Source organism: Psammomys obesus, unplaced genomic scaffold (assembly GCF_907164565.1).
Source record: "Psammomys obesus unplaced genomic scaffold, mPsaObe1.curated_primary_1811, whole genome shotgun sequence".
NCBI lineage: Eukaryota > Metazoa > Chordata > Mammalia > Rodentia > Muridae > Psammomys > Psammomys obesus.
In genome coordinates, this window is record NW_026588752.1 from 4703775 (window position 1) to 4774722 (window position 70948).

At 47.1% G+C, this 70948-nt stretch overlaps 2 protein-coding genes and 1 long non-coding RNA gene across 5 annotated transcripts in view; all 3 read left to right on the top strand.

Annotated features, from left to right (window-relative positions):
* The window catches only part of Tfap4 (transcription factor AP-4), a 14740-nt gene extending 14356 nt beyond the window's left edge, over positions 1-384 (top strand). For 2 of the 3 annotated variants that reach the window (XM_055604371.1, XM_055604370.1), the window contains exon 7: positions 1-383. This exon is cut by the window's left edge and continues 554 nt beyond it. The gene's annotated coding sequence lies outside the window, so the exon portion shown is untranslated. The other variant, XM_055604369.1, reaches the window with a different exon arrangement.
* Positions 385-2810: 2426 nt separating this feature from the next.
* On the top strand, positions 2811-6688 carry LOC129674692 (uncharacterized). The gene is made up of 3 exons (XR_008719822.1): positions 2811-2881; positions 4288-4367; positions 6144-6688. It is a non-coding gene; the product is annotated as an uncharacterized LOC129674692 (long non-coding RNA).
* An 8861-nt stretch (positions 6689-15549) lies between these two features.
* Positions 15550-56941, top strand: Srl (sarcalumenin). The gene is made up of 7 exons (XM_055604375.1): positions 15550-15610; positions 41237-42595; positions 45164-45265; positions 46676-46771; positions 51215-51331; positions 52372-52605; positions 56056-56941. Exons 1-7 carry the CDS (start codon positions 15550-15552, stop codon positions 56865-56867), a joined length of 2781 nt encoding a protein of 926 aa, XP_055460350.1. The 3' UTR covers positions 56868-56941.
* Positions 56942-70948: the final 14007 nt, after the last annotated feature.

The following is a 70948-nucleotide window of genomic DNA, read 5'->3' on the forward strand; positions in this document are numbered from 1 at the left end:
GGAAAATCAAACAAAACCCCAAGGTATTTCCTCGCTCCTCAGAGCCAGCTCCCCTTCCCGCCTCTATTTGGTTTTCTTTTTTTATCTTTTAAGCACTTACATGGGTTGGGGGTCAGGCTGGGTTGGGGCTTTCTGGGGACCCGGGGATCTACGATGCTTCTCGGTTGGGGTTTGCTGCTGCCATTCTCCCCTCCCCTCCCCACCTCAGCACCGGATTTGGCCGCTCTCCACCTTCCCACCTTTCCCTCCAGGGTTCCCATCACTGACCCTAAAAATGTCTGTCTCTTTTTGTTTTGTTTGTTGTTGGTTTTATTTTGGTTTTGGTTTCTGTATTTTTAAATTTTTTCTTTTTCTTTTCTTTCTTTTTCTTTTTTTTTTTTTTTTTTTTTTTTTACAATTTTGAGGTCTTTGTGTCCAAGGAGAAGCTATTATATTTTGTTAAGAAAGTGGGGGTAGGGAACAAAATACCAAGAGGCCATTGTGCCTTTGTAAAGAAACGAAATAAAATTTGTACTTTGTTTTTTAGATGCTGTGTGTTTCTTAAGGATTGAACTGTTCTGGGAACCTGGCCTGGGCTGCTTGGCCTAGACTAACGGGTATTCGTTGGACTTCCAAACCTGGAGAACATAATGGCACTCGTGAATTGTGTGTGAAGTTGCAATGGAGAGCTTGGGGTCCTCGAAGCCCATGGGCTTTCTTGGAATGTTCTTCAACAATGGGGTGTGTGCTGGGGGTGGAGGGAGTGGCTCCCAGCTTGTTTGAACCTCCACGGGAGGGAAGGAACAAATAAGAGGAAGTTTCTGACCCCTAAAAAAAGAACAGTGATGCCACAGGTCCTGGTGGATTTATGCGCCTTACTGCTTCCTGTGTGTGCCTCTCTTCCGCCCAGTTTACAAATGTCCCTAGAGGTTTGTGAGAGAAATCATTGCATATGTGCCCAAACTGTTGGATGGTACCAACAACCCAAAGAACAACTCGAGCCGTTCAGCGTGTTACAGGTAACCGAGTTTATTGGGGGTCACATCCAGAGCAGTGGACAGTTGGGATGGCTGTGCTTTCCTGAAGGTCCTCGCTCCATGCAAGGACCCTTCTAACCTGCTCTAAGCCCACACCTAGCAGAATTAATTCAGACCTGGGCGTAGAGCAGTGCCCAATGAATGGTTCAGTAGCAGCAGTGACTACAGGTTCCGAGGAAACCAGACTCCGGGACAGTGGCAGCGCTAACTCAGCCCTTGAATGAAGAAGGCTGGGAGGGTATGCTGACCTCAGCAAGCACGATCATGGGAAGGATGGCTTTTTTTTGTGTTTTTGTTTTGTTTTAACTGTGGTCTGGCACGGCTGCAAGATGGATTTACTCAGGCAAAGTTTGGAGGATGAAGCTCATACCGTTCTAGGCCAGTGTTTTCATTTGTACACATCTCCAGGATATGCCATGTCAGTGCTTATGCCCTGGCCGAGGACTGCTGGTGCGCAGCTCAACCTTACAGTCACTTCCTTTGAGAGTGTCACACACCTTTAATCCCAGCAGAGACAGGTGGACCACTATGAGTTCAAGGTCAGCCTGGTCTACAAATCGAGTCTAGGATAGCCCAGGCCACACAGAGAAATCCTGTCTCAAAAAAACCAAAAACCTTAGAAATTTACAAGGCGGGGCTAGAGAGATGGCTCAGAGGTTAAGAGCACTGGCTATTCTTCCAAAGATGCTGACTTGAGTTCAACTCCCAGCCACCACATGATGTCTCACAACCATCTATAATGAGATCTGATGTTCTGGTGTACAGTAATAAATCTTTAAAAAGAAATTTACAAGGCATAAAATTAGTCCCTTTACTTATCCTCCTCATCTCAGGTAGCCACCAATCTCAAAACGAAATAGTGGGGGCTGGCAAAATGAATCAGTAGGTGACGGTACCTGCTCCAAGCCTACCCAGGTTTGATCCCAGGGCTCACACTGCGAAAGGAGAGAACTGACCCCTGACGGCCACATAACTCACCTATGGCGTACTTGAAAACAAAATAAACCCAGCACTCAGGAGGCAGGTCGATGGATCACTGGGTTTGAGGCCCGCAGAGTCTCTATATAGTGATTTCAAGGCTGGGCAGGGCTACACAGTGAGCCCTGACACAAAAGAAAAAAACAAAACACGAAACAAGCCAATTCCCAACCCCCATGCTCAGAACAATATGGTTGTATTCACTGAAACTCACATTTGATTGTGTGAAGGTTTTTTTTTGGTTTTATTGTGTAGCCGTCATCAGAATAAGAATTAGTACCTCCTCGGTGTTCCCCCAGTCTCTGTTGTTTCTCTGGTATATTTCTGTTTTCTTTTTGCAAAATGTTACTTAATGAGTCTTACAGTACGCAGCCCTTTGAGCCTGGTGTCTTCAGGTAGCATCCCCGTCTGATTCAGGTATAAGAGGGGGTCGGCAGGACTAGCTCCAGGCAACTTCCGGTGGCACCAACAGAGGGCGCTCTGGGCCTAGGATGCCTGTTCCTGGCGGAACCGAGCCTGCCTCTTTCCGGTCCCCGCTCGACTCTCATAGGCTAGAGGCGGAGCTTGGGGGCGGAGCCAAGGAAAACGCTCCGTCTCAGGCGAAGCGCGGGCGCCTGGCGGTGGAGGCCTTGGCGCGTTCCTGCCCCTTCCGGGTTTAGCCGCGCCCTCCAGCGCGCACGCTTGGCGCGTCCGGGCGTTCCCGCCACGGGCTCCTCTGGCCCCGCTCGCGGGCCGCCGAGCGAGCAGACACCCGGTTCTGGTCTGTCAGACCTGGGCTTCCCGTCACGGGTGACTTTGACATGTCCCCGAAGGTGCTGTAAAACGGCCGAGGAATAGGTGACGCTCGTTCTCATACTACGCTTAGTTCGTCTGGAAGCCCGTCACCGGTGTGTAGTGGAGGTCTCGGCGCCGGGGGCTTTGTCCCGAGCTGGAGTGCTGGGCGAGCCCTACCCAGTCAGCTATCATCCGTTCTTACCTTTACCTTTAGGTTTTGTTATAGATACCTTTAAAGGTTTATTTTATGCGCATGGCTTTGCGTACGTGTCAGTATGACGAGTAAGTAGAGACGAGCGAGTCGGATCCCTTGGAACGGAAGGTCAGGGCGGAGAACCTTCTTCGGGTGCTGAGAACTGAACCCTAGTCCTCTGCTCCTAACTCCTGAACCATCTCTCCAGTTCCTGTTTTACCTTTGGTGTTTGTTTATTACGTGTGAGCACACCTATAGTCTCAATATTTAGTGGAGTCAGAGTTAAAAGGTTATTCTTACCACATCGTAAGTTTAAGTTTCAGGCCAGCATGAGACCCTGTGCCAAGAAATAAAATGAAATAAGATGTTAATTTAGTTATTTACTTTTTTTTTTTTTTTTTTTTGAGACAAAGGTCTCTCTGTGTAGCCCTGGCTGTCCTGGAACTCACTCTGTAGAACAGGTGCCTCAAACTCAGATCTGCCTGCCCCCGCCTCCTGAGTGCTGGGATAAAGATGTGTGCCACCACTGCTTGGCTGATGTTACTTTATTTTAATTAAATCCAGTCAATAAAACTAAGCTGACTGAATTTTTTTACAAAAATTTACATTTATTGATTGTGCAGGTCAGAGGACAACTTTCTTGGAGTCAGTTCTGTCCTTCTACAGATGGTCATCAGGCTTGCCAGCAGGCACTTTTTACCCACTGAGATGTCTTACTAGCCCTAGTTTATTTAATTAAAAAATTTAAAAATCTGTGTGTGTGTGTGTGTGTGTACATATGTGTAGTACCTGAAGAGGACAGAAAAGGGAGTCAGGTCCCCGTGAGTTGCAGTTATAGGCTGCTGTGTGCCACCTAACATGGGAACCAAACTCTGGTCCTCTGGAAGAACAGAGCCATTTTACCTGCTCAGTCATTTCTGCAGTGCCCTATTTTGTATTTTTAATTTTTGGTATTTCGAGACAGCCCTTGGCTGTTTTGGAACTTCTCTTTAGGTCAGGCTGGGCTTGAACTCAGAGATCCACCTGCCTCTGCCTCCCAGGTGCTAGGAATAATGGCCTGTGACACCGCTACCCTGCTTATTTAATTTTTTTGAGTCAGGGTCAGGTATTTTAGGCCGGCCTTGGATTTTCTGTGTTACTAAGGATAACCTGTGATTCCCGATCCTCCTCTGTCTACCTACGTGTTGTAAGAGAACACATGTGTTCTCTTAACCTTCTGCATATGTATCAGTACTTTGTTAATTTCTTTTCCATGAACCAGACAGTTTATTGCAGAAATATGGTCAAGATTCCATGTAAGTAGCTTTCCTGGGTTTCTTGTTGCAGGGATGAGCAAAGGAAGCAGGAAGGATTTTCATCTGACCATGGCCTCTGAGTTCCAAGAAGATGTTTGGGCCAGACTACAGGTTTGGCCTATGTGTCATCCAGCTTTTTGCTATACTCTGTCACTACAGAAAACCTCTTGAGCCAGTGATTCCCAAAAAGTGAAACCAAAGAATCCTTTAGCAATAAATCTGTCTCCCCAAAGGCCCTAGTGGTATCAGGCAGGGGTTTTGCATTCTGTTTTGAAGGTTTGATGACACTTTTTAGTCACAAAGACATATTTAATACTCAGATATGCCACTACCTACATTAAAAGTTGGCCCTCAGAGCCTAGGCTTGCTTCACAAACCAAGAAAAGTAGGCCTTAGAACAGTGAGGGGTAAATGTCCCCGCAACTCCAAACAGCACACACTTCTTGTTCTTACATAGCTCTGACAGGTTCACCTTCTTAGACTTCCCTCCAGACGCCTCTACAGTGGGCATGGTTGCAGCTATAACCACAGGCCGGCTGTGGCCCATCCTGCTGTTTCTTAGCCTGTTTTGACTGAGGACAGGTGTGGCCTCAAAGGTCCCACCAAACAACAAGCATCTGATTGGCCCCCTACCTGCCTGTCAGCACCAGTTTTTTCGTTTGTTTGTTTGTTTTCTTGTTTTTTCCAGGCAGGGTTTCTCTGTGTAGCCTTACCCGTAGATAAGGCTGGCCTTGAACTCACCTGCCTCTGCCTCCCTGAGTGCTGGGATTAAAGGTGCATGCCACCATGACTGGCTGTTTGTTTATTTTTATTGCACTAATTCTTTGTATGGATACTCCATAATTTATTTATCCATTTACCTAGAGACAGACATCTTAGATTGTTTCTAATTGATAGCTATTGTAGCTTCATTTTTATAAACCCTGCCCCTTCAATGGATTGTGTCGATTTTCCAGCTTAGCCACAAGTAAGTGACAGCTCATATTTGTCCTGTGTGGTTGATGATCTCTTTGGTGGTTTCTTTGAGATCAGGGCTGGTTGTTCTTGGTTTTCTCATTGGCCTTATTTTGAGTCTTTTTTTAGGAATAAGCTTTGTGGGAGTGTTTTCTTTCTGCTCTAAGAATGTTGTCAAGGACCATTACATTATGCCTTGCTGCCTTTATGATTATTCTCAAGGAAATTCTTGTTGAGTCTCAGTAGCAGGAATAATTTTATTTCTCCTAAGCATGTGGTTTGTTCTTATTTTAAGGACACTGAATTGGGCCTGTGGTTAAGTTATGCACATGTTAGGTCTTAAATACACAGTCTTTTTTTTTGCCTCCTGGACTTCCATTTTGTGTGTGTGTGTTTTTCCTGCTTCTCTTCTGCTGCTTGGTAATTCTTGCTATATTTTATGAATTATCGGCAGCTGTTTTTATGTATATTTTCTGGTAAAGTTTGACACATTATAAATATGTGCCCCTTGTGCTGTGGTTTGGGCAGAATAATGGAGTAATGTGTCAGCTCCATAACATGTTTGAAGAATCATCTAGTGGTAGAGGGGGTTCTTCCTATGACCTTGGTCTCTTTAGCAGTGACTAACTGGCCCCAGGCCAGTCTGTAGAGCCCATGGAAATCTTCAAGCAGCCTCTTGGAGTCAGCCATCTGGCCATGCTGCCCTTAGCGTCAGATGTTGGTCCTGGCTCCACCCTGTCCCCACCAGAGCTCATCCTACTGTCCCCCCTGACCCATCTGTCTCTGCTTTCATCCTTGCTGTTGAATGTGTGGCATTTGTCTTTTTCACGTGGAGTTCTGCTTGCCTGTCCTGTCCTTTAATCCTGGGGGGGGGAGGTAGGGTGGATCCCACTCTGCCTTATTCCTTCTGTTTGTTGCCCTGCTGAATTGCAGGTTTTTTCTGTTGATGGACAAGAACATGTGCTGACTGAGAGAAGAGGGTGGGACTCAGGCAAAACTGGCATTACATTTGACAACTGTGCAAAGGAATGAACTGCTCAAATGGGCTCTCCTTCCATCACACCCCTGGTATTGAAAAAGGAACCAGGACTAACAGCTGCAGCGTTTCCTGAATTAGGTGGCCCAGATCAAGGCTAACTCCAGGGTGCAGCCTATCTCGGTGCACATTCTCAAGATGAAGATTGCGTGTGCTCTTCTTCAAAGAACAGAGGTTGTCCTCAACATATTTCTCCCATTAGCCTCTGCCCTGTGGGAAGATAATACTCTGGAAATTGTGGATGCACAGAGAGTTGACAAACTACTCTCTGCAAGAAAAGAAAATGCCACCAAGGCTGGACATGTGGGGTGGATTCCTTGCCATCCAGGGAATGGCTCTGTGCTTTTTCTGTAAGATACTGAGGCAGCAGGTGGGAAAGAGAGTTGCAGCATTGCTGATCATAAGTCTGTACTGTATTCAACAGTGGAGCCATTTTTCTCTAAGATTAGACATCTTATCACAGTGTGTATTCAAATAAACTGGATGAATGTGTCAGATTGTGTGGAAGGAGTTCCCATATTGGGTGAGAATTTGGATTCTTCTAAGACTGATGACCTAAGGTTACTAAGACAAACAGGATAACCCTTTTAATATGTGCTATTAGTCAGATGTTGTAGCTCACACTTGTAATCTCAGTACACAGAAGATGGAGGCAGGAGTATTGTTAGGAGTTTGAGGCAACTTGGACTACACAGTAAGTTTTAGGCTGGTCTGTGATACAGTATAAGGCTCCCTACCCCACCCTTGCCTCTGTGACTTTGTCTCTGTCTTCCTGCCTATTCTGGAGCTTACTTTCAGGCTGGTCTTGAACTTACAGAGATCCACCTGCCTTTGCCTCATGAGTACGAGGATTATAGGTGTACTCCACCATTCCCAGCCAGTGAGAGACACTTAAAAAAATACCCAAATTTGAATGAGATAGCTTAGTGGGTAAAAGTGTTACATTAAGTGTGGTGACCTAAGTCCAATCCTCAGGACTCACAGTGAAAGGAGAGAACTAACTCAGCATAGTTCACTGTCTTTTACCCTCGTGCCATGGCATCTCGTACACCTCTATAATAATAAATAAAATACTCAAAGATGCCAAGGCTGGGCATGGTGGCTCACACTTTTAATCTCCGTTGGAGACAGGAGGACCAGGGGTTAAAGTGTCATCCACGACAGCATAGCTTGAGACTAGCCTGGGATACTTGAGACCCTGTCTCAACCCCCCCCACCTTGCCCCCATGGAATGTGCAACAGATGCAAACTCAAATGCTGCCTAAGTTAAGGTCTGACAATTTCCTGGATCCTTGAGGAATGTTTGAGCCTGACAATCTACCAAATCAGCTACCCAAGATAGACCAACCTACAGACGCTGTGTGCCAGGACCATAATGTTCTAGCACTCAGCTTGCTGGGCTCTGTGGCCCTTCACATTGTCCCCTTACCCTGCTTCTGCCATTCAGTGCTCTTCACACTAGGTGTTAATTCAGGTTGCTGCATTCGTGACCCCTGTTCTTTTTTCTTGTTTCTCTCTCTCTCTCTCTCTCTCTCTCTCTCTTTCTCTCTCTTTTTGATCAGGCTGGCCTCAGAGATCCTCCTGCCTCAGCCTTGTGAGTGCTTGTGTCACCACTACCCAGCATGACCTGTGTTCTTTTTTGTTTGTTTTGTTTTTTGAGACAGGATTTCTCTGTGTAGCCCTGGCTGTCCTGGAACTTGTTTTGTAGACAAGACTAGCCTTGAACTCAGAGCTCCTCGTGCCTCTGCCTTTCAGGTGCCGGGATTAAAAGCTTGCACTACCCACTGCCTGGTCATGACCTATGATTTTAGTGAGTGTATGGGTTAAAGTTAAAGCCAGTGTGTTCATGTGTAATCTCAGCACTTGGGAGCTAAGCGAGGGAATAATAATTGAAAGATCAGCCGAGGCAACATGCCGAGGCTGCTTCAGTTGCCAAAAAATAGCAAGGAAGCTTGATGTGGCACATGTTCATTACACCAGCACTTGGGAGGTACAGGCAGTAGACTCCGGTTTAAGGCTAGCTTCAAGTGTGTATGAGTTTGAGGCCAGCCTGGGCTACGTGAGATCTCAAATGTCTTACAGCAATTCTCTTAAGGTTGCTAACAACCAAAGAGACAGGTCCTGAGGGGCCACCCACCCTCCCTACTATCCCGTGTGCATCTCCAATCCCTGTTCCAGGTGTTTTCACCACTAGACAAGTGGCAGTTCTGTGCTGGGACCACTTTAGGAGGAGCGGCTGTATGAAAGTGAAGAGGGAAAAAAAGGGGATAGAGGACAGGGAGGCCCTTGTTCAAGCAACTGAGATAGTATGTTGGAAGTGGTTCTTTTTCCCCTAGTCCTCAGCTTCCCAGAAGCCCATGCTGCTATGGCTTGACCTGTTGTTGAAACAGCCTTTGTTCAAGGCCATCACTTACTGGATGAATTCCTCATCACTCATTGAAGTTTGTGTAGGATTCCTAGACTCCATACATGATCCTAATAAAAAAATAGGGGGATGTTCGACATGGAAGCCATAAAGTACTTCCTTTATAAATGATTTCAACAAAGCACAGCCCAAACTAGCTCACAGATTGTTCTCACAGAGAAGTTCTTTTGAGTGCACATCCGTTTGGTTTTGTTATCTATGGTTACTCTTGTGAAACTTAAGCCAGAGGGAAACTCTGGCCCTTTATGGGAGAGGCTGCCGATCCTTGTTCCAGGGTTCTGGAAGTGGGACTTGAGTGGCTCAAACCCTTGTTCTTGTTGCTTTTCACATTTTTTATCTTGTGTCGATGTGTATCTATGTGTGGGCGTGTGAATGCTTTGTGGCTCATGTGGAGGTCAGAGGAAAGGTTGCAGGAGTTGATTCTCTCCCTCCACCTGTGGTTCTTAAGTTGTCAGGCGAGGCGGCATCTCACTGACTCTCATGTTCTTAAACACACTTCTTCCCTTTTCATCTCTGGAATGTCAGCCCAAGACTGTCAGGAGCAGGTGTACATGAGGACTGGCAGCTTGTAAAAATGGGGCTGAAACTACCATGTCCCAGGATTCCTCAAGGCTGAGCAGAGGCCTTGAGGTTCTGAGTTTCGTGGTGGCAGTGGTAGATGATGTGACATGGTATCAGGCAGATTTCTTACAGCTACATAAGGTCTATTTGAGAATATGTGATTTTAGAGTTTATTTTCTGTTGAGTCTGCCCTTTTAATCTCTTGTTTTCCACACAGAGTACCCCTTTTCCTCTTTAAAAAGTTGTGGAAGCAGCCAGGCATGGTGGCACATGCCTGTAATCCCAGCACCCTGGGCGGCAGAGGCAGGTGGATCTCTATGAGGCCAGCCTGGTCTACAAAGTGAGTCCAGGACAGCCAAGGCTATACAGAAACCCTGTCTCAAAAAACAAACAAACAAAACCCAACAAAACAAAACTTGTATAAGAATATATAATATCCATTTACTGTTTTGATTTTTTAAAGATTATTTTTTATTGTTTTTACAAAAATTTCTACTTTGTTTGTGTATTGGGGTATGTGGCAGTCAGAGAACAACTTAGAGCACCTAGTTCTCTCTTAACTACCAAGTGGGTTTTGGGGCTCCTCAGTTCATCAGGCTTGGCAGCAAGTACTTCTACCCACTGGTCCATCTTATCTGCCTTGCTTGATTTGAACCGTGCTCTTTGAGCTCAGGCTGGCCTAACCTCAGTATGTAGCTAAGGATGACCTTGCTCTCCTTTTCCTCCTGCCTGGTAACCCCCTGTGAGAGGATTACAGCTATGTGCCATCACATCTGGCTCACTCATATTAAATAATACACACTTCTGAGCCAGTGTGTTCACGGTGCACGAGTGCATAGTTTTCATTAATGATTGAATTCTTGGCTTCACAAATGCTGGACAAGTGCTTAACACTGAGCTACACTGTCGTCTTGACTACATCGCCTTCTGTGTCACTGCTTAGTTCTAGTCTACATGATTATTGAAGGTACCCTCATATAAATGGAATCATACAGAGTCTGCTAGGGGTTGCCCTTTGCCTCACACCCTCATATCACATGTTGAGTCTCAACCCCTAGCACCTTAGCATGTGACTATATTTGAAGATAGGGCTGATAAAGAAGTAGTTAAGGTAAAATGAGGTCATCGGAGTGGGCCTTAATCCAATCTAACTGGCATCCTCATAAGAAGAGATTAGACACAGACACACACAGGGAAGACCATGTGAGGACACAGGGGAAGGTGCAGCTTGCAAGCCAAGGATGAAAGTCTCAGAAGAAACCAATCCTGCTGATAGCTCAGGCGAAGCTTGCCAGCCAGAATTATGAGACAATAAATTTCTGCGATCTGTGATCTTTTATAGTAGCCCTAGCAAAACAATACATTATCCTTCTTTTACTCAGTGTAACATTTACTTCAAGGTTGACAGATGTCGAAGCTTGTGTTATAGCCCCATTTCTTTCTGTGGCTAAGTAACATTTCATGGTGTGGAAGACCTGCATTTTGCTTCTCTGTTTATTTGCCGAGAAACTCGTGGATTGTTTCCAGCCTTTGGCTGTTGTGCACTGTGCTGCTGTGAATATGATGTGCAGGTGTCTGTCACACACACACTAAACTTGCGCATCTCAGAAGTGCTGTGCTAACTGTAACTTGCTCTTCTCACTTAGGTTTCAGTTCTCGGGACCTGTGTGGACACTTGGGTCTTTCTTGTATTTCCAAGACGTTGTAATCTTCCTTCTCTGATGATGTCCACTCTGACAGAAGGAGTTGCAGGTGGATTAGTAAGACAGTTGGGGTCAAATTCACACAGCACTGTCTTGGTTGTATACTACTGAGCCAGCTACTTGGCTTCCTGACCCTTGAATGTGTATGAGCTGGTAAGGATGGGTCCACTTCTCACTACCTGGGAGACACTCAGCCCAGAGAAGGCACTCCTGTGACCAAGTGTTCCCTCCTGTCCTGCAACAACTCCTCAGCCATGTGCACAATCACTGTGAGACTCCTCACGGTGTGGTAGATTAGCAGGGCAGCAGATGCTTTAGAAAGAGAGCATGAAGGCTTCAGAGATGGTTTAGTGGTTAGGGGTGCGTGCTGTACTCCAGAGGCCCCAAGTTGCCTTCTAGCACCCACCCTGAGTTTTGGTTCACAACTTCCTAACCCTCCAGCTCTGGGGGACCCAGTGCCTTCTGGTCTCTTGGTAACCCACATATGGCATACATGCACATGCACCGACATTAGTTAAAGAATTGTTAGCTTACAATTTGCAGATGAAATATTCTGGCAAGAGAGGATGTCAGGGTTTTGAGTCTAAAGCTAGTTGTAAGTCATAATTCTTTCTTAGGCCATATGACTTGAACAAGGCATATTGACATTAAAGGTGATTTCTTTTCATCAAAGTCTGTCTCTTTGCTTTTTTCTTTTCTCCTCCTACTCCTTCTTCTTTTGTTTTTTGAGACAGGATTTCTCTGTGTAACAGCCCTGGCTGTCCTGGAACTCGCCTTGTAGACCAGGCTGGCCTTGAACTCACAGAGATCTGCCTGCCTCTGCTTCCCAAGTGCTGGGATTAAAGATGTGCACCACCATGTTCTGACTTTCTGTCTGCTCTTTCGGAGGTCCTGAGTTCAAGTCCCAGTAACTACATGGTGGCTCACAACCATCTGTAATGTGATCATCCCTCCTCTGGCATGCAGGTGTACATGCAGACAGAACACTCATATACATAAAAATAAATAAATAAATAAATAAATAATAAAAAGATGCCTGACACCTTGATTTTTGATCCCTGAGACCTACTTGATGGGTAAAGAGAACCACCTCCCATAAATTGTCATCTGACTTCCACAGACAAACCATGGCATAACCCTTAATCCCTTAATCTCAGCACTAGGGAGGCAAAGGCAGGTGAATGTCTAGATTATAGGCCAGTTTAGTCTACACTGGGAGTCCCAGGTTAGCTAGGATTATGTAGTGAGACACTGTCTCAAAAAACAACAAATGAACTGGAGAGATGGCTTAGTGGTTAAGACTATTCTTGTATAGGACCTGGGTTCAGTTCCCAGCATTCACATATTGGCTCACAACCATCTCTAACTCCATTTCAGGGGATCTGAAAGCCTCTTCTACTTTCTGTGACACAAGGCATACACATGGTGCACAGAAATCTATGCCAGCAAAACATTCATATACATAATAATAAATGAATCGAAAAACAAGCAAATTTTAAAGTGGTGACAGGTAAAGATTATCAGCATTTTCCTCAACTTTAAAACTGGAACACTTTAAAAACTGGGATAACTTTAAAAAGCAAATGCAGGCAGGTGGTGGTGGCACAGGCCTTTCATCCCAGCACTTGGGAGGCAGAATTTCTACATGGAGAAGCCCTGTCTTGAAAAACAAAGCAAAACAAAACAACAACAAAACTAACTTTTCTGGTAAATGGTGATAGAACAAATGAAAACCCATATGTAAAAACTAAATTGCCCTCTTGGTCTCTTCATCTGTGCATGTGTCTGGACGCTGGAGAACTTGCTTTTGAAGAGGACCTAGCCTTGGTCTCCAGCACCTACATAGTGGTTCACAACTATCTATAGCTCCAGTTGCCAGGGAGTTGGTACCCTTTTCTAACTTCCAGGGAGACCACGCACCCATGCAGTTCACTTACATGCATGTGGACGGACAGTCATACACAGAGTATAAGTAAATCCCTGCATCCCTGAATTCACGGAAGCAGGTAGCTCTCCGTGAGTTCAAGGCTGGCATGATCTATGTAGGGTTGTAGTACAGACAGAGCTACATCTAAGGTCCTCTTAGATACAGAAAATATCAAGGAAAAGCTGTGACTTTGAGGCAGTTTTTAGGTAAGATATCATTTAAAAAAAAAGATTTATTATTTATACAGCATTCTGCCTGCATGTGCGCCTGCACGCCAGAAGAGGGCACCACATCTCAATATAGATGGTTGTGAGCCACCTTGTGCTTGCTGGGACTTGAGCTTGGGACCTTTGGAAGAACAGCCAGTGCTCTTTACCTCTGAGCCATCTCTCCAGCCCAAGACATCATTTATTTTAAAAAAAAAAAATCAAATTCATAAAAGAACACTTGACAAATGGCACTTGATAAAAATCAAGAACTTCTGTTCCTTGAAAGGTGTTTAAGTGAATGAAATGACAAGCTACAGTCTAGGAAAGAATATTTGCAAGTCATATTATCTGAGAAAGGCTTTGTATCCAGCAAAAGGGCAAAACTGGGGAAAACATCTTATAATAAGCGGACAAAATATTTGAACAGGCATTTCATAAGAATATATCAAAGACATAGTAGGTAAGTGAAAATGATATTATTAGTTATTAGGGAGATGCAAATTAAAACTACAGGGAGATCGCCCAGCGGGGGAAAAGGCACTTGCCACTGTTGACCTGAGTGCAAGTCCCAGGATCCAGGTGGTGGAAAGAGAAAACTGTCTTCCGACCTCTGTGTGCACCACTGCCTGTGTGCATGCTTACACAAACACAGGAAAGTTGTTTAAGAAGTAAATCCTGCTGTGAGTTAAACCTGTACAGCTAACGAATGACTAAAGGTAAGGGGCCAAGGCATGGCTCAGTGATGGCGTTCTTGCCTAGCGTGTGGAAGGCCTTGAGTTTCATTCCTAGGACCACATATACCAACCATATCAAGTGTTAGGCTGGGGAAGGATTGAAACTCAAGTGCACTTTTGGAAACATATAACATAGTACAGTCACCTTGGGGAAAGTTTAAACAGAGATCACATGCCCCAACTACTTCACTCCTAGGCATTTACCCAAGAGAAACGACAGCGTCTATCTGTACATTGGTAAGCATACAAATATTCATAACATCTTTACTTTTAATGGTTTAATCTTAGAAACAACCCACATGTTCATCAGCAGGTGAGTGGATAACCAATTGTGGCTTGTTCATAAAATGGGAGATAAAAAAGAACGAGCTATTGATACAATGTCAGTAAATCTCAAAATTGTGCTAAGTGAAAGAAGCAGATAAAGAACGTTGATTGCATTTACAGCCATGTTGTAAAATGCAAACTAGTGTGTACTGACAGCAAGGAGATTAAAGGCTGCATGACTGTGAAGGGAAGAATCTGCTCATTATCTTAATTGTGCTGGTGTATATGACATTGCAGACATAGGTCAAATTTTATGAGTTTGTACCCTTTACATAGGTACAAACTGTGTGTGGTGTGGTATGCTAGGCATGATGGCACACACCTTTGATCCCAGCACTCAGGCGGCAGAGCCTGGAAGATTCCTGAGTTAAGGCCAGCCTGGTCTACAAAGCAAGTTCCAGGACAGCCCGGGCTACACAGAGAAACAAGAAACTACATATGGTATATTTTGTGTTGACTGTATATCAATAAAGCTGCATTAAAAATGTAAAGCTCAAGGGCTAGGGATATGGTTCTGTGGTAGAGTATTCTGGCATGGTCTAAGCCCTACGTTCAGCTTCCAGTGCCGTAAAAACAAACTTTGAGAAATGTAAAGTTCCTAGCACAGAACAGATACCCATTTTACTTTTAGTTCATTTGCTCCATGGCCAGTTGCTGCCTCCTCCCTTCCTTGTAGCACTGCCCCCCTAGCCATACCAGCCAGCATCTGTTGTCTCAGCGTCCTATAGCTGGCTTTCAGGGCTACCAGGAGCCCAGAGAAAGACTGCATTAAATAGCACTTTGCAGAGGTGACTGAACATTCTGGAGCCCCTGCCCACTGGAAATGGATCTGTCTCTCCACCTCCAATGACATCACGTCACCCAGGCGCTTCTCTAAGTCCCCTTTTTCCCTCTGCTCAGCATTCTCTGAACAGAGGCCCTGGAAGGATAAGCTTGTAGTCATCGACCTCAAAGGTCAGATGTCGTGGGTTTTCCTGTTTGCTAGATCGCAGATCAGTGACTATCAAGTAGGATTGCTTTTGATTTGGCTAATAAGTCCTTCATTTGGAGGAAGCATTTCCAGGTCCTTGACCTGTCTGAGACTTTAGGTCAAGTTAGTGAATATTCTAGGAAGACTTAAGTTCCTAACTGCTGGACTCAGCCCAGGGGCCATCTTTATCCCCCTAGCCCCTACCCTAGACCAAACCATCCTGGGCGTGTTGGGAGAGACCACTACTGTGCTCTGCTTCTGGTGCTGGGAGGCTAGGACAACACCTGCAGTAGTCCTCAGGGGTCTGGGCTTCTTCCCCATCATGTTTGCCCAGTTGCCCTAGTGACTGGGTGACCCTTCTCCCCCGCCCTCCACTGCCTGCTGTGGCCGCCTGCACCCACCATATAAATAGAGGCGAGGAGCAGCTGGGCTCTCTTGGCAGTCACCATGAAGGCGCTGCTCCTGCTCGGCTGCTTCTTGGCCTCGCTGCTGCTTTCAGGACAAGCAGGTACGCACGCCCCCTGCACAAGCAGCTCCCACTGTGCCTTTAATGTTCCCCAGATTTTGCTGGAGTAGGGGGCTGGGCTGATGGCAGAACTTCGCTTCTTGCTCCCCTTTTCACAGGGGCCTGAGACACAAGATGAAGTGCTAGAGAGAAGTGGTGGTTATTTCTAAGAAGAAACAGGAGCAGATGGTTCAGAGGTGTAGGCCAGGTTCAGAGAATGGAGTCTGGCTGGAGCATGCTGGTGACAGGACCCCCAAAGTCAAGCCCAGAGGAACTTCTGAGGTGGATAAAAATAACAGTCTTGGAAATGGAGGGTGTCTGAGCTACCCTCTTAGTGGGACATAGGACAGAGGCCTCTGCTCCAGCTAGTGACTTAATTTGGCATGTTCATGGACAGAGTGGGACACCATAGACGAGGCTGGGAGTCATTTTATGAACAGGGCCGGAATTGGAGTCAGGATGGTGTAGAATTGAACACAAAGTTGAGAACTGTTGATTGTGTTGGAGACAATTGGGCAGAATGCAGAGACGAATAGAGGAGAGCCTCCACGGGGGGCTCCTTCCATCAAGGAGGGGGCTCGGCTCTGCACAACATGGCTTTCCTTTGACATCTCAGCACTTTGTATGGCAGAGGCGGTGGCTTGGGTTGCAGCATGGGGGTTATTTATAGGCTGCAGAGGGGACACCAATCATTTTGCCACCTCTCCTGTTCTTAAAACTCCTAAGGCTGGCTTCCCCTTGGGGATTCTTTGGGGAGGTGCTCTAAGATTGCCCCTAGGGATCTAGAACACCCTGGTTTGTCTCTTTCACAAGCACTTAGTCTTCATGAGATTTGTGGGTCTTCATCTTAAATCTTTTTTAAGGTTCACTCTCATGAGACTGGAGCTATGGAGGTGCAGTCCTAGTGAGAGAACAGGCATTATGAGGAGAATCTTTGGGGGATGCGAGATGTAAGGTTGGGGGGCTCTGGGCCACTGAGCTTGCTGCTGGGCCCTGCCCTTGTCTGCCCTTGAGTTAATTTGGTCTCTGTGGGGCTGTGGCGGCTGGAGTGGTGAGTATTCCAAGCGGCTGTCAGGTGGCTAAGTATGGAAACAGTCCTGTAATTGGACCCTGAAGCCACTGCCACTCTCTCCTCTTCCCAGCCCCTCCTCTGCTGGGGCCAGCCCCAGCTGCCCCCTTGAAACTTCCACACAGCAGAACCCCAGGAATTTCTGTCCTTTTAGGGGGATCTCTTGTTTAGTTTTCTTTGTAAAGAGGGAACTGGATATCCAGAGTGTTCTAGAAGCTCTGCTCAGCGCTCTTGCTATGGGGAAAAGAGGCATGAGTTATGAGTGACAGTTTCTCCAGGCTGTTTCCTTCTGCACCCAGCAGTGTGCGCCTGACCCTGCCTGTCTTATCAGTGTATAAATTCCCCTGCCTGCGTGTTCTAACTCAGTTACTACTATTCTGGCTGGTTGTTAGTAGTGTACCCTGTGGTGGCTGCTGCTTGAACTCAGTGGGAGGTTACAAGACACCAGATGGTTTCCCTAAACCCTTATAGTAACAGTCTTTCCTAGCAGTTGATTCCCCCCCCAGAATTTGCCATCCTGGTTACAGGTCTTGTCTTTGAACTGAACTCCTCTCCCCACTCTTCCCCCTGTCGTTACTTCCCATTTCACTCTGCCCTGGGCGGGAAGAAGCAAATGCCTTCACTAGCTCTACCCCCTTCTAAGGATAGGAACCCTGGAACACAACCTGTCTTATCTTCCCTGCATTGCTTCCATGTTTCCTCTAGACTGAGTGGTATTCTGAAGCTCCTTTTGCCTCTTTTTCTCATTAGGAGGCCTGGCACCCCTGTTTCTCTAGGCATTACTCACAAGTACCTACACCAGGAGCAGCCATGGGCTCTCATCACTGGACACCTCTGGTCTCCACCCTTGTCCTGCTGCCCCTTGTTCTTTATAATAACCTGACTTTTCTCCATGGGCTAAGGACCTAGAAGGGAGCTAGCTTTCATCAAGAACTCTAGAAATAGCCAGGTGGTGGTTGTGCATGCCTTTAATCCCAGCACTGAGTAAGAGGCAGGTGGATCTCTGTGAGTTTGAGGCCAGCCTGGTTGGTCTACAGAGCGAGTTCCAGGACTACACAGAGAAACCTTGTCTCGAAAAACAAAAACAAACAAACAAACAAACAAACAAACCCTAAAATGATTTAATCAGCGCTTTCATCGGACAGTGAAGAAAAGGAAAACCCAGAGAAGGAAAGGGACTTTTCTAGTCAGTGACAGAAGCTACATGTGCCAGCGCTGTTAGCACGCCACTGGGGGATTGTGTCCCTCCCCTGCCTTCCTTCAAACCATATGGGCAAATGTGGAAAGGGCTAGGGGATAAGGCTACCAGGAAGTTTCTGAGAATGTTGCTTTAGATCCTTTGACTCCCTGGAGGTTTGGGTAAGCTGGTGATGCTAAGAAAGCAATTGTTCGGGATGAAGCCATTGGTGTGTGTTGCTAAAGGCTGATTCATAACGATTTTGCTTCTTGTTCCTTGATCAGGGATCTGGGTTTTTGTGTTCATTTATCTCTTCCATACCATCCCAGCCATAGTTTGCAGATGTGACTCTTCTTTGACCCCACTCTGTGATCCCAGTGGAAAGTGGTTGGTGTATGCTGGGAGTGCCAATCTACAGGCCTAGGGTAATGAGGCCATGTCACTCCCTGAAGACACAGGTTGCTTCCTCTTTACTGTAAAGCTGGTCTATCCAGAAGGAAACTTTCTGTCTCTTCCACAGGCAGTTCGGCTGTTACTGTGTTCTGTTGGCAGTGAATTCAGGGTTTCTGGGGGGAGAGCTGACCTAAAAAGCCTTTTTAGTTCCCAAGGTAATGTCCCGGATACTAGCTTGTAAAAGCTAGACAAGCCCATCTTGTCTTCCAGTTTTTGTATGGAGCTTGTGAAGTGCTATGCCAGGATATGCTTATGGATTCATCCCTTTGAAGTAGAGACACCTAGCCACTGCCAGGCAGTGGTGGCACAGGCCTTTAATCCCAGCACTCAGGAGGCAGAGGTGGGCAGATCTACAGAGTGAGTACTAAGGCAGTCAAGACTATACAAAGAAACCCTCTTTCAAAAAATCAAAACCAAAACCACAACAACAACAACAAAAAGAAATAAATAGTGACACCTTTCCTAGACGCTTGGGAACCATGTTCTGTTTTTGTCCCATGTATGAGTGTTACAGTGAAGGACAAACAGCTAGTTCATGGTAGGTCAGAACCAGAATTCAGGTCTCTTTCCTCCTTGCCCTGTGCTTTTGCCCTTTTATCCCCCAAGGGAGGTGGAAAGAAGGCCAATGGCAACCAGCTGGCCTTTTGGTGTCTGCTTGAGAGAGTAGGCTGAGAGGCACCCAATTCCTGTGGACACAAAAGGAAGACAAGATGGCTGCTTCTGCTGCTGGCTTGGCCTGAGAGAGGAATGTGGGTGCTGGCTGGAATGAAGGTGATGGCTGGGAGAGTGTGCTTTACAGGACAGGGTCTGTTGCTGTGGGGATGGGCACATTCTTTAGTCTTAACCCAAATGTAAGCCTGTCACATAATGTTGCTCAAGGATTTGAAGCCATTCATTCACACAGCTTGCAATATTTCATTATTTTATAAAGTCATCCTGTATTTATTGTGCCTGCTGCTTCTTAAGTATGATGCTGGAGGAATTCAGAATTTTGGCATACCTTTGGCCTAAAAGGAAGGAAAAAGACAGCTTCCTCCCTTCAGGTGTACTGGTCTGATAAGATACTGTCATAATGGAGATTTGAGAAAGTGAGAAGCTCAAGCAGGGTTTTTGAGCTGAGTAGAGCAAGGAATGTCTTTTTTTGTGAAATTTGTTGACTGGGGAGAGACATGCACGGGCCACGGCATGTACGTAGAAGTCAGAGGATAACTTTTGGGAGTCTTGGCCATCTAATTAGTGTCATCAAGCTTGGCAGCAAGCACCCTCATCCCCAGAGCCATTTGCTGGCTCTGAGGAGTATTTTTAGATTAAGGAAGACGAAGCTGGACCTTGAGGAAAGGAGGATCCCGATATGCGAAGGTAGCAGGAATGTGTGTAAGGAGAGCAGAATGAGCCCACCTTAATGAGTGAAGTGTGAATGGCCTTGAGAAGTGGCTGAGGAGGAGGCTTCATTCTGTGGACAGTGGGTGGCCATGGGGACTCTGAGAAGATGTATTTGATAATGCTGGTAGGAAGGAGCAGGACTGGGGGAAACAGATTAGTCAGCCATGCCAAGAATGTAAGTCAGAGAGTATAGAGCCCAGCAGACTTGTGAGTAGGAGGAAGAGGCAACCCTGAGAGAGTTAAGGTCCGAAAACCAGACTCTCAACCTGAGCAGGGTGCAGGAAGCCCTGACAGGCTCCTTTTAGGTCACTGGAGGCACTGACAGAAAAAGACATTATGCCGTAAGAGGGAACACATCCTAAATGTTGAGTTTGGCTTTAATGTGATGTTATAGGACTTTAATTCTAGCACTCAGGAGACAGTGGTAGGTGGATCTCTGTGAGTCTGAGAACAGCTTGGTCTTCCCAGTGAGTTCCAGGCCAGCCAGGAGTGAGACCGTGTTATCCATACACAAAGTTCAGTTTGGGTCATTTTGAGTGCCATAGACTATGGGACATCTGGATGGGGATTAAAAGTGGTTAGAAAAATGAGATTAAACTAGGCATGTTGACACATACTCATAATCCCAGCACTTGGGAAACAGAAGTAAGAGGATCATGAGTTCAGGGTCATTTTGGGCTATATAGAGGGTGTCTGTTTTAAAACAAAGGAACAAAAACAGAGGAAAGATGGGATTAGAGCCTAGAACTAGATGAAAACCAGGCCTAGGAATGCAGAGATACAACTCATCTATACAAAGAGCAGCAAGGCTTGGAAAGAGGGAGCCATTGCAGAGGGAGAAAATAAGACCAAGAACTAACCTTTGAAGAACACTGGAATTGAAGATTAGGAAGAGGAAGAAGATAATAAATAAACGAGTTCAGAAAGATGGAAAGAAATACCAGGAGGGAGAGAGAGTAGCCAGGTGGCCAAGGGAAAGGATGTCTCCCAGAGGAAGGGGCATTCAAGGGGATTAAATGTAACAGAGATGCGGGGGACAGTGAGGTGTTGATTTTGACAACCCAGAGGTCACTGGCAGATTATGAGGGATTTAAGAGTATTTAGTGATCACATAGAGGCAACATATTTAGATGTGGGGAGTTAGAGATTAAGTAGGGTGGATAAAGGCTAGTAACAGAATTCGGGGCCAGAAGTATTGCAGACGTAGAGAAACTTGAACACTGAGCATGTTTCTGAGCCAGTAGGGAAGGATCCTGTGGAAAGAAGGCTGAAGAGCATAGGGAAGGACTGGGGTTGTGCCTCAGTTAGTGGAGTGATCGCACAGCATGCATAAGGCCCTGGTTCAGTCCCTGGCACTGCAAAGGACTTGGTGGGTGAAGGCAAGAGAATCAGGAGTTCAGGGTCACTCTAGGCTACAGAGGGAGTCAGAGACAGGCTGGACCAGATGAGACCCCAACTTGGGAAAAAAGAAAAGACAAGAATGAGATAGTAAATGGGATGTCCATGTATCAGAATACTCAAGGACACGAAAGGCCTGAGGGTACTGTGGTGCTGATGAGAAGCACTGACGAGACCTTGGATGGATACCATGTTAGAATTGGCCTCAGTGGCCCATGTTATCCAAGGGACTGAACTAGGAAGTATGCCTGTAGGATCCTGGCTTACGTTGGGGATTTCTCTAGAACAGTGGTTCGCAACCTTCTTAATGCTGCGACCCTTTGATAGAGTTCTCTATGTGGTAACCCCAACCATAAAATTGTTTTGTTGTTACTTCATAACTGTAATTTTGCTACTGTTATGAATCATAATGTAAATATTTTTGGAGGTAGAGTTTTGCCAAAAGGGTTGAGACCCACATGTTATGGAAGGCCACAGAATGGAGAGCCAGACAAACCTTCTAAGAGCTCCGTGTAGTTAGGGAAACTTGTTACTCTGAGCTTGAGTTGAAGCCAAGCCAGTCTCCACTGTTGAGGAAGAACCGTGAGGTACCTGGAAGAGGAGGCTGAAGGTGAAGCCATAACCAGCATTTTCATCAGAGTGAGTCTTTGTGAAGGTTGGGGGCCTGCCACCTTCAGTCAGAGCGACTTGGGTGGAAAACAGACTTGCCTCTGACTCCATCACCCAGGATGTGTACTTAACAAATGCCTGCTGCGTCTGCTGTGGGTAAGGCACTGTGCCCACCTGGATTCATTTTTAACGCGGGCACTGACAGGGGAGGTGCATGGCCTGCGTCACTGGATGATAACCTTGCTACTGTTGTGGAATGAAGACAGGCATCTGAGCCCGGGTCTCCCCATTGTTTTCATCCTGGCTGGAGGCCTCTATCCTCATGGAGAAAGTGGAGGAACAAGAGGATCATGTGGATGGGTAATGTCCTTCCTTTCTGCCTTGGGAGCACTGGCTCCTCAGAATCCCCAGCCCTCACCTGCCTTCTCAGAAAGGCATTACAGCTGAAGCTGCCTGTCTTTAGAATGCATCCACCCTGCAGGGCCCCTGTAATCCTTTGTCCACCCATTTCTCTACCTCCTGCCGGCCCTGGCTCTGTCCTTTTCTTCTACTACCTACCGTATGCTCACATCAGTGCAAGACCAGGGCTCAACAGCTAGGACTGTCATTCTTAGCTCAAGGAATGCATTTCTTTCTTTTTTGGCGAGAAGGGAAGGGAGGTCAAGACTGGGTTTCTCTGTGTAGCCATGGCTGTCCTGGACTCACTTTGTAGACCAGGTTGGCCTTGAACTCACAGAGATCCGCCTGCTTGTTTCCTGAGTGCTGGGATTACAGGTGTGTGCCACTGTGCCGTCAAGGAATGAGTTTCTAAGGTGAGATTTCCCATTGGTGAGCAAGGCCTGTGGAGCCCCCTTACTTCCAATACAGAGAAAACAGGTCATCCCTGAGTTCGGAGTGCAAAGGGGCTGAGCTGTGGCGCGGACCTTCTTCCGCCTGGTGCTGAGTAAGAAGGAAGAGCCACAGAGAGAATAGCTGCAGGCCTGTCAAACTGGATTTGTTCGGTGCTCCAGAGGCCTCAGTCCCTTGGGCCCATCCCCACCTGGCGTGCTCAGCAGGAGAATTATGACAAACATAATTCCGGGGGCAAACGGGACCGTCAGATTCAGCTGAGTTTTTGGAGACTGGTCCCTTTCCTGTCTACTGTGACCTGAGTGCTGTGTTTCTGTAGGATTGAGGAGTTCCCCACCTCCACCTCATGACAGGATTCTCTGTGTATCCCTGGCTGTCCTGGAACTTGGTCTTGTAGACCAGGTTGGCCCCCAATTAAAAGATCCTCCTGCCTCTGCCTTCTGATTGCTGGGATTAAAGGCGCGCACCATCGTGGTTGGCAAGGAGTCTTAGCCCATCTGGTTTCAGCCTCTTTCTTTTCCACTCCTGAAGGTGGTTTTACTTACAATCAAGGTTCCAGGTCCTTTCCACTTCGAGGGACATGTCTGTCACTTGTCAACTAATATAGTCACTCTCCTTCCCAGAGCAGCCATTCCTGAGCTGCTTAGTTGCGAGATAGAAAACTTTCATGGAGAATCAGAATTCAATTGTCAGAATTACACCAGAAAGTGCAAGTAACAGTGTATTACATTTCATTTATGACCTGTATACAATTAGTTAATAAGCAGAGTTTAGCCAGCATTTAATCAGAATTAAAGGGCTGAGAGCTCAGCCATTCGCACCTCCAAGGCCACTTGCCTCGTAGTAGGTTCTTGACTCCATCTTACCGGTTCTTCCTTGGCTCGTTTTGGTGAGGTATGCTTTCAGCTGCCCCGGGATACCCATGCCCATGGACAGAGTCTGAGGACACCAAGGGGACACTGATGCCAGTGATGGCCGCCCTGGACATCTGCCTCCCCTGAGATGATGCAGTGTGGGCGCGGGAAGCAGGGGAGCCGTCAGTGAGGCCAGAGGTGCCTGTGGGACACTGCTCAGCACCGCGAGGATGCCAGGGCCCTGTAAGGGCTTTAGGGCACAGAAAAGAGCTTTCCTTCATCCATGCTGTCCTGGGTTCGTGTTTGCACAGCCTCTTTGACTTCTTGTTTCTTCCCTCAGTTTGGAGTATGCTGGGTACTGTGTGGGTGTGGGCTATACGCCAGCCTTTGGGAACAGAGAACCGAAGAATAGGGAACCTCCTTTAGTTAAGGAGATTGGGGTGGGCTCTGGTCAGGATGTGATCGGGAAGAAGTGTAAAAACGCAGCAAAACGACTGAATTCTCTGGGAACTTGTGTGCGTGCAAGGAGTGGGGGTATTTTACCCCCAGGAGGGGACGCTGAGGCAGAAGTGGGGTTTCTAGCTCTCGCAGATCCTTCTCAGACCTTCAAGGTCCTGGCAGAGCCACATGCTGCCGGCAGGAATGGACTGCATTTCTGCCCGAAGAGCTGACCTTCTATTTGGAGAGATGACTTGCACTGTAAAAAAATGTGACTGACCCCCCCTACAACCTACACTCTGCTTGGAGTACAGAGGATAGTTAGAAAGGTCGGCTCCACGGGGGGGTCAGCCGCACTTGTCGGAAGGGGGCAATCATCAGACCATCTGCTTCCGGAGGGCAAGAGACTGCGCTTTTATTATTTCTTTTTCATACATGTAAATGAGGAGGGTTTTTTTTGTTGTTGTTTTTTGTTTAATTCATGGCTTTGTTTTCGGTTAATATGATCAGCCAGTCCACAAAGATTAAAAGGAAAATCCCAGAAACAAACAATTCATAAATTTTAAATAACTTTTGTTTTTGAAACAAGAGTCTCACTGTACTGTATAGTTTTGGCCTGGCTGGCCTGGAACTTGCTATGTAGAATAGGCTGGTCTTGAGTTCACAGAGATCCACCTGCTTCTGTCTCCCCAGAGTCAGGGTTAAAGATACTGCATGACCACTTATAATTGTTCTAGTTAATTATTAGTTTTATTGTTACTATGTTCCCACCCCCTCACAGGGCCTCAGGCGTTCTGGGCAGGTACTCTGCCGCTGAGCCAGATCCTCAGTTCATGGTGCCTAATTTAAATTTTATTACATTAAGCTGGGCATGGTGAGGCATGCCTTTAATCCTAGGCAAAGGCAGGGAGATCTCTGTGAGTTCAAGGCCAGCCTGGTCTACAAAGTTCCAGGACAGCCAGGGCCATTACACAGAAAAACCCTGTCTCAAAGAATATACCCCCAAATTGTTATCTCTCTGTGCGTGCACACATGTACATACATGCCATGGTGGATGCGTAGAAGCCAGAGGACAACTTGCAGGAGTCAGTTCCCTGCTACCATGTCGAGTTCTGGGGGCCAAACTCAGGTTGTCCAGGCTTTCCAGCAAACATGCCTACTGAGCTGTCCGGCTGGCATCCCGCCTCCTGCTTCTGAAGGCAGGTTCTCAGCTCAGCCTGGCAAAGCTCTCTATGGAGCCCAGGATGGTTTTGAACTGCTGACCTTGCCTGCGCCTCCCAGGTGTTGGGATTACATGGGAGTACATCATCACCTGATTTTATGTGACACAGAGCATGGAGCCCAGGGCTTTGTTCATGCTCGGCAAGCACTTTGTTAAGTGAGCTATGTCTCTAAGCCATCACTGGCTTAATTTGTAAATTAAAACCGCATGGGCCAGTGGGATGGCTTAGCAAGGAAAGTCATTTGCTGCCAAGCTTCATCACCTGAGTTCCATCCCCACAACTCAGATGGTGAGAGTACTAACTCCTGCACATGGCCTTCTGCCCGCCACATGTGTGCCATGACATGTGCGCACCCTCCTCACCAAATAAACACCCATAAATAAGTGAACAATTTGAAGTGTTATCATAGGTACAGAAAAAAACACAGGCTCTATAGAATCCAGTACTATATGGATTCTACACTATGTGGATTCGGCCTTCACGGGGACCTGGGGACATATCCCCTAAAGACCAGGGTACTGTTGTATTGCATTACTAATACTTAGCATGGAGCTTGGCTCTCCGAAGGCATTTAATAATGTCTAGTGAATGAGCAGATGATCTGTGTAAGCAGAGTTATCTCCAGGCATGGGGGAGGCTCAGTTTCTTACTGGCAGGAACAGGGTGAGGGCCACACTGTTGGAATGGCAAGCTCATATTCCGGGGAGACAAGGCCACCCTCACGAGTTGCAGCCAGGTGGGAAGGGCCTTGAATGCCAAGCTAAGTGGCTGTCTCCCTAGCCTGCTCTTCTTTCGACTAGACCCACCCCCTTCTCTGCCCTCTCAGATATTTTTGGATCTTTTTAGAGCAGGGACAACTCTGAGTTCAAACAGGTGCAGGCAAAGCCTGGCTTAGAGTTCGGTACTTACAGGAAGTGGGTTATGCTGGGAGCTCAGCCCAGAACCGAGCCAGGGGAGAGCCCTGGGGCTTGGGAGTCCCCTCCTTCCTTCCCTCCTCCAGCAGGACACTGCCAAACTACAGCCCCTGGTCCTCCTCCAAGCAGCCACTGGGTTAGAACCTAGCACCCAGTTGTCTCCAGTAGAATTTTCCCTAGATGGCAATAGGTAAAAGTTTGTCAACGCCAAACCCTTCCTTGGCTCCTCTTCTTCCTCCCTCCTCTTCCTTTCTTCTTTTTGTTAACAGTACCTCTTTGTGTAGCTGGCCTTGAACTCACAGTCCTCCTTCCTTAATCCCCTGAATGCTGGGATGATAGACATTTACTACCATACTCACTTTGTACCCATTTCTTTTTTTAAAAAATATTTTATTTTATTTTATTTTATTTTATTTTATTTTATTTTATTTTATGTGCATTAGTGTGAAAGTGTCAGATCCCTTGGAATTGGCAGTACAGACAGTTGTGAGCTGCCATGTGGGTGCTGGGGAATTGAACCCGGGTCCTTTGAAAGAGCGGACAGTGCTTTTAACCACTGAGCCACCTCTCCAGCCCCTATCCCCATTTCCTTACCTATTAATTGGGGATAATAATACTTAAACTATAGAGAACATGGGGGATGTGTGATTAAAGTAAGAATAAGGAAGCTGGAGTCAGGGAATAGCTCAGTTGGTAATGTTTGTACAGAGTCCCCGGCTTCATCCCTAGCACCACATAAACTGGTCATAGTGGTGTGTGCCTGTAATTGCAGCACTTGGGAGGTAGACACAGGGGGATGAGAAGTTCATGGTCATCCCAGATTCCTGGGATATATAGTGAGTTTGAGGATACACAAGATCCTGTCTCAAAATAAAAAATATTTATCAGATGCTTAAAATAATCTTTGAGCCAGGCTTGATGGCACACACCTTTAATCCCAGCACTCATGAGGCAGAGGCAGGAGGATCTCTGTGGTTCGAGGCCCGCCTGGCTCACACTGCGAATTCCAGGACAGCCAGAGCTACAAGGTGAGACCCTGTCTCAAAAATAAGTTCTTTGATGTTTGATGCTTTTTAACGCCAGCAGGGCTGTGACAGTAGCGGAGCGCTCTCCCTGTCAGCATACGCTGTCTCTTGACATGTGCTGCCAGTTTCCTCAACTGTCACGGGACAAGAACAGCTAAGGGAGTTTATCAGCCCCCTCCTGCCAGGGCTGTTAATATCTTTGGGATTCTCTGTCCTCAAAGAGCTTACAAACCAGGAGAGGGTTAGTCCGTACTCATGAGATGAACAGAGAACCATATAAGGTAGATGGAATCAGGGACTAAAAATAAGTAGCCAGGGAGAGCAGTGAAGGGGGAACATTTGTCAGGCAGACTCCACAGCTGGGAGGGGGTGCTCAAACTAGGCTTCAGAGCATGCGGGTGCCAGGGCTTTAGGGGTGGGGGCTGGAGTTTGGAACTAGTGAAGTCTCATCTGGCTTAGTATGGGAGAACGTTAGGCAGATTTCAGAGGGCCAGGCTCAGGTGTTGGCTCCTATGCCATTTTCCTGTGGTTGATGGGTACAATACACATTAAACAAGCATTAAAAATGCCTGGGTGTGGTGGTGCCACCTTTAAACCTAGCACTCAGGAGACAGAAGCAGGTAGACATCTGTGAGTTCAAGGTCAGCCTAGTCTACATAGTGAGAACCTGTCTCAAACAAAACAAACCCCACAAAAGTATTCTTGCTTAGTTCAAGGCAGTGGCAGGGCTATACTTCTGAAGGCTCTTGCAGAGGAATCTCTGTGCTTTTTCCAGCTTCTTGTAATCCTTGGTGTTTCTGGGTTCTGGCCTCACTGCTCCAGTCTTACCTCTGCCTTCTTTCCTGTCTGGGCTTCGTTGTTGTTTTTTTTTTGTTGTTGTTGTTGTTTGTTTGTTTTCTCACCATTTAAAGATATTAAAGACATTGGTATGGGGCTCACCCTAATTAACATTACCTCATCTTAACTAATTACATCTACAAAAACGATAAAAGGATAGTTCCAAATAAGGTCACATTCTCAGCTCACAGTGTGTGCGAATGTTGAGAGGACACCGTTTAACCCACTGCAGCTTCTTAGCTGTGAACCTCACGGTGTCTAGGGGTTACAACCTTCAAATGTTTAGCTCTCCTGTCGTTAGGTCAATGATCTTCTGCTGGGCAGAGGGCACCTGTTGTCTTGGCCTGACTGCTCCTGTGGCCCCCACAATGACCCAATGGCTAATTTGGAGCTCTGCGGACACACCCAAGGGAGCACATGTTAAATGAATGTATGGACAGCTGGCCGGAGCGGAGAATTCTAGAGCAGCTGCTCAGCCTGGAAGGTGCTGAGGGGAGGGTGACCGCCTGAATTTGCCTCAGCCATGGAGAAAATTAGAGGTGGAAGATCTTGGGGAAGGGAGAACTGGTTTCTGGATGGCTAGTGATAGGAAGAGCAAGCACCCAGAAGCTGGAAATCTAGGCACAGCTTGCTTTCTTTGTGAGACCCTTGTTCTCAGTCCTCCTGATCCTTTGCAAAAGCTGCTCAGAGTAAACTTCCTAATGGCCGCTCTGTGAGGGCCCTTCTCTCACAGACCTCCTGCCGGCAGCGGAGCTTCCTGACTAGAAGAGTGGGGAAGCCCCTCAGGGGCTAGCAGGGATGCCCACGTCTGAGTCTTGGGTACCTAGGCAGTTTTAGCTGGGGCACATTGTGGTTCTGGAGAAGGCGGGTAAGACAAGCACTTTCAACCTTTTCCCAGTCCAGGTCTTCAGACTTTTCCATCAGTGAGTCCTGGAGAAATTGCTCAGTAGTTAAGAACACTTGCTGCTCTTTCAGAGAACCTGATTTTTGGGTCCCAGCACCCACATCAGATGGCTTGGAACTGCTTGTAATTCTAGCTCCAGGGATCTGATACCCTTTTCCGGCCTATTCAGGTACTCACACATAGCACACACACACACACACACACACACACACACACACACAAATATACTCATAAATAAAGATACATTTTTTGTTGTTTTTTTTAAACTTTATTGAGTTTCATATCATGTACTCCAGTCCCACTCATCTTCCCATCCCCTTGTGTCTGCCCTCTGCCCTTGTAACCTCTCCAACAAAAGATAAAAAATAAACAAAAAATGAACAAAACAAAACCTAGAAAGCATCTTACCATGGAAGCTGTAATGTGTCACAGAGTCTCCCACACTGTGTCCACACATCTTTACTTGCAAATGGTCATTGCAAGGAGTCTCTGGTCTGGTTCGAGGTCTCTGACTCCTCCCGGTTATCCTGTTGTTGCCTTGTGACATGGAGATCCTGCAGCTTTGGATCAGCAGGACCAGCCCTTTCTGGGATGGGCCATCTCAACCTTTTTTTTTCAAAGAGTAAAGCAACAAGAGGTGTTCATCAGTGATTCCACAGGCCTACTTCAAGGAGCCCACTCGTCTCCTCTGTTAGCCTGGCATTGTATGTTCTGCTCTGTGCAGCTCTGTCCTACCCTCTTAACTATATCACAGCTCCTCTCACACACTTGGCTTGTCTCCGGCGGTGCCTGACCCCAAATAACCTCGCATCTCATGAGCGGCTACTCAGAACCGGTGTTGCCCACAGTCCCTTCTTGGGCATGGACACTGATGCTCGGTCGCTAGCTCTGGCTTCCTGCTTCCTCATCTCTCTCTCTAATTAACTCTTGATGCCTTCAAGGGGAGGAGATTTTGTTCAGCAGTTCAGTTCACTTGGTTATTACATGCTAAGCTAGCAAAGCGACTCTCCTAAGGCCCTTGAACCACAAGAGAACCAGCCCTGTACTAACATCAGGACACAGCTCAGAGGTACTTCTCTTGTCTTATGGAACTATTTTGCTGCTGAGTTGAAGCAAGAGCTTTCATTTTGCCACCATTTATCCCATTTTCCATCCAACTATCTGTTTTCTATCCATCCATTTTGTATCCATCCACACAAATAGATATTCTAGGTGCTAAGGAAACAAATCCAAACCATCAAGAAACTACATAAATTATGCAGTGTATTGGAAAACAGAAGATGCAGTGAAGAAAAGTAAAACTAGACAGAAAAAAAGGAAGAAAAAAAGAAGAGACGGTCGTCAGCGGGGCTGCTGCAGTAATCAGGAATATCAGAACAAGGTTGTCCGGGAAGAGCATGCTCAGAAGAGGGCACAGGAGCACACTGAGCCAGGAGGGACACCAGGTGGGGAGAAAGAGCAGGAGCCCCCAAATGTCTGGACAGGGTGGACAAGGTGGTATAGGAGAGGAGATGAGGTCACGGGGAAGCAGGGCAGAACTCGGGGCCTCTGGGTCACTGCAGAGCTTGGAACATCTGGTGAGGAGCACGGAGCTGGGACATCACTCATTACTCTGGCTGTGTGACACACACAAGGACATGGGAGGGGTGGCTGTGTGGTCCTTTTGGAGATGGCGCCTCAGAAACACTCAGTGGGAAGGGAAGCTTACTGTTGCTGTGCACTGTCAGTGCATTGGTCAGAGGCTCAGAGTGCCAGGGTAGCCGCTAAGTCCCAGCTAAACATCTGCATCTTCCTGCAGGCACTTGAGGAACACAGAACAGACATACCTGAGTAAGTGTGAGGATGGGGAAGGAAGTTCTTAGGAATGAGCTGAGCTCTGGAGTATGATCAGGAGTTGGCCCTGGGACAGGCAGGGACAGTGAGACTGGCATTTTCGAGACTGGTTAGAAGCAAAGGTGATTTGAATAATAGCTCTTCAGGCAAGGATGGCATAAATCTAAAGTATTGGGCATGGCCCTTTCCTGGAGATAGATCACCACCATAGGGATCAGGGTTGTGCCCTGTCATGCCACACAGTGTAGCCTGGACCTGAGGGAACTGTGGCCTGCAATGACATAAACAAAAAGACATTGTAAGGGGTGTGGTAGGAGACACGGCTAGCAAGAGGAGCAGGTAAGGCCAGCACCTGTAGAAGAGCAGAAGGCAGTTCCAGGCATGAGGGCCATCACTGGTTACGAGATGGACCATGACCCCTGAAAAACATGTAAGTCCCAAGCCAAGTACCTGTGGTTTGCAAGTGGGGCTGTTGTGGCTGTTGCTGGAGAAGGGCAGGCTCTATGTCCAGTATGGTGGCTTCCCTTTGGGAAGAGGAGAAGGCCATGTGACTGTGGAGACAGAGGCAGCTGGAAGCCAGGGATTGCCTGCAGATACAGGAGCCAGGGAGGAGAGATAGGCCCTCTCCTATGCGGCACAGAGGAAGCATGTCCCAACTGATGCCCTGATTCAGACTGACCCTTGGAACTGTGAGAGAATGAATTCTTTTTCTTTCTTTCTTTCTTTCTTTCTTTCTTTCTTTCTTTCTTTCTTTCTTTCTTTCTTTCTTTCTTTCTGATTTATTTTTGTTTGTGTGTGTGTGCGTGTCTGTGTGATTGCATTCTACATGTGGGTGGGTGTCTAAAGAACCAGAAGAGGATGTCAGATACCCTGGAACTGTAGTTGTGAGCTTCTCAGTATGGTGCTGGGAACTGAACCTGGGTTCTCGCTGAAACAGCAGCAAGCACTCTTTATTTTCCTTCTTTTTCTTCAGACAGGGTTTCTCTGTGTACCCTGGCTGTCCTGAAACAAACTGTAAACTAGGCTGGACTCAAACTCAGAGCTCTACTGCCTCAGCCTCTCAGGTGCTGGGATTAAAATGTGAACCCCACCACTGCCACCACCCAGTACAGCAAGCACTCTTAGCGACACAGCCATCTCTGTCGTCCTCCTTTTCTCCTCTCTCTGTTTTTAAGTTTTTTCAATGCTTATTTTTATTTTGTGTGCATTGCTATGGGCATATATTGTCTGTGTGAGAGTGTTGAGTCACCTGGAACTGGAGTTACAGGCAAGTATGAGCTGCCATGTGGATGCTGGGAACTGAACCCTGGTCCTTTTGGAAGAGCATCTGGTGCTCTTAACTGCTGAGCCATCTCTCCAGCTCCCCCCCCCCCCCTTTTATATAGTATCTCATGTATCCCTTACAGGTCTGGCACTCACTATATAGCTGAAGATGACCTTGAACTTCTGATTTTCCTGCCTCTGCCGTGGGTGCTGGGATTACAGACATGTGCCACTACTCCTGTGGAGTAAATCCAGAACTTTGTGCATTCTAGGCAAGCACACATTCAGCTGTGTTACATCACCGTCCCCTGAACTTCTACCCTTTGAAGCTGCTAAGTTTGTGGTGCTTTGTTTTGGTGACCGTAGAAACTAATGCAGGACTGTATTTGGGCTTTGGTGCAGGGATTTGGCCAATGTCCAGAATGGACTGAAAAGACCTAATAGCAGGCTGAGCTGCAACCTGTTGTTATAGCCTGTTGAGCCCCTCAGCCCTAGCTGTGTGGCCTTCAGCATCGACTGGCAGGGTGAGCCTGGGTCAGGGAGTCTAGAATGTGCACTTGCTCTAGTCCTACCCTTGGCTTTGACTTTCCCCCTCTAGAGTGAGCCCTATAGGAACTAAGGAATTTTGGCCTTCTGTGGCTTTCTGTTTGGCCACAAGACTGCCAAATATAAAGTGACAGCTTAGGGGCTCCCTGGTGACAAGAGCCTCATCTGGTTTCAGTATCTGAATAGGTGCGGTGGGGGTGCGCAGAGCTCAGGTTCTTAGTGACACTTAAAGCCGCTGCAGAAGGAGGCTGTTTTCAGACTGACCTGCCTGTAATGACTTCCGAAGGGCTAGATGTCCAGAGAGGGAGTGTCCTGGAAAGCTGACCTCAGGGGCATTCCCCAAAAGGACATTGTATGTGCTGGGTCTAGGCCACCTGGGGAAAATCTCCGATTTCTCGAACAGTCCACCTTAGCTGGTCTGAGTGTGTTAGACATGATTGTGACATTCCAGGCTCTGGAGGGAAAACTCGAGGCAATGGTTAGATTTGCTTTAGAGCATCGGTTTTCAACCTCTGGGTTAAGACCCTTTGGGAGGTCAAAATACCCTTTCACAGAGGTTGCCTAGGGCTATCAGAAAACATAGGTATTTATATTACAATTCATAACAGTAGCAAAATTATAGTTACTAAGTAGCAATAAAAATAATACATGGTTGGGATCACAGTATGAGGAACTGCATTAAAGGGTTGCAGCATTAGGAAGGCTGAGAGATTCGGAGAGTTTCTACTGTTCAGGCAGCATCAAGGTTAAGGATTAAAGTGAGGAGCAAGCCTGGGCACCTCTTGTCCAAAGCTGGTTCTGTTTTAGCCACTCAGTGCATTTGGGATTTGGCCAGGAGTCATTGCTCTTCTAGGAAATAGTAATTGTCATAGCTAACATTTGTTGGATATTTTAAAACATCATTAAAATGCCCCAAGGGGGTTGTCAGAGCAGGGTATTACGGTCCACATTTTGTGTGTAAAGGGACAGTCCAAAGTCGTGCAGACAGTCAAACAGCGAAGTTCAGAGCCCAGTACTCTGGATTCCCAAGTGCACGGAGAGAGACTGGTTTTTTTGGCTTGTGGGTCAGAAGCCTTCTCAGCCTGTGAGGTGTGGCAAGAGAACACTTTTGTTCAGGTCCAGACTGGGGTTAGGAAGTGGTGTTAGATCCACTTCCGAAGCTGGAGATTCAAGCAGACTTCCCCCAGCCTCCGTAGGTTGGGAGAGAGGTGGCTCTCATTGTTCCCTTCACTGCTAAGCCCAGCGACTCTAACCTGAGGCATGCAGAGGGATTGCATTCTCTCAGCTCCCACTGGCTACCTCCTCGCTGGCACCCAGAAGTCAAACCCTCAGTTCTTCCAGCATCTTTCCTTACAGATCTCAGGGAGAGTCAGTTTCTTCAGGCTGGGAGGTGGGGAAATAGGGACTCAGACTCCTGCTTTAGTCTTTCTCAGATTCCGCTGCATTCGTTTCTCCTTCCTTGCCCTGGCCTACCAGCTTAGTCCTTCTAAAGTGAGGATATTATTACCCAAAGGCTCTTGTGAAAATTTTTATGCTCTCTGGAAAAACAGCTTCCAAAAGAGTATCCCTTCTATTAGTGCACTCTAGGACTTAATTTTTTTTTTTTTTTTTTTTTTTTTTTTTGAGACAGTGTCTTATGTAGCCCAGGCTGGCCTCAAACTCAATAACCTCAAACTTTAGATCCTTGTGTTTCTATTTCCCCAGTGTTGGGTTCATGGGCATGAGCCCCCACATTAAGTTTGTGCAGTCCTGGGGATTGTACCCAGGGCTTTGTGTGTGCTGGGCCAGCAAACTACCACTGAGCTACAATTCCAGCTCAGGACTTAATGTTGTGCTTCTCCTAGAGATATTCGCCTTTCAAAACGAGCTAGCAAGTCAGGCATTGTAGCACATGCTCATAATACATCACTCAGGCTAGCAGAAAGACTTCTGTGGCTGAGGCCAGGCTGGGCTATATAGTACCAAGCCAGCCACAACTACATAGCAGAACCTCGGCTTAAAAAAAATTAGCGGGTAGTGGTAACACGCCTATCATCCCAGCACTCTGGGAGGTAGAGGTGGCAGATCTCTGTGAGTTCGAGACCAGCCTGGTCTACAGAGAGAGTTCCAGCACAGCCAGGGCTACACAGAGAAACCGAAAAGCACACCAGAAACCAATTATCTGGGCCTGGTGATGTAAGCCTGTGACCTTGGCACTTGGGAAGTGGTGACAAAAGGATTCAGTGCTTAAGGCCAGCCTTGGCTACATAATGAGTTTGATATCCAGTTCAGGCTATCTGAGAGCTTAATTCAAACAAAACAAAACACCAACCAACCAACCAACCAATCAACCATCCAATCAAAACAAAACAAAAAACCTTAAGCAGCCAAACAAACAAAACAAAAATGCACAAACGTCATCTACACTCAAGAATCCCCAGCATCTATCACAAGCGCCTCTGTATCTAGCAATGGTCATGGGATTTACGGCAATTTCTCTGCAGAGCTCTCTAGCCAGGTGTTCATCCAGATTAGGGGTGCAGCAGAAAGTAAAGTCATTCTGTCAGTGTCGTGTACTTTACAGCTTAAAAACAAGTGTGTTGAAGTCTTTGATCTTTTTAAAGGCAAAAGAAGTAGGTGGGTTAAGAAGCCCTTGTTCTGAGGCAGAGGCTGTTTCTCCAAGTCTGAAACAGCCTGGTCTACAGAGTGAGTTCCAGGACAGCTAGAACTACATAGAGAAACCCTGTCTCAAAAAAAAAAAAAAAAAGAGGAGGAAGAGGAGGAGGAGGAGGAGGGGGAGGAGGAGGAGGAGGAGGAGGAGGAGGAGGAGGAGGAGGAAGAAATCTATACTCTAAGCCAAACATAGCTTCTGTTGCTGGCTAACTGGAGGTGGGAGTGAGGATTTGGTGTGGCATAGGGACAATTTAGACACAGGAGGGAGCTGGGTTCTAGGAAGGTGCTTTTTAGAGTTTTGCTTACTGAAATGGTTCTCTGTGATTGCTTCCTTTGCTGTTGTATCCTGTTCCCTCCCTGAATCATTTAGGGGCGAGAGTCCAGCCAGGGACAAGCTGTACTGGGGGGGATTAGCCTTGACTTTAGAGACTTGGCTATGAAGCCAAAGAAAAACCTCCGCTGCCTCTTCTACTGGACCCTGTCTCCCTTGTCTGGAGGAAGGGTTAAATGCCAAAGAATGGTTCGAGAGTGTTCCTGGGTCTTGGGAGGATGGAGACAACACTTCCTCTGGCAGACACTTCTCTGCCTAACCCTAAATGGCATCAGCTGTTAGCCACATTGCCTGATGCAGTTTTTACCTGCAACGATGAACAGTCACTCCGTAATAAGGTAAAACAAATGAACAAATGAAGACAGCAGAAGAGGCTGCTGGTACATGCCTGCCTAGCTCAGCGGTGACCAGAGACAAGATCTATGGGAATAGCAGCAACATCAAGGATTCTGACGTTTCCCAGTCACTTTGGAGACACAGCCCATGAGAAGCTGACACAACTGGTGAGGCTTGGAATTCCTACGGCCTCCAAGGCCAGCGCGCTCCTGATAAGCTGTAGAACCAGGAACGACTTTTTCCCTGGCAGCTTTATTACTATTGATAGCTCATTTGCATAAGCGTGTATGAGTGATGGTGGTGAGGCATTGTACTTAGATGTCACTTTGAGCTTCATAGTTTCAGAGCAAATGAATGAGAAAGCATGTAGGAGAATAACTTCTGCCTATCCTTATTAAAGATTGCTAAGGAGCCAGCAGGAGCCTTTGATCACAGCACTTGGGACAGATGAATCTCTGAGTTCAAAGTCAGTCTGGTGTTTACATAGCAAATTCAGGCTGACATGGGATACATAGTAAGACACCTCCCCCTAATAAAAAGGTCCTAAAGAGACAACCTGCAGTGGGATTTGCACTGAGGTGAGCTCAAAACAGACCAATAAACAAAAGCTCTTGGGTTCTGAGAGCTGTTCTTTAGACTTCCACTTTCAACTTTGGGACAGAGCTCATTGTTGCGTGGTGATGAGAATGGGGGGGGTGTCTCAGCCTTGGTGTTATTTAGAATTGTCACATAAAACACAACTACATACTGGCCCAACCCAGAGCCCAGATTCAGTGCTTGAAAAGCTTTGCAGGTGTGGTTCCAGCATTCCCAGGGAGAGCTCTGCAGGAATGGCTAGTGGAACAAATGCCTTATATTTTCTTTGTCTGCTTCCTTGTTTCAAGAGAAATTGATGAACCTTACCTTTTCTGCCTGAGAGGGCTGTGAGGAGGATCAAAGAATAAAGACCCTAGGATGGTCTCAGAGTCACGAGGGCGAGACAGGATCTAGCTCACAACTTTGCACCTGTGGAAAAATGCCATCCAGGACTGGAAAATAAAGAAGTCGTGATTGTCAGTTTTCTTCCATTCTAATCCTTTAAACAGTGGGGCAGATAGATTCAGGGAGGTGAGGAATATGGAGGCCTTATCTCTAGGCTGTTTCATCTCCCCTCCCTCCTTAGGTACTTCCTAGAACCCAAGCAAGCAACCACCGAGGTACAGTGAGAACACTAGACTGAAGGCCACAGACAAGGGCTCTGTCCCAGCCTGACCTTGTCCTCTGGCTAGACTTTAAGCTCATCCCTGGCCAGAGCTTCCTCCTTTCCAGTTGGACTCATAGGCCCTTGGAAAATGCATCAATTCTCTGAGTCCACAGAAAGTGCTGTGGAACAAGGGACGAGTAGAGGAAGCAAAGTCAGGGTGCTTGACTTTGGGAGAAAAGAGAAGAACCCAGCAGTATGTGGGAGCTACTGCTCAGATGTGAGGCTGGTAAAGCAGCAGAAAGTTTCCTTGTAGCCAGCGTTAACTACTTTGTGGGTTCTTTTTTTTCCCTACCCTTTGAATCCCCTAACACTAGGAGAGAGATCCATGAATAAAGTCAGGGGTCGGAAAGGTGCGACATTATCATTGGACCGCTTCCTGCTGATTAGGGGCATTGAGTCCCTGGGACAAACTTGGTCTTCATCCTCAGGATATCTGATTTCTTCTTGTTTCTTTTTTGTACATGACTACTTAACCAGTCACAACTAACAGCAACCAACAATCAGCCAACAACCAACGAACCTCTCGGGGCTCTAGCGTTTATATTACCTCTGAAAAGTCCCCAGAATTCCAGATGTCACACAATCACAGAAACAATCTGTAGCTGGCAAAATCACACCTCTGCTAGTGCGTGAGGCAAATCACTCTCAGCCGCTGTGAAGCTGAGATCAGCCCCACATCCCCACACCTGGGATTAAAGCAAAAACATATTCTTATAATATTGCTGTTTTTTTTTAAGTAATTATATTTCATGGGTTTTGCCTGCATGTATGTGTGTATGAGGGTGTCAGATCCCCTGAAACTGGAGTTACAGACAGGTATGAGTTGTCATGTGGGAATTGCACCCGGTCCTCTGGAAGAACACTCAGTGCTCTTAACCACTAAGGCATCTCTCCAGCCCCTTTTGCTGTTTTTTGTTTTTGTTTTTGTTTTTTTAAAGAAACCAAAATTTCAAAAGTGTCACTACAACTCCTCAAGAAGGCGTGCAAGGAGAGAGGTAGTAGTACTGCTTGTGTCTGGCTGTGCCTGAGTGTGAGTGAGGCCGGGACCCAGCCTGTCAGGTGCTTAGGCCTTCCATGGGCCTCTGGGGATGAGCTGAGGACCTGCTATTCATGTGCCTTGACGTCAGTGCCTGGGCCTGGGCAGAGCTGAGGTGACTGTGTTGGCAACAGTTCATACAGTATGATACTTCACGTCCTGATATGGAACCATACTCACTCTGCTAGAACTCAGCCCACCCGGGATCCCGTGTCCTCTCATGCCTCTTGCTTTGAGGACCAACAGGGCCTCCAGCAAGAAGCCAGGGAGGGAGGGAAGGAAGGACACTGGCCTTGGATCTCAGGGAACTGAGCATCAGATGTGCCTCCCACAACAGACTTGGGTCCAACCCTTTCTGAGGTTGAGCTCTGGGAGCCCAGCAGGACCGCTGGTTTCACTGAAACACTTTCCGCCAGAATAGTTAGTGTTAGCCTGAGTAGAAAGGCCATGGAGGCACCAGTCTTTTTCATTCCGAACTGCTTAGCAGACATTCGGGGGCAGGTTGGCTCTAAGATGTAAAAACCAAAGATAGGAGATGTTAATGTATATATCCACATGGTCCAGTAACCCAAAGTGGAAACTCAGCAGTCTGAAGGCCAGGTAACCCCTCAACATCTGGTTCCTCATGCTCTAATGGATGATGCCAGCTTCTCACTCCAATTGGAATTAGAGGTTCTTTTGAGACTATCAGAAACATAACAAGAAGCCAAACCTAGAATCTGCTCAGCTCAGTATCATCCCTACTGCCATCATTGTCATCACCACCATCATCACCACGGTCGTCGTTGTCATCATCGTCATCATCATCCACACAGAAGAGCAGTAGCCTCTGGAAAAGGTTAAATACATCAGAGGAAAAGCTAGTAACTACTGCTGTTCCAAGAGAGGATGCCAGGTTTTGGAGGCCTACCCCAAACTGGGAGCCCCCAGGGGGGTCCTCCCATAGTGGAGGGGCAGGAAGCAGAAGCTTTGGGGTCAAAAACCATTTTTCTCTGAAGCTGCAGTGCTTTGTCACTTTGTGTACTGGGGTTATTGAAGATATTTTTGTTGTTGCTGGGGCTGCAACGTGGATAATTTAAAGATGAACCACTTAGGGAGGGGAGGAAGTGACGAGTCAAGAACAAGGTGACGCCACGTGTTGAGAACTGCAGGAAAGGAGCGGAGAGGAAGTGGTGGAGAGCAGAGCCTCTCAATCCACAGGGAAGTGACTATTAGTCACCTGGGCATCCTGTTAGATAGGCACACTATTCCGTGTGTCCTAGCTGGCACCTGAGACCCACACAGCTCTGAGGTGATGCTGAGGAAGAAGCTGGTCTCTGGGCCAGAGGTCAGGCAATGTCCTTTCCATAGTATCAGCCTGATACTATGTGACATGGGAGGGTCCTGAATTTTAGTCTTCTCACCTATAAAAGAGACATAAGTAATACTTGTTTTCAGAAGCGAGTAAGTCTAAGTCTTGAGTGAGACTGAGATGTTTTCTATTTCCTGACATAACGATTATATGAATGTATCTCATAATATATATTTATACATCTTGCTGCCCACAGGACTGTCGGTCTCATTAGGTTAAATCAAATTCCTGCCACAGAGTCTTCTCCGGGACTAGGGAGCTAGAAATGTAGTGGAAGGAACTGGGGCAAGCGGTATTTGGTTCCCCCATCCCACGGAGATTCAAGGGACTGGGAATTCTTACTGGTACCTACATGTAAATGCAGACTTCTTCTAGAACTTTCTGTGGGGCAGGCAAGGGTCTTGAGTGCTGGGAACAGACAATTAAAATACAAAACCTGCTGCCCAGGAACCAGGAAGGTGATCCTGGAAAGAGGGTGCATGTAGTCAGGGGCTCGGGTCCCCATCAGAAAGTCCCCTGTGTTTTCTGAGTACACCATGGACTAGGAGTTGGCAGTTCTGTGTTCTCGTCACCTCTTAGTCATACAGTGGCCATGTGTCTGTGGCAAACCAAAGACCATCACTAATTTGGGTCTAAAATCTGCCAGATAGGATGAACGAGTTTACACATAGTTGTACATACTAGAGTGCTTGGGGGGAATATATACATTTGTAGATGGGCTCCTCTGGAATAGGTGTCCCTGAGCTTCCCACCCTTCAGGAGCTGACACAGGTTGATTAATTGTGGGAGGTAATGAGAAAACACTCATTCCCAGTGCCTGGAGACTGCCTCTGCCTTTTGAGAACTGGCAAGGGGTGAGGTACCTGGAGAAGAAAGGCCTTTTACTTTAATGAAGGAAGAGACACAAGCGCCAGGCTTTGTCTAAGAGGTGGGTGTCCTTATCCAGGACAGAAATGGAGAAAGAGGTCTTAGCCACACTGAGCTGGGGAGCCTGCATCCCTTCCCTTCCCATGGGCTCATGGTTTTCTGTGCAGGCCTCCTCTTTAAGCAGATCCCAGCTTGGGAGGGAAGGTCAGAAGGGATAGGTCCAAGCTTTGCTTCCCACCCCATTTTCCAAAAATATCCAACTTGACCCTTGGTGGCAGTCTCTGGCACATACTGGGCCCGGTTTGTTCCATTCGCCCTGTGCCCTCTGCTCTGTGGGTACAGTTGCAGGACCTTAGAAGGGGATCCCCTCAGAAGGGGTTGGTTGAGGCCACTGGGAAGCCCAGGCCCTGCCCATTTTGGATGTCAGGGCCGGTTCCCTCTAATCTGAAGTAGGGAGGCCAGCAAATGCCTGCCCTTAAGGGGACAGGGTTAGATGTGTGACTTAATGAGAGCCACAGTAATCCCCTGAGCACTTTGCCTTGTAACCTGAGCTTATCTGGCCCGCAAACACCTGTTTTCACTCCTTTGCTGATAGTATAAAAAGCTGGTTGATGACTCTAGGAACTGACAAGGAGTGGAATGCGCTAACATTTGTCCCATCTTGGAATATCTCCTCAGGAGCCAGATGGCACGTGCCACGCCCATTCCAAGGTTGAGGAAGGACTGGAAAGGCTCGCTCAAGTTTCTATTCATATATAGTCATTAAGACCCAGGGGGAAGACTTGAAGGTCAGGGTCAGGCTTTGGGGACTCTTGGGTTACTACAGCCACTTGGGTTACTACTGCCCTTGGTGGTGGCCAGCAGGTCAGTCCTTTAACTCCCCAATATGTAGACCCCACAAAGGCCTAGAGGGAGGCCTACCACTGAACAACAGGCCCATATGGCACTCCCAGCCGTGAGAGCTGGACTGATAGAGACTCTTGAGAAGCAGGGCAGTGCCAACCCTATGAACTGACCAATCATGTTCTAATCATTTAGAACTGCAAGTCTCTGCCTCGGGTGGCACAGAAGATGTTGGCAGTTTGTTGGAGAATCATTTCTCTGCTGGAGACGCGAGTCTAGAGGAGAAAGAAAGGGCGCTTTTTGCAGATGCGGCCCCTGGAGACAAGAACCTACTCCTCCACTACCCAGACGGCAGGGAGGCTGAGAGCTTGGAGCAGACCCCTGCAGGGGCCCCTTCCACTGCCAACGGCCAGGGCTCCGAACCTGAAGCTAGCCTGTCCAATACCTCAGCTGCAGAGTCAGCTCCACCCGGGGATGCAGAAGGGCCTGGGGAGGAAGAGGAGGGCCCACCAGCAGCAGGAACCCTTCCTCCAGGAGGGGTTGAGGGGCCAGAAGAAGAGAGGCCAGAGTTCAGTTCTGGAGGGGAACCAGGACAGGAGGTTGCAGGGCCGGGGCTCCCCACAGAGGGGGCTGCCAGTATGGAGGCAGAAGTACAAGAAGCTAGTAGTGAGGTCCCTGAGGAATTCCAGGGAATCTTAGGAGATAGCCCCATAACAGAAGCAGCAACAGGGACAGGAGAGTCTGTAGCTGCCCAGGTCTCTCTTAGCACAGAGGGTGAAGAGGTCCGTACAGTGAAGGCAGAAGGTGAGGGCACCACAGGGTCTGATCACCAATCCGCAGAGCCAGATGGAGCTCAGGATGCTACAGCTGCTGGAGAGGAACCAGAGGCTGATGTGGCTGCACAAGCCAGGGAGGCGGCAGAGGACCAGCCCCAGGACCACTCCCTGCAGCCAGAGGATGAAGCCATCACAGGGCCCGATCACCAGCCCACAGACCCACATGCAGTCTCTGGCACTGCGTCTCCTAGAGTGGAGGCGGAAGAAGCTGCAGAAGAATCAAAGGCTGAGGGGGATACAGAAGCTAGGGAGAAGGCTGAGGACCAGGGGGAGCCTAGACCTAGCCAGGAATCTGGCTCGGCTATAGAGGCCAGTGAAAAGTCTGAGGACACCCAGAGTTCCGAGGCCAGGGAGAAAGAGGAGAACTACCCTCTTGAGGGCCAGGTGTCAGGGATGCCAGAGGAGGGCCAGGCTGAGGCCTCCTCTGAAGAAGAGGGTGGTGAAGAAGGTGAAAGTGAGGAAGGAGGAGTTCCATCTGAAGAAGAGTCTGGAGAAGACAGTGGAGATGGAGCTAGCTCAGAAGAAACGGGGGACATCTCTGGGGAGGCCGGAGAGCCCCTGATAGCACCAGGAACCACAAGTCAAGAGGAGGAAGCGGCCTGGCTTGATGTAGAAGATCTGAACCCAGAGTCTGAGGGCGGCAAGACCCAGGACACAGAGGCAGAGGCATCTGAAGAGAGACAGCAGGGGAGAGGGGATCCTGTAATTACTCATCAGGGTAGGAATTAATTTCTTAAGGCAATCCAGAACCTCCAGCAGATAACTTCTTTTTTTTTGTGTGTGTGTGTGTGTGTGAATCTTGTATATTATGGGACAAACAAGGTGGGTGGGAGAACTCCAGGTTAGTCTTGGGTTTGTTAGGCAGGATCCTGTCCCTTGGACAGTTCCCTAGCAACTTACCCTTCAACGTAGATGCATCTAGCAAGAGGTTCCAGAGAGACCTGGCCAATTCTGAGTTAGGGCCACCGAGGCTCCTCTTTAGGACTGCTAGATATGGGACAGTCTTAAGGACAAGGGGACTAGTGGCAGGTCTGTGGTCCTGAGATTGGTCATGGTTAGGAGCCACAGCCACTCTTCTCGTGTGCCAGAACCCAAGTCTGCTCTTCAAAGCCTCCTATATGAGGTGTGACAGTCGGGAACCAAGGAGTCAGGATAGTGATGTGAGAACTAAGGCTGACTGCAGCCACCAACAGCTCTCAAGTGCTTCTCTCGTACTCTAGGACAGCCCTCTGAGGACAGGGAAGGAGGAGAGGGGCTGAGCCTGTGGGCGGCGTCAGGGGTGATGTGGTTAGGAGCCTGTGCAATATGTGTGTGGATAGAACAGAAGGAGGCCTTCAGGGCAGAGGCTGGGCCATGCGATCATTTTCCCAGATGGCTTCTCTACAGAGTTCCTTAAAGCCGTCTTCTCCCTTTTTGAGACAGGAGCTTATGTATTCCAGGCTGGGCTTGAATCTGTTATGTGATAGTCAAAGCGGCCTTGAGGTCCTGATTTCTAGCCTCGGCCTATGGAGTGCTATGAGATTATGAGCATGCACCGAATGCTTGGCTTCTTTCAGAACGCAATGTTCATGTTCTCTTTATGTGCTTATGCTTTCCACGAGGAGGCAGGGCTGCAAGCAGTAAGCTCCTTACCTTTCCTAACTGGGTCTGGGATCATGCTTCATAAGGCATGCAGATACTGGCCCCTCTATCCCACAAGCCTAAACTACACCCTCCTAATTTAAGATCCCTCAATAGGCAGCTTTGTTAGAAATGAGTGACTTTAGAGGCCAGGGAACATGAACAACATCCTTCCCAGGACTCGTCAGGTATGGGCACCTGACCTGTCTGTGACTGCCAGCACGCACACCCACCCTCACACCTGCATTCATTCCCATCAGGGTTACCCTGAAAGGATGTTCATTCAACTGCTCTTGTGTGTAAGTCGAGTCTCCCAATGGCTCTCTATGCCTTGGAGTAAAATGCAGACCCCTGTGCTGGTCTTTAAGGATGTCTAGTCAGCTCCTGGATCACCTAGTCCTCTCCTTGCTGGGCAACCTATATGGCCCATCATGAAAAACTACTGTCTTTTTTTTTTTTTTTTTTTTTTTTACTAACTGTGGCTTAACAGCAGATGTCAGGGAAAGGCTCTCCGGCTTCCTCTACTTAACCTGCAGATACTCTTCGTAGGTCCTCCTTGCTGCTCAAAAGTACCTCATGTTTTTAAAGACAGTTCATCGGCTCATTCCCATTAGACTGTAGGATGACTCCCTAAGGGCAGGAACCGTGCCTGTGTAAGGGTTACTGGACTGCAAGCATGACATTTGGCACTTGGCACGTGATAGGGGTTCAGTTTGTTTTATTTTTTTAAATAATGTTTTGCTATCCAGCCTGGACTGGCCTGGAACAACTTGAAATTCTCTTGCATCTTGAGTGCTAGAATTGTAGGTGTATGTCACCACATCAGGTGCTCAGAGCAGTAAAAACACAGTAAATGGAGTTGGGTGATAGTTTCATGAGTGCCCTAGTGTGTTTTCTGTTGTGATAAAACACCGACCAACAACTTAGAGAAGAAAGGATTTGTTTGGCTTACAGGTTGCAGTCTACTTGAGGGTAGCCGAGGCAGGGACTCAGGCAGAGACCGTGGAGGAACACTGCTTACTGACTTGCCCCCTCTGGTTTGCCCCCCTCAGCCTGCTTTCTCATATAGCCCAGGCCCGCCTGCTCAGGAATGACACCTCCCACGGTGGGTGAGCCCTCCTATGTTAACTAAGGCAATCAGGACAGTTCTTCAAATGAGGCTCAGGTGACACTAATGTGTGGCAGGCTGACATTAAAACCAACCATCACAGTTAGTAAAATGCTCACTAACAGCTGTGAGGACCTGAGTTTGATCTAAGGTTCCCACATTAAGAGCCAAGTGTGGTATTGTGCACTTGTAATCCCAACACTGGTGAGCAGAGACACACAGGTCCTTGGAGCTCACTGGCCAGTCAGGCCTAATTGGTGAGCTCTAGTGCCAATGGCAGACCTTGTCAAAAATAAACAAGGTAGACAGACCTGGAGGAATGACATCAGAGGTTGACCTCTGGCCTTCACACATCCTCACACACGTGTTCATGCTAGTCTGTATATGAGCACACACACAAAAGTCATGGATCTTAAAAGTCGTATACACATTTAAAATCCATTCAGTTTGGCAACTTCGTTCTGCATCTACTTGAGGCCCAGGCCTGCTCCACCTCTGTGAGGCTTAGAGCTCTGCTGCTTAGCTTTGCTCTGACCCCACATTGTCTTCTCTTCCCAGAAGAGCCGGAGGATGTGAGTGAAGAGGCTCCCATGAGGGACCGCTCCCACATTGAGAAAACCCTGATGCTCAATGAGGACAAGCCTGCCGATGATTACTCAGGTAACGGGGAAGGGAGATGGGCTGGGACCCAGGGTGCCAAAGTGCTGTAGTTCTGAGGCCAGAGGGGACCCCAAAGAAGAGAACCCTGGAGGGAGGGATCTATATGAGATGACTCTGTGAACAAGGCCAGGGCTGAGGGAGGAAGAAGACTGTAACCGAGCAGGGAGCAGTATCGGAACAGAGGGTGAGTTCCAGAGCCATCACCTGTAGGGTGCACCCCAGCACCGCTCCCCCATCCTCAGGTAGGGAGAATGATAAGAACTCATCCTGTTTGCTTTGCTTTACAAAGCTCTTTCCTATCTCCTGCTTTATTTTGACCCTAGAGTGAACCAAGAGTTTCAATGGGGCTTGTTATCCTCTCTTAGCTGATTAGCTGGCTCGGATTAATACAGCAGTTCACTCCTGCACACAGCCAGAGAACAGCACTTCTAGCCTGATTCTTGCTCCCCACGTTGTCTTCTTGGGCTGCACACGCCCTGCAGCTCCCAGTTGCACCCTGGCTTTCTGCTTCCACAGAACACGGGACATGTCTGAACTCTCTCTCCCAGGAGCATTGTGCCATGGGCCTGCTGGGCACCTGGCCTCCTTACCCTCTAGACCTTGGCAGCACAGAGACAAAGACATGAAATTCTCATCTCCCAAGGAAAGAGCTTTTAGTCGGCTGAAGGTAGCCCAGTGTTTCTGGCTACACCATTGAGGGAGGAAGAGGGTATGAGGGTTTCAATTTAATTTTTCTTGAGACGTGTCTCATGTAGCTCAGGTTGGCCTCAAGCTCCCTATGTAGCAGAGAACAACCTTGAACTCCTAATCCTCCCACTTTCACCCCCTAGTGAACGTTATAGGTGTGAATCACCATGAAACCTGTTATTGTTGTGGTGCTAGGGATTGAACCCAGGGCTTTGTACTTCTGTATGCTAGATAGGTACTTAACCAACTGAGCCATATCCCTGCCCAATAATCAGTTGTTGTTGTTATTATTATTATTATTATTATTATTATTACTATTATTATTGAGACAGTGTCCCACTATGTAACCTGACTGGCCTGGAACTTGCTATGTAGACCAGGGTGCCCCTGGACACACAGAAATCCAGCCACTCTCTCTCTTGAATGTTAGGATTAAAAGTGTATGACACAGAACCTGGCCAAGAATTAGTTTTTTGTTTTTAAAATATCTCAGGAGGCTTTGCAGATCGGTAGGAAAAAGCTTTTGGATTAAGGGGTTTCTGAAGGATTTCAGCTCCTTCCCAGACAGTCATTTCACAGTGTTGGGCTGCCAATGGCTCTCCTCACCAGGGAGAGATGGGCTCTCTTGGGGTAGGAGGTTGCTGTGGAGTGAGGAGCAGCTTGGGGTTCGCCCTGCCTGATGCTTACTCCTTGCTCCCCTCCCCCTTGCCCCCCCCCCCCCAGCGGTGCTGCAGCGGCTTCGGAAGATCTATCATACATCCATCAAGCCCCTGGAACAGTCTTACAAGTACAATGAGCTTCGACAGCATGAGATCACAGGTACAGTACCAAGGCCCAGAACTGGGCTCTCACCTGTTACCCAGTCACACTGCTCTGATGCCCACATTGGCTCTAGCAGCTGAGGTTTCCTGAGGAGTGGAGGACAGGAGCTCAGGCCCTAGAAGTGGCCTTTCCTAGAAGAGTGAGTGCACAGTACTGTGAGAGTCTGACAGAGAGATTTCATTGCTGAGGACTTTGTCTCAGCAAGAGGTATTTTGATTTCCAGGGTAGTGGGGCCTGTGTGGTCCCTCCTGAGCTCAAGAGCCTCCAGGCCTCCTGTTCACATAGGCCTAGATTTCTCCCTGCCTCCTTGTTGTTCCTCCCAGAAGGCCTCCGGTGGGCCTCCATGATGATGATGATGATGATGATGATGATGATGATGATGATGATGATGACGACAATGGTGATGATATGATGGTTATTTTTGAGGCAAGGTCTCAACATGTAGGTCAGGCTGGCCTTGAACTTCTTGACCTTGAGAACCTATCTTAGCTTCCTGAGAGCTGGGTTTACACATACATGCTTCTACACACAGATAGGGTCTGGATGCTTTTAAACTGGGTTTTCAAAAGAATACAAGTAAGACATAATTGTTGCATGTGTATTCAAATAATGTAAAATAATGTAAATTGAAAAATAAAAGCCAGGCATGATGGCATATAACTACATCCTAGGTTTCGGGAGGCAGGAGAATTGTAACTCTGAGGACAGACAGGGCTACACAACCAGTTCTGGGCTACTATATGGCAAGACTCTGTCCCCAAAACACCACAGTACAGCACATACACTCAAATACATCCCCCCCCCACACACACACTCACAGTTTCTCTCTTGATCTCCAATCTATCTAATTCCACTCCCAGAGACACCCACTACCACAGTTTCTTGTTATGGTACTCGAAACCACAGGATGCAATAGGCTCTTCCAGACATTTCCTTTATTTCTCTGAGCATAGAAATGCCTTTTTTTACATGGGCTCATACTATGCCAGCTATGTATATACATGTGTGTATATACATATACATGTATGTGCGTGCATGCATGGCTCCCCCTTATTCTTTATTGAGAATGCTTGGCCCTGTCTTCTAAGAATACTCCAGGCTCTGTACAGCCAGTATTCAATTCCTGAGGGACAACAGGTGCTTTCCATTTCCTATTTTGAAAAAAAAAATGCAGATAGAGCTGGCTCAGTGGCTCATGCCTTTAATCCCAGCACTTTAATCCCAGGAGGCAGAGGCAGGTGGATCTTTGTGAGTTCAAGGCCAGCCTGGTCTACAGTTTGAGCTCCAGGACAGTCAGAGCTACACAAGAAACCCTGTCACACACACACACAAAAAAAAAAAAACAAAAAAAAAAAAACAAAAAACAAACAAAAAAAAAAAACGAAAAACAAACAGATGGGCTGGTGAGATGGCTCAGCAAGTAAAGGCTCTTGCCACCAAGCCTGATGGCCTGAGTACAGTTCCTGGACTCCACATGGCAGAAGGAGGGAATCAAGTTGTGTTCTAGCTTCTGTACACACACCAAGCTGTGTACACCCACACACATACAAACACATCACGTATGTACTTATGAAATACATGACACTATTTAATGCTCCATACCTGGACATGGTGGCTCTGCCTAAAGTCTCAGCACTTGGAAGGCTGAGGCAATAAGATCACTAACTGTTTAAAGCTACCCTGGGCTACAGAATGAATTTCAGGCCACCCTAGGCTTTAAGAGTGAACATTCCAAACGCTAGCATAATCACATGTTTTAAGGACGGGTACCCCAAACGCTAGCGTAATCACATGTTTTAAGGACAGGTACCTGCGGGACATGTTTTGTTTGCTTGCTTGTTTGTCTTGGAAATAGCACAGTAGAGGGGTCGACAAGATGGCCTAGTGGGTACAAGTGCCCCACAGTCTCAACAACTTAATTCAATCCCTGGCCCTATGTGGTTGGAGGAAAGAACCAACTCCCGTAACCTATCCTCGTGTACATCCAAATCTCACAAATGAATGTTTAAAAATTAATGCAGAGCAGTAGAATTAAGCATTTTGATCATTGTCGCAAAATTGCTTTGAAATACTCCAGTCTATACTCACAGGAATGGAACGTAGAGTCCTTGTTTCACCGCAGTTTGCCGTGTTTAAAAGTGTTACTCATTTTCCAGTGCTGGGGATTCAATCCCAGACTCCAGACATGCTAAGAAGGTGCCTTGTCACTGAGCTATATCCACAGCTACTCTTACTCCTGTTTTAAAGCTTTCATAATTGTTATTTTTTTTCCTTTTCAGTTCTGGGGATGGAACCCAGGGCCTTGAGCATCCTAGGCAAGTGCTCTACCACTGAGCTATAACCCTAGCCCTTGTTTTAATTGTGAGTGACATCACAAATTTCTCCCTGTGTTACTTGGCAATTTCCATATTATCTCAATGCCTATTGAGTAACTGTGGTACCTGAGAGCATATATAGCCCTACTCTGCAGGAAGGAACTGGATACCCAGGCAGTGCTGGTTGCCCTGGCTGCATAGCTGCTGTCAGGGTGGTGATTCTGTCTCTTTCCCCAGGGAATAAATACCCAGTTCTGTCAGTTCCTATACCGATCTTACAAGCACAAGAGCCATTTGTCCTCTTCTGCTTCTTGGAGGCTGTGTGGACCTGGTGTGAGGTTACAGAATCTCCCCAGGGCTGCCTGTGTTTTGTCCTCTGTATTCCCTTCTCTGACACCGAGTGTGGCATGCCCTTACCCGGGAAACTCCAGACTTAAAGCCTCAGTGGCCAAGAGGCTGCCAGCTGCCCCCATATTGGCTCTTTTCTGGCTTCCCTTTCTGGACTTGGCCTCTCTGTCCCAATGTCTTGCCAGCTTCCTGCATGACCCCTATCCCTCCAGCTTATTACTGGTCTTCCACATGTGCCCACAATGCCCCCTGCTGTGCAGAGTTGGAACAGCCACACCGCAGCCCTGTCTGTCTCAGAACTCGCATAAGCAGCGCTGGCTTTTTGCAACGGCATAACTCTCTTGAGCTACTTATCCATTCTGTCCCAAGGAGGGAAGGGGCCAGGCCATAGATATGTGCTCACCGTGTGAAGACATCATCTTCTAGGACTTTGCTTTACTCCAGAGAAAGAAAAGCCGGGTGCAAAAGGGGAGTCATTCCATACACTGGACAGAAAAGACAGGATGTGATATCGACAACACTGCTTATACACATTAAGGCAGCTGAAAAATGCCAGAAATCGGCACTGGTGTCCACTTTAGTGGCACACAGCTATAGTCCCAGCTACTCTGAAGGCTAAGGCAAGGAGAATCAACTTGATTCTTTTTTTTTTTTTTTAATTTTTTAAAATAATACACTTGATTATTGAGCCCAATACTTTGGGAACATTCCTGGGAAATATAACATAACCTTGTCCCAAAAGAGAAAAGATAGGAAAAAAAAATCCAGTACTAGTTACCTTCTACCGAGGGTCTTTTTGTACTTCAGACTTTTGAGTCAAGACATTATACAAAATCTTAAGAAATAAATGAAAAAGAAGGTTAAAAAGAAGGACTACATTTTTAGGCTCAGGAAGACAGTCTGGAGAACATAGGTGCTCAGTGGAACTAGTCCAGAAAAGAGCTGAGAGGACCAGAAAGCAACAAGAAGATAAATTGCATCTCTGTGGAAAGGCTCTCACCCTCTTCTTTGCCCATATTTGTTTTTATTTTATATATCTGAAGTCCCAGAGCTTGAACTCAAGGCCTCATACATATTGTGCAAACACTCTGCCACTAAGCACCCTTGTAAGCCCCCATCCCTCCTTTCGAAAACACTTCAGAATTCTGCTTTCCCCCAGCTGAGTAGCCTTGGGAGGACCTTGGCCTCAGGGCCCAAGAATCTAAGATTCCCAGTTTTCAGTGTTTGGTTTCAGACCCTGGAAGACTTAGGGACTTCGGAGCAGGGTATCTGAGACTATGCTGAGCTTGAAGTGAGTATTTGGGAGCCATAGTGAAGAGGAGAGGAACACTGCGGAGCCGGCATTCAGGCGGTTCACCACTCTACGCCTTCATGTGCGTTCTTCCCTTGTTATTGGTCCAGAGAACAACATTCAGTCTTTCTCAGCGTGGAGGCTCTGTCCTTTTTGTGAGCCATTCTCTAGATCAAGTGAGGAGACTATATCCAGTGTGAGTACCGAGCCTGACTGCATCACTCCACCCAGCTCCTCCTTCTGGAGCAGGCAGATCTCCGTGCCAAGCAAGAATCTGGAGAAGGTCAAAACAGTGACCTGGTATCATTTGAGTGACTATTGTTATGAAGAGAGAAAAATGCCACTGACCGCTGCAGTTTGGTCCACATGGAACCCCACAGCAGCTGGATGACAGTGGGGAATGCAGAGTGCTTTGGAGAACAGCGTGGCTCCTACAGTAAGAACTGACGTCATTTCACCTCTGTTCCTAATTCTTACTGTCTGCAGATGGGGAGATCACCTCCAAGCCAATGGTGCTGTTCCTGGGGCCGTGGAGTGTTGGCAAATCCACCATGATAAACTACCTCCTGGGGTTAGAGGATACTCGCTACCAGCTTTATACAGGTGATGGGGGGGGGGCTAAATTATGAAATCAGATGAAAAATTAAAGCACTTGTATGATTTTAATATATTAGTGAGAATAACATGCAAGAACCAGCAGCTCTACCACCTCCGTGGCAGCATTTTCCACAAAAGCCTCAAAGCAGAAACAACTCGAGTATCCACTGCTGGATGGAGGGATAAGGAAAATGGAAAGATAGCCTTAGAAAGAAACACGACAGGGCTGGGAGGACGTCTTAGTGAGAAAAGTGCTTGCCGTGCAAGCCTGCTGATTTGAAGTCAGACCCCAAGTACTCATATAAAGGCCAGACGAGGTAGCACACATGCCTCTGATTGCAGAACTTCTACAGGGAGATCGGAGAATCCCTGGAGGCTTAGCGCCAGCTAACTTGGCCTAGCAGTGTGCAAGAGTTACTCTGCATCAAATAAGGCAGAAGGTGATGAGACCCATGGCTGTCTGTCCGCTGACCTCCACGGCAGGAGCATGCAACACACACACACACACACACACACACGTGCACAGCTAGAAAGCAGTGGAACATGCATGCTGTCAGAGCACATCAGCTACATCCTTGCCACACGTGGACAAACCTTGAAAGCAATCTGCAGAGTAAAACATTCCGGGCACGAAAGAACAGATACTGTATGAGTCTACTCATGTGAGGTGCCACAGTGGGAGAAACTCAGAGGCAGGGAAAGAACAGAGGTCGCCGGGGAGGGGGCTGGGAAGTCACTGCTCGGTGGAAACAGTTTCAGGGTGGGAAGATGAGGAGGCTCTGGAAACGGAGAGCGAGGATAACTGGCTGCATGGGAATATAAATGTGTTTAGTGCTATTGAACAATGGGGTTGAAGGTAACATTTAAAATGCTAAATGTTATCTTCTGTGTATTTTGGCACAATTAAAAAATGAGGAGAAGGCAGGAGCCTAGCACACCTGTCTGTCCTTGTGGAAGCCCTTTCCAAGACTCCGTGCTTGTTCACAGCCTTCCAGTAGTCTGTTCCTCAGGGCTTGCTCTTTTTCACCTCTCCCCTACCCACACAGGTGCGGAACCTACCACCTCCGAGTTCACTGTCCTTATGCATGGGCCCAAACTGAAAACCATTGAGGGTATCGTCATGGCTGCTGACAGTGCCCGATCCTTCTCGCCCCTGGAAAAGTTTGGTCAGAATTTCCTGGAGAAGCTGATTGGCATCGAGGTTCCCCACAAACTTCTAGAAAGAGTCACTTTTGTGGATACACCAGGCATCATTGAGAACCGCAAGCAACAGGAAAGAGGTAACTTAGGGGGGTGGGGAGATTCTCACCTGCTCCGTAAGCACCTGTGTTAAAAACCCAGGCACGGTTGCCCCGTGCCCATAACTCCAGTGTTGTAGAGTGGGGATAGGTGAAGCCTTGGAGGTCTGTGGTCAAGCCAGCACAGCCAAAACGAGAGACCCTGTCTTTTCCCCCTGCTTGGTTTTTTGAGACAGGGTTTCTCTGTGTAGCTCTGGCCATCCTCTGTAGATCAGGCTGGCCTAGAACTCATAGAGGTCTGCCCGCCTTTGCCTTGTGCCTCCGGAGTGCTGGGATTAAAGGCGTGTGCCCTTGCTGCCTAGTGAGAGATTCTGTCTTAAAGAAATAAGGCAGAAAGCAATAAAGGAAGGCTCCTGCCATCCTCCTCTGGCCAATGTATGTACATTATGGACACACTCACCCTCACATGCACACAGTGCATACAACACACACACACACACACACACACACACACACACACACACACACACACAGTATTCATTTCTGAATAGCAAGAGCTCTGTTTTAGGTCACTGTGACCAACAGAGGGTGGTAGGCCAGCAGGGAAGAAAGGATGGTTCATGTTCAAGACCAAGAGATGCATTTTTTACTTCCATTCCTTCACATTGTTGCTGTGGTGACACTTGGGGTTTGGGGTGTCTTGCTCTCTGCCCCCTGAAGGGCTTACTGAGTTTGGAGATGGCCAGTATTTTCCTAGGAATATGGGTCTTCTCTACAATGTCAAAGAGATGTCCAAGCTGAGGACAAGTTGTCTTTGGGTGCCCAGTCTATCCTGAACATTGAAGGGCCTGGCCTAACGGGATCCTGGTGAATTACATTGCATTTTAATTCTGGCTAACCTGTGTCTTCGGCTTACTTTCCATTGAACACAGTCTACACCTCTTCTTATTGCCAATATCTGCTTTGTTGAGCATGCTTTAGTCTAAACCTTTATTAGGCTTCCTAGAACTCTGCTTGCCTTCAGATGGCAGGGGGTTACTATTCTGGGTCTGGTAAGTATGAGGCTATATCATAGAGCACTGAATACTGCCATGACACAGGGCTACCTGCATTGATGGGTCTTAAACAGGGCAGTCAGTAATATGTGGCCTAATGGCAACTCTCAGTTTATAGTTATGACTTGCATTTGAGTTATAACCAGACCCTGATTTATTAGCAATAATATAACTTATAGTTAATGATAACCTCATTATGTCCCTATTATGAATCAAATAACTTTATATATTATTGGATTGGTCATTATAAAAAAAAATCAGTGTTTTCAAAACTGTATTAGGGTTCTCTAGAGGAACAGAACTTATCTTATCTGTCTGTCTGTCTGTCTAACTAACTATCTATCTATATCTATCAAAAGTGGATTTGGTAGAGTGGATTACAGGCAATGGCTTCTACCAACAGAAAGTCCAAGAATCCAGTAGTTGTTTAGTTCGCAAGGCTGGATGACTCAGCTGGTCTTCATTATATGCTGGGATCCTGGAAAACAGCCTCTAGTGCCAGTGAAGGAATGGAACTGGTGGTGAGATGGAGGGCAAGCAGGCAAAGAGAGCAAGCTCCCTTCCTCCATGTTCTTTATACAGGCTGCCAGCTAGAGGCGTGGCCCAGGTTACAGGTGGTTCTTCCCACCCCAAATAAGTTAATTATCAAGTTCCTCACAGGAGAACCCAGATACCTGGGTTTCAGTTCCCTGTATAGTCAAGCTGGCAACCAAGAATAGCCACCACTGTGGTATTCCTCATCTTCTTGCTTTGTAAACAAAATCAAGGAAACAAGAAGTGAGAAGAATTAATATATAAGGATCACCTGTATAACTGAAGATTTAGCTGGGTGCTATATTGTTTTACAACACAGTAATCTCGCTCTTTCTCTCCCTCCCTCTCTCTCTTTCAACATTAGTTTTGTTTTTGAGACAGCTCTGGTTATTCTGGAAATTTCCATGATGGCTAGGCTGGCCTTGAACTCACAGAGATCCTCCAACCTCTACCTCCCGAGTGCAGGGATTATCCTGAGTGCTTTGACTAAAGTCATGCACTGCCAAACCCAGCCTAATATAGTAGTCTTTACATCAGCTTTGGTATTATTGTTCTTTTTGTAATTTTATAGTTGATGAGCAAGAATTTAAGAGCAGTTACCATCTGGCTGGCCCAGAGCAAAGCCCAAGTTGGGGCTCGCCAGGACTTCGACTTCGCCAGGTCTTAGCAGACACTCAACACTCAACCTGTATTTCTTTCCCTTTAACCACACATTCTCTCTCCTTCTGGTTTCCTAATAGCTTTCAACATCTTTGCCATTGACCTGGATCTCTTAGACATTTGGAAAATCATTTGCTTTTTTTTTTTTTTCCTTTAAAACTTTTATTATTTCTTAGCTGGACAGTGGTAGCACACACATTTAATCCCAGTGCTTGGGAGGCAGAGGCAGATAGATCACTGGGAGTCTGTGGTTTACAGAGCAAGTCTGGTCTACAGGCAGCCAGGGCTACACAGAGAAACCCTCTCACAAAACAAACTAAACTAAACTAAACTAAACTAAACTAAACTAAACTAAACTAAACTAAACTAAACTAAATTAATTATTATTTATGTGCATAGGTGTTTTGCCTGCATGTATATCTGAACCACAGGCATACCTGGTACCCACAGAGGCCAGAAGAGAGAGTTGGCTCCTCTGAGACTCAAGTTGTGAGCAGCATGTGGGTGCTGGGCACCAAGCCTGGGTACTTGGAAAGGGCAGCCAGATCTCTCTAGTCCCTCCCCCGCCCCCTTTTTGTTGCTGTTTTTTGTTTTTGAAGCATGTTTCATTATGTGGCTCAGCCTGGCCTTAAACTGAAGACCCTCCTGCTCTGCTTTCCTGAGCGCACAAGAGTGCGCTAACCCACTGCATAAGAAGCCCGTGTGTGCAGGGGCCAGGCGCCCCTGTAATCCCAGCGCTCAGGGAGGCAGAGGCAGGGAGATCGCCATGAGGGTGAGGCCAGCCTGGTCTGCACAGCAAGTCCAGAACAGCCAAGGCTACACAGAGAAACCCTGTCTTGAAAACCCCCTAAAACCTCCACTCTGGACAAAAACTCTTCGATAGAGATTTGGAAGGCACTGTACAGTAAAGCATGGGTCACTGCTCTTTTGTTTGTTTGTTTTTGTTTCTTTGTGTAGCCTTGGCTGTCCTGGACTTGCTTTGTAGACCACGCTGGCCTTGAACTCACAGGGATCCGTCTGCCTCTGCCTCCCAAGTGCTAAGATTACACATGTGTGCCCGGCCCAGATTATTCTTGATTCAAGGCTGACAAAGAGCAAGAGATAATGCTCACTGACCTTTAGGAAGCCAGGAAATTGCCAGTGCTACAAGTTGTCCAGCCCACACAATGGTTTGGTTCTGAAGGGAAGCGGAGGGCTTTGTGTGTGCCCTGCTCAGCCTGACCTCTCATTCTGTTTCCCCAAGGCTACCCCTTCAACGACGTGTGTCAGTGGTTCATCGACAGAGCTGACCTCATCTTTGTTGTCTTTGACCCCACCAAGCTGGACGTGGGTCTGGAGCTGGAGATGCTCTTCCGCCAACTAAAGGGCCGTGAATCCCAGATCAGGATCATTCTGAACAAGGCTGACAACCTGGCCACGCAAATGCTCATGCGGGTGTATGGTGCTCTCTTCTGGAGCCTGGCCCCTCTCATCAATGTCACGGAGCCTCCACGGGTTTACGTCAGCTCCTTCTGGCCACAGGACTATAAGCCTGACACCCACCGGGAGCTGTTCCTCAAAGAAGAGATCTCTCTCCTGGAAGACCTGAACCAGGTGATTGAGAACAGGCTAGAGAACAAGATCGCCTTTATTCGCCAGCATGCCATCCGAGTCCGCATTCACGCCCTTTTAGTTGACCGCTACCTGCAGACTTACAAGGACAAAATGACCTTCTTCAGTGATGGGGAACTAGTCTTTAAGGACATTGTGGAAGATCCTGATAAATTCTACATTTTCAAGACCATCCTGGCAAAGACCAACGTCAGCAAGTTTGACCTTCCCAACCGTGAGGCCTATAAGGACTTCTTTGGCATCAACCCCATTTCCAATTTCAAGCTTCTCTCTCAGCAGTGCTCTTACATGGGGGGTTGCTTCCTGGAGAAGATTGAACGGGCCATCACCCAGGAGCTCCCCAGCCTTCTGGGGAGCCTTGGGCTTGGGAAGAACCCCGGTGCTCCTGACTGTGACAAAACAGGCTGTGGCGAGACCCCAAAGAATCGCTACAAGAAGCACTAGTTTGTGCGTAGCCACCCTTGGGTCCCCATTGGTGAATAAGCTTGTGTCCTGTCTGAGAAGTCCTGGTTTGTTAACCTTTGAGCCATACTGGCGACAATCAGTCTGCATTGGAGATTTGGGAGTTCATTGAGGCTGGTGAATCAGGGAAGGCACAGGGTCTAGGGAGGAGAGTGGAAACTGTGAATTATAGTGTGCTTGTCTTATTGCTTCAGTTAGAGGGCCTGACACAGGCGAGTCAGGCTTCCCTTGCTTTTCCTGGGTCCTGTCTTGGAGGGACAGAGAGCAGCTAAATTCTAATGAACATTAAGATAATGAGGGTCAACTCCTGAGTAACAGAGGGTTCTCAGGTTTGTGCCCACTCCTTTTACACACATCTTCTGTTCGATCCCCATTCCTCCTTGGTTCCTTCCCAAGCTTAGGTTGATTTTCAGAAGTGGACAGTCTCTTGAGTCTGATCTGCATGAATTTAGAGCCCAACGCTGGAATCTTGTCCTTGTCTTCCCAAGGGATGGGGCATCCAGAACACTAAAACAAGAGTTTTCAGAATAGGGTGTTGATCTGCCATCCAAGTATCATTTCAAGATGTCCCTGTTGGAGAGCTCAGATACTTAGTTGTCCCTAAAAGGACAGTGAGTGGGTGATGTTCTCAAGTACTTTTCCTCCTCATGATTTACATGAAGGAACTGGAAGGGCCCAGGGGACTAACTGGTTTGCAGTGTGTCTTTGTCTGTTGCATGTCTTGAAAAACTCAGACCACAAAGATGTTGGCTTCCAGAGAGGACAATGGAGATCTTGTTCCTTGTCCTTGGAGGCTTCTCTGGACAGGCACTTCTACCAAGTTTCGGAGGGAAGCTGTTCTACAACTTCTTTGTGGGAGCACTTGACAGAGGACATGTTTCTTCTGGTTCTCAGAGCCATAGCTTCTCCTTTCCCTTCTTCTCCATTCCCTGATGCATCAATTCTTCCAACTGAGAGAAACTCCCTAGAATCAGAACCAGCACCAGCCCCTTGGCACTGGTGCTAGACAAGGCCTGAGGTTCAGGTTCAACCTGGACTTTTGCACATGCCCACTGAATGCAGTCAGGACAATCAGGACCTTTAGACACCAGTGAGTGTGCATGTGTGTGTCCATTGTACAAGAAAGACTAGGGGGATGATGGACCGGGGGGGCACAGAGAGAGGACTCCCGAGAGTCTTGCATGGCAGACATACACTGCCACCTTGGAGTGCATGGGAGCAAGAAGCCCTGGGAGGAAGAAGAGCTTTTGATGGAGCAGGCAAGGTGAAGTGCAGACAGCATTGGAGGCTTCCTCTGAGCCCAGCCTGCTGCTTTTTGGGGTGCAAGCTGTCTGGGGGGCCTTGGTTGTGATGCATGGGTTGGGATCCACCAGCACCAGGGAGTCATCTGGAATGGAAGGAAAGTGGGAAGGAAGGCTGAGCTGACGTTCTTTCTTCTGAGGATCAGGTAGGTAGAATAAGCATCCTGGTAATCAGTGGGGCTACACAGAAAACTTCAATTTAGGAGTTCATTTTCCCTGAACACTTAGCAGTCTGTCACCCACTGTAAGGGAGGCTGCTGCTTTGGCTCTACGCAGGGCCCAGGACCTCCCACAAGTCAAAAACTGCAGATCTGCCAGAAGAGGTTCCAAGAAGTGAGTTCCTCTCGGAAGGGTTATCCATGGAGGCTAAGGTAGAGGAGCTGCAATCTGCCTTGGGTTTTTTCTTCCCATTAAGTTATGCATCCAAACCCCAAACTCCTCTCATCTTCCATCACTTGTCCTCTGGAGACTGTCCCTCCCACCTTTCTCTTTCATGCTCCTTATGCCTGTGGGCCTTGTGTGGCAAATCCATTTTTTTTTTCAGTGCAGAACAGAGGGGTGGGAAAGCTGCACTGTATGGACACTGTCCTAGCTGTCGGTGCCTGCATGCTTGGAGGGAAGCCGGGAAACGGCCAATACGTTCTTACAGTATCTATTTGGAGGGAAGGCCACCCTGTCCATGCTATCTTCCTTCTGGAATTTTCTCTATCTCTTTTTTCTTTGTCTCCATTCAGTTCCTCTTCTCACCTTCCGATTCACTTTCCTTTCCTGCCCGCAGGCTGCTGATGGCTCAGTACAGGCTTTGGCACCTATTCTTAGCCCTGTTCTGCAGAGATGGAGTTTGAGCAGGATTCTGATTCTAGGAGGAGGGAGTTTCATCTCAGGAGAAACATGGGATACAGAGATTTCCTGAGTGGAATATCTGTGTCTGTGCCTGAACAGTGGCTGACCTTTCCAGTGTTCTTTCCATTCTGGTTTCATCAGGGAGAATGTCTCAATAAAGTTCCAATCTCTCTTCAACGCCTTGTCCTTGATTGTCTCCCATCAGGGGGATCTCGTAGTTTCCTTTTATCTAGTAGTGTATACTAATTTTCAAGTTTCTTGGGGACAGCTTTGAAATTTAGAAATATTTACCCCTGGTTTGAATTTTTTCTGGTGTTTCTTTTGGTAGCTTTTTCCAGCACCTAGCTTCCTGGCTGTGGAAGATAATTCAATTCCTCAGTTAGCAGTGAAGAAATAAGACCCACTGTTATATGATGGGAATCCCAAAGAACCTTTTTCTCTGTAGCACCTTAGTTCATTATTTTCAATATCCATGGAAGTATCCCTTTTGCATAGGGATCACTTGAAATTTCTATCCCCAGACCCTTCATAGAATCAGCTCAGATAGTGGTACGAATTGGCTTATGCCCTCTATTATACAACTACCTCATGGTCCCTGCGGCCATGATGGAGTAAAGTCTGTCAGAATGGTAAGCATGGCCACCTTCCTCTCGCTATCCTGGAGGGTGACCACCCCTCTACAGGTGTGGGCACATGTACCTTGAACATGTCCCAACTCCCTGGCTAGCACCCATCCCACCACATTTTGTCATTTCTGGTGTCCTGATCAGAGTAGGACTTCTTTAATTTGGAAGCTTTTTGCTCTGGGACCCTCCTAAGAAGTTTTCATACCCCAATTAAAGAGCTAGTTTGAAAGGGAAAGATGTGCATAGCACTCATTTTTAAAACTCTACTTTATTTGGGGTGTTTAGGTCTCAACCTCCTTTCAAACCTCCCAAGCCTAGGCAGAAGAGAGTAGGTTAGTGGGGAGAGAGGGCCCAGACCCCTTTATTTCTCCCAGTTGTTTAGTTGGGGTCAAGGGGCTCTTTCAGGGCTATGCTTGTCTCTATCAACAACAAATGCAGCCAGTAGCATCCTCAGCCGCTGTACCCTGACGTGTTTCTCTTCATCTGTCTGCTCCAAACTACCATGCCGTCTCTCCAAACTGCTACACGCCACACACCAACACCGAGTGCCACCATCAACACCACACACGACACCCTCTCTTTCCCGGCTCTCATATTTATGCTCTCGGAGGCCTAGACCATGCCCCTTTCCATGCTGCACGTGGAAGGCCATTACCAGCCGGCCTAGACAGGTAACAGGTGTGGACAAACTATAGCCCAAGTAAAACCCCACACATGGATTAAAACAAAAACATATTTACATAATATAACTGAGTTCACAAAGAAACCAAAACATCCATTACAGATGTGGGCCCCGGGGAAGAGGTAGAAGGCTGGAAAGAACCCAAAAGGAGGACCAGAGCCTACAAAACTAAGCCACACTCATACGGTTATGCCAGGACAGGTGCCCGTCAATGGCTGAAGCCAATATTCCTGGGTTCTCTGGCTTGCCAGGGGCTGATCCTAGGGCTGGACAGGTGGACCGTGTTCTCCCATGCTCACCATATCTAGATCTGTCTTTGAACAACTGAACAACCAGATCCACTCCCTTACTGCAGCCCGAGCAACCCGGCCTGCTCACCCGCTGCAGCCTGGCCTCTCTCTTGCCTAGGCCAGAAATACAGAGCTTTGTCCTGGAAGAGGTAAGGCAAGCAGGAAGGTCTTTTTCAGGTAATACAAGTTCTTTCTCAAATTTGTTCTGTTCCACAGCTCAGGGTTGCCATTATGGGAATTGAGAAAGAAACAGAAAGTGGAGAAGGCAGAACCAAAGGTCATTATCAACATGGTCAGGAAATGTAAGGTATGGGGATGGAAAGAATATTTGCAAGAACGTATGGACATGTCATCTAATGTGGTTATCCATATAAGGGACATGGACAAACATTCAAGTGAAGAGTGAGGGAATGGAGAAGGAGGTGGAGATGTGTGCTTTTGGCTTTTGTGGCCAAAAGATGCTTAGGTATCTAGTACAGTGTCAGATACACAGTGACCCTTGACATGTTTGCTACTGGAAGGAATACATAGATGCTGGAGGAGAAGGTGACGTGTGTGTGTGTGTGTGTGTGTGTGTGTGTGTGTGTGTGTGTATACAAATCTGAATGGCCCACCCAGGATGGAGACCCAGGATTCAAGGTAGAACATCCTGTCAGCTCCTACTTTGCAGGTTTCTTAGTCTTAGAAACCAAACAAGTACTGTCGATATTTAATGCCAGTTCCCCTTCAGTGACATGAAGCTCGGACTTTTCCTAATACAAAGAAGTTGTTCTCTAGGAGAAAGGAGGAAGCAACAGAAGAAATAAATGACCAGAGGCCTAAAACTATAGGCAGGGAAGGTGTGCTCAGCAGGCTGTGTATACCTCTTGCCTAAACTCTCAAGCATGAAAAGGGTTCTCCCCACACCTGCTTGCACTGTGGGGTCTGCCTGCCTGGAATGTATATGGGATGGAAATTGCCGACTGACCATTAAGAAAAAGAGTGTTTCTAGATTATTTCCTTTGCGCCAGGAACTGGGCTTCAGCCCTGTAAGTAGAACCACACCTACGCCTAACAATCTGTGTCCGGTGCTACACCGAGGCTTTCTGAGCATTGCCTGGTTTAATCCTCACAACACTGCAGGGAGGTGGCTGGCTGGCAGAGTTCTTGGATAAACTCCTGCTTGGAGTTTATCCTGGTTTGCTACAAGGAGCCTTGGGCAAATGACCAAACTGTGTTTCTGTGTCCTTACTCATGAAATGGAGACACCAAGAGCTCCTCCCTAACAGGGTTGTGGCGGGGAAGTGAATGGCCCTGTACATGAAATAGGATACAATGCATAGACAGTACTCAGTAAATTTCAGTCGTTGTTACTGTTGTTAGCCATATTTTACCGAAGGGGCTGATGGTCAGAGTGGCCAGAAGGAAGGTACGTATAAATGAGAGAGCTGGAATTCTGCTCGATACCCAGATCCCTGTACGGATCTCCCTGGGTTATTTGTTCAGGGTCACATTAGGTAACACTTACTTTCTGACCCTAAGCCTTCTTCTCAGACTGTAGATTTGCTTGAGTGGTCATTCAGTACTTTGAGCATTTTTATTTTTAAATTTAAATTTTGTTTATTTATTCGATGTGTGTGTGTGTGTGTGTGTGTGTGTGCGCGCGCGCTCACGGAGGTCAGAGAACAACCTCTGAGAGTCTGTTCTCTCCTTCCACCATATGGGTTCTATGAACTCAGGTCATCAGGCCAGAATACAAGTATCTCTACCAGCTGAACCAGCTTGCTATCCCTACTATATTATTTACTTATTTTATTACTATTATTATTATTGAAAATAATTTAAAAAAATATAATCTATTCTGATTATGTTTTCCCTCCCCCAGCTCTTCCCAGATCTTCCTCACTTACCCAAATATATACCTTTTCTTTCTTTCTTTCTTTCTTTCTTTCTTTCTTTCTTTCTTTCTTTCTTTCTCATTAGAACACGAACAAGCATCTAAAAAAAATAATAAGATAAAATAAAATAAAAAACAAACCAGGAGAAAACAAACAAACAGGAAAAAAAGAACAATCGTAAGAAACACATATGTTAGAAAAAGATCTTTTTGAGATAGGATCTCACTCTGTAGCACAGGCTAACCTTGAACTTGCTATGTAGTCTAGTCTGTCCTCAATCTCGTGGTCCTCCTGCCTCAGCTTCCCCAGTGGTGGGATTATAGGTATGTGTCACCAGGTCCAACTCTACTCTAGCTGTATCAACATTGACTTGTGTTGACCTGGAGCCTTAACCCATGGTGTACAGTATATCTTTCTCAAGTACTAATAAAGGTGATTTTTGAGCTGGGGGTGGTACTGTAAGCCCAGTACTTGGGAGGCTATAGTTTGATACTGTGTAAACAAACAAACAAACAAACAAACAAAATATCCCATAAAAAAATAAAACAACAAAATACAAAAACAAAACAAACGATTTTGTGACGAGTATAAAAATATTTGTTATATTTCCATTTATTTTAGTGCTAGTGATCTTCTCAGTCCTACTTCAAAGATTTGGAAGTTTTTCAGATTTATAAGGTATAATTTTTTGCCTTGGGAAGTAACTATCCAGTGTGGATGCCAAGGCACAGGAGGGGCAGGGATCAGGGAAGTCCCCAGAAATAAGATGACATTTTCCAAATCATATTATCAGGATAGTCTGGCAAAAGATTTTCTTACCTATTTGTTTTCAGATGAAGTCTTGCTATGTTGCCAGGCTGGTCTGGAATGCCTGGGGTTAAAGTAATTGTCCTGCCTCAGTCTTCAAGTATTTTTCCTTTTTCTCATTTGTAAAGAACCAGTGAACTGAAATTGTTAAATTTGTTTGAACAGGAATGTATTACCTTTGTTGAAAAAGCTATTTCCATAAAACCAGGACTCTACAGACTACTAGAATACCAGAATGGACGATCAGGCTTGGGGAGGGATTGTAGTTTTAGCTACTCTCTGATGGCTGGACAGGATTGGTAGGTCAGAAAATGAGGGAGATGGATCCTGGGGAAGATGAGGATTTACACTCACAGATAGGTGAACCCTTGTGTGGCAGAGATGATGAAAAGGACAGGTCAATCAAGGCGAGAAAACTGGGCTTTAAATGTAAAAGTCCAGGAAGTCTAGGCCACTTCAAGTTTCCGGACAAAGAACAGCATGAAGAAACAGAAGATCCAGCTGGCAGTGCTGCTGGGACCCAAGAGTTTCTGTGCACCTGCTGTGCGCCGGCGCACCTGTTGGGTGGGATGTTTGGGGTCTCTGTCTTCCCTTAACTCTGTCCTGATCTGAGTTGGGAACTTGGGGGAGAAGCTCAGTGCATCAGCCTGGCCCTGCCTGGCATCCCTGGTTGGACCTTGTGCCCACATAGGCACCAAGGAGACCCAATGCAAATCCTTTCTCTGGTTCCCTGTGACATTCTGCCATTCTGTCTTGTGAAAGCAATTAACAGACGGCAGTGTTTGCGAAGGCAAGAATATGATGTTGTGATGTGTTCGTGCCCCTGCGGCCCTGTGAGGACACAGTACTAATGCTGGTCCTCTAGCTCCCGCAAGGCCACAAGCGGACAGGGCAGGAGGAGGATGCACTTCTGGAACCCCTGGGTTGCAGCTGGCATCTTCTCTGTGGCCAAATCTTGTTCCTCAGAAGCTCCGTACCTGGCCTTGGCTTTCTTCCCCAGTCCACCTCCTGATTTTAAAGAAGAAAGTGAGACTAGTGCTGAACCAGGGTCCTGACGGTGAGGGGAGTGGAGGTCCTTACTGAAGATGGCCAGTCTCTCAAGCAAGGCTTCTTCCACACGAATATGTCTTCCTGAGGCGGGGTCACCACCTATGCTGCAGTCACTCGGCCCGGGCTCTACAGGGCACCAGCCACAGAGTTGCAAACAGGCATCAGGTAGCCAGGCTCGCAAGGCGGCACTCTAGGTGCGCAGGCGCACGACCACAGTGCTGAGTCTTGCCCCTCGGCGGCCGCCCTCTCCCGATGCTGCCCGCGGGACAGCGCATGCGCAGACGCAGCAACGCGCCGAGGCGCTTCCTGGAGGTTGTTCTGAGCCTCGCGGTGGTGGCGACTGGGTTCTTGGGCGCTAGATGGTTTCGAGACCCAAGGTCCACTCCTCCTTCGTGTCCGAGCTTTTGCTTGTGTCCGAGACCTAGTGGGGTGCGAGGTGTCTGCACGCCATCACCTCAGTGCTCGCCGCCCCTCTGCTCCGGGACATACCCGAGAGGCTGAGGAGGCATCTGGTCCTTCAGGTGGTCACCCGCATCCCCCAGCCAGAGGATCCCCAGAAACCGGAAGCCGGCGAGTAAGGACAAGGCTGGTCCTGACGGCCGGTGTTGCCGAGTCTCTGCCCTTCTGAGGGTGGTACTGCTGACTTTGAAGTCCCCCGAGAGGGGGGATCTGCAGAGGCCTCGAACTTGCTGAGAGCAAAGTACTGTGGAAAGAACGTCACAGCAATTTGGTGCTTGCCGTTTTTCAGGGGGCTCTTTTCTCTTGGGCCAGCCTCTAGGTAAAACAGGAAGTAAGGATTTTAAGAGATGACTCCAGGAGCTTGAAATTTAAGCTCAAATTAACAAGGAAGCTCTGCCCGAACTCTGTCCATTTCCCCCTCTTCAGGATGAGGGGATGGCACCCGAGTGACTCTGAAAACGACAGCTGTAGAATACTAGGGGTAATACTGTGTTTGGACTGGGATTCTTTGGGTTCTTGTTCTCCAAACCACCACGTTTAGGAGCTGAAAAGATTTAAGACATTCTGTAGTAGTTTACTTAGGAAGCCAGCGCTGGCTGTGGCAGGCCATGCCTTTCGTTGCAGCATTAAAGGAAGAAAAGGCAGAATCAGACAGATGTTTGTGAGTTTAAGGCCAGCCTAGTCTACACAGCGAATTCCAAGACAGCTGGACTACGTAGAAACCCTGTTTCAAAATAAGTAAGTAGGTAAACAAACAAAAAACAAAACAAGGAAGTCATAGCCTTGGACTAGGCAGAACACTTGACTAACACACGGGAGGTCCTCCAGCACTCTCCCCTACAAGCCTTGTCATCAGAAAATAGGATTATTAGACTCTACTTGGAATAAGCCAGGTGATAAGGACCTGAATTCTGAGCAGTTTGTGTCTTCCATCAGGCTCAGGATAAGGCCGTTCAGTGGGTCAGGGATTTCCCCAGCAGAGAGATAGGTTTGTGGAGAACAAAGCAGACAAGTTAAGGGGCAGGACTCAACCAAAGGGCCTTTGCTTTTCTTTTTATCTGATCATAGGACTTGTCTAGGGGCAGCTTCAGGGACAGCTACAGGACATGAGCAGGATGTGCTATGTCGGCTGGCATTGCCCTGCTGGAGTTAATAGACCATCTAATGTAGATTAAAAGGGCACGTGTGGAAATCTGAAAAGTCACCTTGGATTTCTGTTTGGTTTTGCTAGTGTAAGAGAGCTTTTGCAATTAAAAATGTCTGTGTCTGGAGCCATCTTTTCCCAGCTCCTGATTTCTGAGAGCCCCCACAATCTGGGCAGGGGCCCAGGCGCTGCCTCTCCTCTCTGCTCAACTCCTACTTCTCAGTTCCACCCACAAGCTCAGTTCCGCTAATTGCATTACTGAGGCTGCTGGAGGAACACAGAGTTCTTCAGGGATAAGCAACAACCAGTTTGGTGGGGAGTTTTATCAGCACCCCTAAAATGGTGTGTTGTGGAGTCAAAAACGGAACAATCACTGGGCTCTTCCTCCCATGCTTTCTCTTCAGAATCTTTATTGACCTCTTCTTTCCTAGACGGTTCAGTAAACTTTTTTTTTTTTTCCTTTTTGGTCCTAATCTAAACTCCACATCATAGGCAATAACTGTGTGCTATGCGCCTGGCACTGTGCCAGATGCTGCATATCCCATTATTTATTTAATTCCACAGCAGTCCATTCTGTGGAACGTCGGGACTTCACCTACAGAGTTTAAAAATTTTGTTTGTATTTAATTTTTTTAAATTTACATTTTTTTCTCTTTCTTTCTTTTTTCTTTGTACAGATCTGTGTGAGTATATGTACATATGTGTGTGTGCCCAGAGAGGCCAGGAGAGGGTGTTGGATCTCTCTGATCTGGAATTACAAGGAGTTGTGAGCTGCTCAACAAGAACAGTAATTGCTCATAACTGCTAAGCCACCTATCTTGTCAGCCCCTGCCTGTAGAACTTTTTTATACTTCAGGCTTTTTAAGTTTAAGTTTTAAAAATAATTTTGAGAATTTCATTCATGAGTACACTGTATTTACTTCATTTCTAAACCCCCCCCCCCCAGCTTCTGTTTCCTGCTCTTGAGTTCCTTCTGGGATACCTGACTACTGCCACCTCCACCACCTCCTCCTCCCTCCCCTTCCTGCTCCTTATCTCTCCTCCAACCCTTCCCCACTTTACACACGCACACACTCTACTGAGTCCATTACTGAAAAATCTGAAAACCACAGATGTTAAGGGTAGAGCCAGCATTGATCTCATTCTAATTCAAGGCTCATTCTGACACACTTCTCATTCAGAATAAACCCTGTTGCTAGAGTGTTTGGGTTTGTTTTGTATGCTTGCTGTTCAGAACCTTTTCCTCATGCCGTTGCCTGTGCTCCTGAGTCCTGGGCATAGCACATGTACTGTTCTAACTTATTTGTGGATTTGCCTAACATTTGATTCCATCTGTGGTCTATATATCCGTGTATCCTACTATACTTTTTTCTTCATCTACAGGCCATTTCACCTCTTTATAATGCCGACATCCAACCCATTCTTCAAAACTGAGCACAAACGGCTTCCGCCTGATGTGCCCCACTGTCAAGGCTCAGCTTTGCTGACCTTCTCTACATTTACGACCTTTCCCACTGTTGTAGAAATTTGGATATGTAATTTGTTGTCTTTGCTGGGCTGAAGTAGGGAAGGTACTGTGTCAGTGTCTGGGTCGTCCAGTTCCTCACAGAGGACCTTACACATTGTAAGGCACCAAAGAACAAATGCACTGAGCTTTTTACGGTGGAGAGTGTCAGCTAAGTCTCAAACAATGAGCTGGAGTGCCAACCTAACATACCAAAGCAGGCCTGGCTGTCAGGTCCTCCCTGCATCCATGTTATAGTCCCCACCTCTTACAGGGGATGGCTGGCATGTCCTGCCCTGAACTCTCCAGCCCAGGAGCTGGGTTGCTCTTCCCGATGCAGTCCAGCCATTTTGGTTACCGGCGCTTTTCGTACCTTTGCCCTCTTGGCTGCCGCACTTCTGTTCCCTCTCTACCCCTCCCATCCTCTTTCTCTCCTCACATGGTATGGCTCAGTCTGGTCATGTCCACTCTGGACTCTCCCAGGTGTCTCTGCCTCTGCCACGCTCTTCCACATATCTAATATAAACTTTCTCCTCGGCCATACCTAGGAGCACTCATGTCCTTCCTTCCTTCCTTTCTTTCTTTCTTTCTTTCTTTCTTTCTTTCTTTCTTTCTTTCTTTCTTTCTTTCTTTCTTTCTTTCTGAGAGAATTTACAAAGTGAAGATTTTTCCCTTAATGTGGTAACTTTTAAAATCAAATTCAGCTGTAAAATAAATGTCTTGGTAGAGACTAGGGTGGGAGAGGGGAATGAGAAGTCCCTGTGCTTTTATTGAAAGCTTCAAATTTGGAGGAATGAAGAGACACCAGATAGCAGGCAGGGGAGAATAGGCTGCTTATTTCCTTTCTAGATAGGGCCCAACAGCATGGTAGTTGTGACCTTTCACCTTAACCGTACACTGTAGCTTTTCTGAAGCTATCTCCTTTATGTTTGTCCAGATAGCAAAAGTATCACTCTTGATTTTATCAGCGTGGGGTGAGACAGGCCTTGCCCATAACTGCACCCCTCCTTCTGTGGGGCCCGACTTGCTTCAGAATATCCATTTCCCACATCACCCAAGACAGACAGATGCCAGGCCCCTTCTGCAAAGAACGGGTGTGGGCTGGGATGACTCACCTGCTTTGTCACCGCCTACAGCTTGGCTCAAAGCCCTTGGGAATCAAAACAGTTCTCTAGGAGAGGCACAGAAGGCTTTCCGTAGAGATAGCAGCTTAGGTTCCTGCAAGAAGGCAAATGTCCCTGTCCCAGTGGGTCAAAGTCCAGATCAGTGAGGAGCCGCATAGATAGCTACCATAGAAAGTAGTTCCCTTTCTTGTTATCAGACAACTTAGATTTTTACTTGGGCTCTGCTGGGAGCTTACTATATCCATGAAGGAAGGGTACTAATTTTTTTTTTCTTTCTTAAAATCACCTTCAGTCCCATTGTGCTAAGGGTAGAAGGGTTATGTGGAAACAAAAACCTCCCCCCCCCCCCCGCCTATAATGACATCCCAAGTCTCTACGTATAAGTTATAGTAATAAATGATATGCTAAAGTGCTTTTTGTAGCATAGATGAGACTAACTCCACCATCCCAGCATGGAGATGAGCAAGGAGAATAATTTAGCTGGAGAGTGGGCCTCAAGGTCAGAGCTCTTTGCCTCTGGGGATGCTATAGTGTGCTATATGTTCACTATAGTGCCAGCGGGGTGTGGAGGAGGCGGGCATGAGGAGAGCTTGGACTTGAAGGTCTATCTGTCGGGTCTAGTAGGAAAAGGCCTTCATAGGCTGTGCAGATTTGGGACCTTTTCCCGAAGGAATAAGAAGAACGTTGAACTGCTTTATTAGTATTAGTATTAATAATATCAATACTTTTAGTGCTGGGAATTTAACCCAGCTTTTTATGTGCTAGGCAAGCAGTCCACTACTGAGAGACATCACCAGGCTTCTCTCTCTCTCTCTTTTTTTTTTTTTTCAAAAAAAAAAAAAAAAGAGAGAGACAATATCTTATTAAATCGTCTATGTTGGCTTGCAGGCTTCTCCCTTGGTCTCCTGATCTGGGATCCCAGATCAGGAGAAGCCTGGCACATCATCCTGCCTAGCTTGTTTTAATGCCTAAGGAAAAGGTGTGGTTATATCTATATTGTTGAAATAGCCCCAGGACAGAAGTGTGGAGAATGAATTGGAAGAGTCAATAATGATATATGTAAATATAGACAGATAGGGTTAGAATATCATAGGAAAGAAAATTTGAGGACCACACCTACAGGGCTAGAAGAGAAGAGTAGATTAAACAGGATTGTTAAAACCGAGACCTTGCCCCTGAACTCAACAGTGTTCTGATGCTTTTTTTGTATAGCCCCTTCCTAATGCAGCCTTTGGCGATTATTATGACTTTAAGAATGATCGTAGGTGTCTGTGACATGTTTGGGTTTTGAGCCATTTACCAACACTTCAGGGAATCCACTCTTTGGAGATCAATCAGGAAACCATTGTTTGTCTCAGAATGCTTCTCACATCTATCTTTAGCACCGGCTCTGTCTCTGGCATTGGAATCAGGAGTCTAGATTGATCACAAGATTTCTGCTGTCCTTGTTGTTATTTCCAAATGAAAGGATGAGATACTGGTCTCATTGTAGGACACTGGCAAGCAGGAACTAGAAAACACTAGATTAATAACCAGGTTTAGGATCTCAGTATTGAGACCAGAAGGTGACAATCAGGACAGTTCTATATGATGACCAGACAAATCTGAGCATCTTGGTTTAAATTTAGATCAGTTATAGAAAATGTAATCTGAAAACTAAAGGCACAAGACTTCTAATTATTTCACTGTTGTTCTCATGGCTGGGGTTACACACGTTGCTCTTCTTGTTCTGTTTGTCCATAAAGCTGTCATCAAATTATTCTTGGGCCAACTGACTTTAGCAGTCAATCAACAAATAGGTTCTTGGTATCTGTGATGTCCTCCTACTTAGCCTTAATTGTCAGTTCGACACAGTTTAGAGTCATCTGAGAGGAAAATTTTGATTGGGAGATTGCCTAGATTAGATTTGCCTGTGGGCATGTGTAGGGGATTGTCTTGTTAACTGACGTAGAAGGCCAAGCCCACGGTGGGTGGTACCATCCCTAGGCAGTGGTCCTAGGCTGTATAAGAAGACTAGTTAAGCAAAACCCAGCAAGCAGCATTTCCCCATGATTTCTACTGCAACTTCCTATCCTGACTTCCCTCATGGATAGACCACGGCCTGGAAGCATAAGATGAAATAAATATTTTTTTCCCCTAGGTTGCTTTTGATTGAAGTGTCTTATCACAGTAGCAGAGAGGAAAGTGGAACACATGGTTAATTTAATAACTGACACTATAGTACACAGCTGAGGTAGGGCATACACGAGCCCTGGCTATGCTTGCAAGGACTCGAGAGACGCTGTTATTATTTTATTTTACCCTAGTTGGGGACAACAAAACCATGAAAACCAATTAAAGAACAAAAAAGGAGGAA

Excerpts from the sequence above, each read along its gene's own strand:
- Srl (XM_055604375.1), top strand. The coding sequence starts at position 15,550 with ATGAAGGCGCTGCTCCTGCTCGGCTGCTTCTTGGCCTCGCTGCTGCTT. Across the intron at positions 15,611-41,236 it reads GCTGCTTTCAGGACAAGCAG|AACTGCAAGTCTCTGCCTCG; the intron begins GTACGCACGCCC and ends CTAATCATTTAG. Across the intron at positions 52,606-56,055 it reads CCGCAAGCAACAGGAAAGAG|GCTACCCCTTCAACGACGTG; the intron begins GTAACTTAGGGG and ends TGTTTCCCCAAG.